Source organism: Strigops habroptila, chromosome 8 (genome assembly GCF_004027225.2).
Source record: "Strigops habroptila isolate Jane chromosome 8, bStrHab1.2.pri, whole genome shotgun sequence".
Taxonomy (NCBI): Eukaryota; Metazoa; Chordata; class Aves; order Psittaciformes; family Psittacidae; genus Strigops; species Strigops habroptila.
The window spans coordinates 22,197,720-22,269,808 of NC_044284.2; the positions used below are offsets into that span (position 1 = coordinate 22,197,720).

Here is a 72,089-nt window from a genome sequence, read left to right on the forward strand (position 1 = left end):
ATGAAATAAAATAAACATCAAGAAAAATCACTAAAATATATTTTTAAACCAGAAGGAATTCAAAGACACTGCTGCCAAGGTCGTATACCACACAATACAAAAACACAACTGATCACATCCCACTGTAGTATAAAATCATTTTCAAAAATCACATTTTTCTGTCATCTTGTCTGACAAGCTTTATATATTTTATTTGTATGCAAGTGGATGGCAGTTTATTGTGTCCCAGGGGATGAAGTATTAATGATCATTTGCTCCCTGCTGTGTGGGCTGTCATAATTTTGCAGAAAGACTGACAGAAGTAACAACCAATCAGTCTGTTAATACTCACATGACAGTGGCCACTCAGTCCATTTTAACCAAGGTCTTTTGCCAAATCCTTAGGTAATTTTCATTTAAAAAAAAAAAAATGCAATTTTTGATAGCATCTGCAGATTGATAGATAGGAACAGACTAAACAAACCTTATATTTCTTTTGTGTAGCTGTCAGACTTCTATCTCAGCAGGTGTTTTCTGGAAAAAAAGACTCCCAGTCTGAAAGCCCATTTTGGTCAGCAAGAATCAATCTCTAAAACATTCGGCAATTTGTTATATCAATATCTTAACATGGTGAATTCCTTGCAGCATAGAAGAATTAAATCCAGTTCTGACAAGTAAATAGAAAGGCAGAATTTTTTAAAATGATAGTTGAAAGTCAAATGTCAAAAAATCCCACAGATTTGTACAATGTGCTGTCATTCATTTCTCTTTGCAATGCTGCCTGCTTCATTTTACCTCAAGGCTTGTGGAAAAACTCAGATAAAGACAGTTGTTACCAACTCTGACACACAAATAACCTCACATTTTATTAGTCATTTTATATCATACAACTGCACAGTAGATGCAGTCTGAGCTATTAAAAAAAAGTTTCGAGAAAATGATTTCTGAGTGTTTGCTGAGCACAAGCTACAGATGATTACGGAGAAGATTAGCAGATGTTGGTATCGATAGTCAGTTGCCATGCGACCCCCCTAGAAGGGCTGTTTTTTTCCAAGCAACTGCATTTTATTCTTATTCACATGGAAACGATATAAAGTCCCAGTATCCCTGGAATTAGTATGAAAGCAAAAGCCTGACATGAATGATCCTGGTGAAAAAAATTATATTGGTGGGGGGGGGGGACAGGGGCAAGGAAGGGAAATTAAAAAAAATAATAATAATATCTACGTATCTGTGACAGGTGCACATCAGCTTGAGGCAAACCCTGCCTCTTGGGTGACAGATAGATTGTGACAAGGTGCGACACGCCTGGTGGACCCTAGCTAAAGGAAGCAGCATTACCAGTTACCTTCACATGGTGTGCTTCTGAGACCTAATGACAGTTAATATCAATCAGGTGTTCTAGCTATAACATTTTGATGTAAATTAAATAAATGCATTGCATCAAAGGCATTTGTATAAATGGAATAAGAAAGGGAAAAATACTTGTTTGCTGCCTGCTGTTCTTTATATGCAAATCTTAGTATATTACATGGCAACATAAATGTTCCCTTCCATAGCCACATAAATGTTTTACTGTTTTATGAGAAGTTTGCAATAAATGTGATTGATGATGATTTTTTTTTTATAATTGCCTATTAGAAATACACTATTTCGGTGACAAATCCATAAGGGATATCTCAGTTTCAAAACTGAAGAGAATGAGAAGTATCTGTACCAGGAATTGGGTGGTGCTGTTAACAAATGCCAAAACACGTATTCAGTCTGTGAGTTAATTTTACTCATACATTTCTTTAATCTTGTTAGCATCCTTTCCAGGTTTACTGAGTTTTGCATTTCAATCAGATACAAAGATATATAAAAATACTGCTACTGTACCTTAGGGCAGGCAAATACCTTTAAGCTACACACACAAATAGTCACAAGGGTGAACAGCTATAATTATATTGGAGTGCATCCAAGAAATCAGCTATTCTGTTTATACTTCTTGCCTCTTTGAATTTATGTGCACGTCAAGCAAACATACTGTAAACTGATTTTAATACTAAAACTGTTGACCTTAGTGTTGCAGCTTATTGACTATTTTTCATACAATTGCTCTTGTGCTGGAAAGGATATAAATGTCTGGATAAAAATTTATAGCAGAAAAATCCTGGACCATTTGTAAATTACCTTAGATATCACTAATAGTCACTTTAAAATGCAAGAACATTAAAGATCTTTGGCCTGCAGTTTTAAAGCCAAATTCTGCCCTGAGCAATTCTGAAAATGGTAGAGATGTATAAACAGAAAGAAATCAACTCTATTATTTTGATATACATAGTCATTTTGAAATTATTCTTCTCAGCACAAACCACATCAGAGGGTGGAGACAGCTGCGTGAATTCTCTAAAGGTCATACATGGATTTGCACTCATTAGTGGCCCTTGTAATTTATTTGTCAGAGGTTTGGCTCCATTGTTTACATCAGACCTCTCCACATATATTAAGGAAGTGGCAGGAAAGCAGGACTATAGCTGTTGGCATGAAGAATATGAATTACGTTCCAGGGAGATATGCAATTATATCCATCTTATCTACACCCTGTTTGCATAAAATCGAAGTAGCATATACAGGCAAACTCATGTTTTTGTTTTGCTACTGGACTATGTTCAGGACCTGCTCCCAGTCCCAGTTTTTCTTTGGCTTTTGTTGGGACTTAGTGCTTTGGTTTTCCAAACATTAAGACATAAACATTGAGAATTTTTTTGTACCACTTTGAGTTCTAGCAAAATTGTTAGGAATGTATTATTGATGCTGAAAATTCATCATCCACTCGTAGTAGCATCCACAAAATATCAGTAACATATCAATAAAGTCAATTGGCAAATATTATGTTCAAGAAGTATGCATATAATCACATAGGACAGAAAAATCTTCTGCAACGTTAAATGACAAGAAATACAGTACCACTTACCAAACTTTTCAAATATATATGTGTTTCAATTAACTCTTTCTAGTTAAATTATAGCAAACAGAGATAGCAATTGTAAGATAGTAAATGAATGGAACCAAAACCAGGACTTTCACATCTGTGAATTATTAGTCACAGATTTCCATAACAATACATTTTTTTCTTCTAGGTTAATTCAATTAAGAGGACATTTGTCCAATTTTTTGCCAAATAAATTAGGTTTAACATATTAACTTGGGAAGACATCAGAGGAAATTTACTGGGTTCATTAGGCTTAGGAAATTAAGTTACAGAAAATTGTTCTTCCTTGTAATAGATTTAAGCAGTAATATTTAGCAGTCTGCCAAAGATACACATTTCTCATATAAATAGATATCTTATGACCTGAAAGAGCCACTACTTCTTCACAGCACCTGCAGTCATGATTTTGTAAAGGAAAGACTGCTCTTACTTGTGAGAGCTTCTAAAACATCTAGAGAACTCAACAGAATGGCAGATAATGTTAATTACATCCACAGAAATTAACCATTTACCTATTATCTGGGATAATGGTGAGGGAGGATACTCAGAATAACTCCAAAACTTGGGTAACATGCTGAAGAGCATAGCAGCAAGACATTAAAGGCCAGGCAAGTGGGTGCATTAGTCCTTGCTCAGTTGTGCTGGTCCCCAGTGCCAACTCCTGAATACCCATAGCACCCGGAGCAGCCCTCCATGCTCTCCAGTGGCCAGGCCAGAGGGGGACAGCCATCTTGACACGCTCAGCACCCAGCCCAGCCTCAGGGTGGCTTCTCTCAATTCACAGCAAGATTAATCCACAAAACTCCCATGACAGTTAACACTATGCATCGAGGTAGAGAGGTGCAAATCCACAGTCTGGGAAGCTTGGGATGTATTCTGGTACGATGTAGGTGTGGTCAGGAAGTGCAGGATAACTTACACACACAATACTTTACCTAAGTGATCCTACAATGCTACCTTTAAGCATCTTCTAGTAAGAAATTAAGCAAGGTGTGACAGCCCAGAGCTATTCCTAATCTGAATTAAGACAAGGAGTTCAGTATCCTAGAAGAGAGAAAGTGGTTACAGCCATTTTGACAGCTCAGAGAGTACAACAGAAGAGACATTAAGAACTCTCAATCTAATCCCCAATCTGAATAGGAAGAGAAGAATTTGAGCTGCTGAGTCCTTCTTTGCAGGATGACAAAACCACCTGGGCAGTGACCTTTTGTGAGACCATTGTCAAGACTTATTATATTCAATTCTAGAGTTACAAAGGTTTTCCAAAAAGCACTGGTGTAACTGAACCATATTCCTACAAATACTTGATGTTTGAAAACTTGTCCCAGTATTAAATTTTAAAAATTGATTAAAAATTCTGAAATAGAACTATCTTTCACATGAAGCAGAAACTGGAATGGTTTGTCATTATCATCCTTAATCCTAGCAGGGAAGATATTTCTCAATGAGCTCTTTCCTACCAAACTGACTTATTTTGTCCCTATAAAGATTGATCTGAGTAGAACAAAGGTTGCAGCCTCTTCCTGATGTCACATGCATAGTTAATGTTCAAATGAAACAGTCTGGTGTCTGTAGACAAATTTAGCCAAAATATCATAAAATAATAATTTCTACTGGCACAAATGACCAAGGGTACTGAACTAGTTTCCAACCTAAACACGTAGATAAATTGGGATAACACAGTCACTAAAAGTCTACCCAGAAACAGCAGTGTATGCTCCACAGAACATCCTGTCTTTCCTGCCTAATTTCACACCTCTGACTTCAGTACCTCGTGCTGGCACCAGAATCTAGAAAGAGACATACCTGAGTTCAGTGGAAAACAGCCAACTTGCAGTAATTAAGGGGCTCTATAGCAGGCTTTAGAATCATAGAATGGTTTGGGTTGGAAAGGATCTTAAGATCATTTAGTTCCAAACCCCCTGCCATGGACTGGGACACCTTCCACTAGACCAGGTTGCTCAAAGCCCCTGTGTGATCCTGCAAATATCAAACAAATAGCACTTCATCAGATATGCATAAGGTGGCATTTTCAGAAGTGGTGCAAACCATGGGTTTAAAATTCTTTATTTGGTAATAACAAATAACAATAATTTGATGACTGAAACATTCTGGTATGCCATACTGGCATAACTGCTAAACAGGCAGAATAGTACAAATGTGATATGCAAGGACCACGCCCACTGGGCAGTATTTCTAAATATTATGTTTGTATTTTCAGTCCTGTTTTCAAAGACCATTGCTTTCAAACATGGTCTGCCAGATGTAACCACTGAAATACTTGGTGATATCTGGAAGTGCCCACTTAAGGAGATGGACAGAAATGGATGGAGATTTCTATATTCTCAGATGGTGGAGGTTTCTGTATTTCTTTCAAATTTTAGAATTGAGAACTAATGTTTGAGAAAAATACAATTGAAGGCTATGAAGGCTGTGTGAAAGCAGATTATCCTTGGCAATTTTAGGCTCAACTCAGTCATAGTCCAAATATGTGCTTCTATTTTTATTACAGATTGACTGTATGGCTAAGATGCATAGGGCTGGAAATGCTTTATAGTTAAAAATAGATCACCCATCTAGTAAAAATAAAGTATTTTAGATTGATAAGGTTGCAAAAATAAGAGCAAAATGAGAATGGGATCTTCTAGGAATATAGCCAGCTAAGAGAGGAGAAGTGAAGACCAAACTCTGCTGTTAAGTTCTGCAATATTTTCCTTCTGCTATATTTATCTAAAAAGGTTCAAAAGAGTCAAGATAACACAAGCTGCTTAGCAACAGCTGATGCTGATTTCCTACACTTCTTGTGCTATGTCTAATGATCCACTTCACCACTTGAAAAGGACACGGGTCTAAAACAAGTACTTGAACCATATACAGTCACTTTAAAGATTTGTGTAATTCCTTAGCGTCTTCTGCTTGGATAACAAATAACTGACAAAGAGCAGCACAAAAAAGAAGAGAAATTAAATAATCATGGAGTAGCATTTTTACAGCTGGGACATATTTTGGAGCTGGGCACACAGAAATTGTTAAACTGGAAGAATGGTCAACTAAATGATGCTGGGCATTTAGTTGCCTATTTGACCTGCAGCTCCCTTCTGACAAAGGGAACAAGCCACTTTCTGCTTTTCTGATCCAGCAGAGAAATAACTTTTCTGTACCTTGCTTAAGACACCTGGCAAAGAGGTCTTATTTTTCAGCTAGAAACCCACAAGAAATGGTATGCTAACAAGTGCTGGTTGTATCCCTGAATTTTGTGAAAGGCTTACTTGAAACTACAGCTTCAGCCATATAAAATATCAGCTCTTCAGCACTTACTCCTAAGCTTGTACAGCTGGGCTTTGATCCTAGTGAAGCAGATGGTGTAGATGGTTTAGTATGTATATTCAGGAACCATGAAAGTAAAAAGCACACTATCATATTAACTTCTTTATTATTACTCCTTCCAGCATCAGTGGTTGGTTAGGGAAAAAAAACAAGACCTAAAAATTCAAGTCTTCTAGATATTTTAAAGGTTTTCTAGAATATATATTGGAGTCTATAAAGCCATTCTTCATGTTTGATGATTATACTTACAAGTGACCATCTGGAAATTATCAAAATTCACAGGAACTAGAAAATATATACACAGTGTGGTTTCATTATTCCCCACACTCCCATATCACCTCCCATGTTTAGAAAGACAAAACCGCTCATTTATTTATTTTGAAAATACTTGAGCAGAAGATTACGCTTTTAAAGAGGATGACTAGAATAAGAATATAACGAACCAAACCAGACAATAGTGCTTTTCTATTCTTGGCCATCCCTACTCCCTTCCTGGTACCATGTCCCTATTATACACCATCCCCACACACTAAGGCACAGGCTGTCTCACAAGATACTGTCATCCCTGGCGAGCTCAATTTGACACTTTGCCCATGCAACTCAAATAATCTGTGGCCTAATGAAGGCTTTGCTTTTTCTCTCTCTAATTATCACGTCTTTATTGACATGCATTAGGAGGCCTGATTCAACCTCCCCACTGCAGTGCTGTACTAAATATTTTCTTTCTTCTAAGGTTTACAAAATACCTGGTATTATTGCAAAACATCAGCTAAAACAGTGAAAAATATAATTTCAGTTTGGGGCTGTCTTTTACTGGAATAAAAAAAATAAAAGCCCTACAGTTTTCATACAATTACTTCAGGCCTGTGGGGATTGAGTCATTAAAAAAATAACTTTGTGGCTTCCATGGTTTGATGCCAGTAGAATCATTAAAATAATGTCTTATATTTCTTAATATGAGAATTCTCATTAACATGATACATCCACTGTTACCATATTCATCTCAAATTTGGTGCCAACAATTTCCAGAGTGACTTCCAATATAAAAAGGGTGATTGGAGAACTAATAATTGAAACAGACATTAACAAAGACAGTTTGATTATTAATAACCATCCCAGTTGCCTTCCTGTGGTATCTTAAGCAGGAATTAGATTTTTCTACCTGTAACATTTGTTGTTCTATGAAACTTTGAAAATAAATCATGAAAAGCCAAAACAGTTACTGCAGGTCAAAACATATGGAAAAAGTTTTGCTTAACTGCTTTTATTTTACTCTTTGAAGGAAGATGGCATTTTTCAGATAGTGTACACAAAGTAGCTTTGCTTAAGACACTGTCTCAAGGTTCTGTAAATTTTTAACAGTGCCCTTTATAAATGTTTCAGGGGCTATAGAAATGAGACAGGCCTATAAGAAGTTTAATGGGTCCCTGTTTAGCCATTTGTAATGGGGATTTAACTGCTTTGTTTGTGAGCCTCAGCCAAGAAAACAGATTACCTTCATCAAGTACTAATACTCCAGAGTCAATCTAAACTCTGCTCAGCTATGGAAAGGTATCATGGGATGTCAATAAGTATTACAAACACTAAACCAGCTAACCTGTCAGCTGCTTTATAAAAAAATTAGATCTAAATCTAAGCTCTAATTTCAACACTGCTCTTCCATGTCCAAAGCTTTTTAAAAAATTGTGATGGATCATGAGGGGCACATTTCAAAATTCAAAATAATCTAGTCATAATTGAAACCCTTGCGGTGAAAGTAGTGCTCTCCAAACACCAGTGAGCTAAAGGCATGCATTAAAGATTAACAGAATAACAATTTCGAGGTCTCAGAAATGACATCATATCCGCCATTTCTATCACAATAATTTCCTCCTCATATTCGTTGTGTCCAGCTCACAGGAATGAAGCTGTTACCAGCAGAGTGTAGAACCACTGCTCAGCACATCCAGGACATCCAACTCTACAGGGCAAGTCAAAACGAAAGATTTATTGCCATGAGTCCCTGTGAATGACACTGCTGCAGTCAAATCTTAAACACAATACATAGGAATCTAGAGCAAAAGTATGCCCCAATCTCCTCTCCAGATTTACCTGCACAAAGAGGACACGGAGGCTTGGCTTGGCTCTTCTACTCCCTTATAGAGCAAAACTAGCTGCAAAGGAGGGGTGCATGCTGCACTGACTGCCTTTGCTCCACGAAGGGGACAGAAAGAGCACAAGCAGCAGAAGCCAAGTCAATACTCTTCACGGGGCTACTCTTCAAGTAGAAATCATGTCACCCCTTTTGTCTTCTGGACTATGAATTCCCATTTCTCCTTCAAAAGTTATTTTTCCTTCAACCAAGCAGATGAATTATTTGTAGCCAGAAATCTTTTTCCTAGTGCAGCTAATCCGTCTGGGTATGAGAGAGGAGCTCTAGGCCAGCCAAACTCTCCTGGGCAGCAAGCTCCTGCAAACCATGTGCCAGCCAGGACTACTCCCAGCAGAAGGCAATTTGGGTAGGCTTTTAGCTGAAGCACTGCTGGAGCACAGGCTCAGCCTGTCAGGGACCTGAGCAGCATGACCCAGCAAAACACTTAAGAGTCTACTTAACTACCCTTGTTTTCATGTTGACTTTAGATAGATGATGAACATGCCTTAGTAGTCTATTAGACCAGGGACAACACCACAGTGCTCTGGAAGATGGAGCCCAGCCCAAGAAATTCTGCAGTACTGCTGCCTGGTGCATAGGCAGAAATTTCCTTTCTCCAGGGCTTTCAATCTGATACCTTTATATGACTACAAACAAAAGAAAAATGAAAGAAGGAATGTCTTGTATGCTTTAGCCTTCATTTCCATATCCTTGCCTAGAGCAATTATTTGTTAAATATTTGTAATGTCATTAAAATTTTTACAAAACTGGAATTCTGTTCTTAAAAAGTTTGGGAAGCTGTAAGAAGGCTGCTGTCTTGTAGCACTCATACTTACTACATATTGTGTTCTTGATAGTAAATATTCCTAAGAAGAGGGTTTTGTGAAGGAAAAATCATAAGAGTTATATATGATTGCCATATGGAAAAATATAAACAGAACACTATTTGCATAGAAGTACATTAGAAGGATTTCTTTTATGTTTATTCAACAAATGTTTCCTAAAAGGTTTTCCTCCAAACCAAGCAATTTAATTTTCTTTTTAATGTTATTCTCAGTGGTTATAAACTTAATTAGCTTCTTAAGCTTCACATTTATTTGCATTTGAGATAAATGTAATCTCTAGTTGGTATAACTTTTTGAAATCAAAATATGGACTAAAAAGGTGCAAGTTTGATTAGTGGAACTGATACTGTAGCAAGTAATCATAGTAATGAGATGTTAATTGGTGTCTGGGTGGTTCTATTCATAGCAACAATAGGCCATAAGAACACCCGGTGTCCTCTACTGTTCAACAGTATTTTGCCTTCTCATTTATCATACTGACAATTATATTGTTCTCAAATTTCCTGCCTGTCTTAACAACAGAAAGGTATATAAAATGAGTCAGGCACTTGTGATTTTTTGAGGCAGACAAAATCAGAAGGAATGTGCTGTAGTTTATCATAACTCCCATTTTTTTGTCTAAGTTAGGAGGCTGGAACCAGACCAATTCCCCCCCCGCCCCCTCCCCCGCCTCCCCTGCCCCCCAAAATGATAATAATAAATAAGTAAATAAATAAATACATACATACTAGGCCGGGGGGGGGGGGGGGAAGTGTTTTGGTTTGTTTTTCTCTCCTGAAAATTTAGCTCCATGTACTTTCCTAATAGCATGAGGGATTGCAGTGGTGCTTTAACCAACAAGAAAGCAATCAGGGTATGTCCCAAGTGCAATCCTACTCCCCTTCAAATTGCGCAGAGTAGAGAACATTTAGGGCTTGACACAACAATCTTCACCCACTATCTTATTTGCTGCTGCTTTGCTCCACTCTAGCTATTTTTTTTTTTCCATTCTTACCAGATTTTCTTTTAGCAGAAAGATTTTCAGTGTTGAGGTTCTCTGCTTAGAGACTCAACAACTAGAACTCTTAAATTTAGGTGGTTTTCAGTTAGATGCCAAATAATCATCCATGCCTTAGAGCATAAGCATGTAGGCAGCACAACCACATATGATCTTTTTTTGCCCAGTTTGGTAGGTCCAACAGCAACATCATTCACTGCCAGTGGTCCCAGAAGCACAAGAGGAAACATTTGTGCGCAATACATGTGAGCAGGCACAGATCGAGTCACAGACAGGGCTCTGTGGGGGGAAAGCAAGGGCAGAATGAGAAAATGCAAGAATCCAGAAAAAATGCACCCCGGTTGCAGTCACTTGTTCATTGCATGACATTGTCTACTTTTAGCTTTCACTCATTAAAGGGAATGTTACTCCTTTCTCTCCTTTCCTCCACATACATGTGCTGAGTTTCCAATTATATGGTCAAATTTATGCTCAATTGCCATTAATTCGTAGCCCCCACATATGATATTTGTACTACTCTAGCTCACAAGTGCAGATTTCTTAATTTAGGTAATTTCATTTCATTTTCTGTTTTTCTCTTCCGAGCAGAAATCTGGGATTCACATTAAATAGCTTTCTTGCCATTTTCTGCTAATAGCATTCCTCTCAGTGAGCCACCCATACTTCTGGGTCAGAAGCCTTTTCCATTTCCCCTCAGAATTTTGGTATTTAATTCATCTGAACATCTGCCAATTTTGAATGTTATTGCATAGATAGCAAGAGTCATGGGGGGAAAATGAACAGCAAGTTCCTGAAATCCAGAAAAATACACATTCAGGAGATGAAAAGGACAGCCTTGCAGTTTATTTGAAGTTTACGAAACAAGCCACAGCTTCATAGAATCATAGAATAGTTAGGGTTGGAAAGGACCTTAAGATCATCTAGTTCCAACCAGCATGGCCAGGGACACCACACACTAAATTATGTCACTCAAGACTCCATCCAACCTGGCCTTGAACACTGCCAAGGATGGAGCATTCACAATTTCCTTGGGCAACCTGTTCCAGTGCCTCACTACCTTCACAGTAAAGAGCTTCTTCCTCATATCTAACCTAAACTTCCCCTGTTTAAGTTTGAACCCATTACCCCCTATCCTATCCTCTTCACAGTCCCTGATGAAGAGTCCCTCTCTGACATCCTTGTAGGCCCCCTCCAGATACTCAAAGACAGCAGAGGTCTCCATGCAGCCTTTTCCTCTCCAGGATGAACAGCCCCAACTCTCTCAGCCTGTCTTCATCTGGGAGGTGCTCCAGCGCCCTTATCATCCTCATGGCCCTCCTCTGGACTTGCTCCAACAGCTCCATGTCCTTTTTATGTTGAGGGCACCAGAACTGTACACAATACTCCAAGTGGGGTCTCATGAGAGCAGAGTAGAGAGGCAGGATCACCTCCTTCGACCTGCGGGTCACATTTCTTTTGATGCAGCCCAGTATACAGTTGGCCTTCTGGGCTGCGAGCGCACACTGAAGCCAGCTCACATGCAGTTTCTCATCAACCCATGTCCTTCTCCACAGGGCTGCTCTGACTCTCTTCTTCGCCCAACCTGTAGCTGTGACTGTAATTGCCCCAACCCGGGTGTAGGACCTTGCACTTGGCTTGGTTGAACTTCATGAGGTTGGCATTGGCCCGCCACTTAAGCATGTCAAGGTCCCTCTGGATAGCATCCCTTCCCTCCAGCGTATCAACCAAAGCACATAACTTGGTGTTGTCAGCAAACTTGCTGAGAGCGCACTCAATCCCACTGTCCATGTTGCTGACAAAGATGTTGAACAAGATCAGTCCCAACACCGACCCCTGAGGGACACCACTCATTACTGATGTCCAATTGGACATTGAGCCATTGACCACAACTCTACATGAGGCCATCCAGCCAATTCTTCATCCACTGAGTGGTCCATCCACCAAATTGCTGTCTCTCCAGTTTAGAGACAAGGATGTCATGCGGTACAGTGTCAAACGCTTTGCACAAGTCCAGGTAGATGACGTCAACTGCTTTGCCCCTATGCATCAGTTCTGCAGCCCTATCACAGAAGACCACCAAATTGGTCAGACAGGATTTCCCCTTAGTGAAGCCATGTTGGCTGCCATCAACCACCTTGTTGTTTTTCATGTGCCTTAGCATGCTTTCCAGAATCTGCTCCAAGATTTTGCCAGGCACAGAGGTGAGACTGACTGGCCTGTAGTTCCCTGGGTCTTCCCTTTTCCCCTTCTTGAAAATGGGGGTTATATTTCCCTTTTTCCAGTCATCAGGATCTTCACCTGACTGCCATGATTTTTCAAATATGATGGACAGTGGCTTAGCAACTTCGTTTGCCAGCTCCTTCAGGACCCGTGGATGGATTTCATCAGGTCCCATGGACTTGTGCACATTCAAGTTCTTAAGATGGTCTCGAACCTGATCCTCTCCTACAGTGGGCCTAAGGTCTTCATTCTCACAGTCTCTGCGTCTGACTTCCAAGACTGGGGTGGTATGGTCAGAGCATTTGCTGGTGAAGACTGAGGCAAAGAAGTCATGAAGAACCTCAGCCTTCTCCAAATCCAGGGTACCCAGTTCTCCTGATAGTTTCCGGAGAGGGCCCGCCTTGTCCCTAATCTGTCTTTTATTTGCTATGCACCTATAGAAGCCCTTTCTGTTATCTTTCACATCCCTTGTCAGATTTAATTCTAACTGGGCCTTAGCTTTCCTGACCTGGTCCCTAGCTTCCCGGACAGTATCCCTGCATTCATCCCAGGCCGCCTGTCCTTGCTTCCACCTTTTATAAGCTTCTTTTTTCCCCTCTAAGTTTCCTCAGCAGCTCTTTATCCATACATGGAGGTCTCCTGGCCCTCCTGCTGCATTTCCTTCTAGTCAGGATGCAACACTGCTGAGCTTGGAGCAGGTGATCCTTGAACATCAACCACCAGTCTTGGGCCCCCCTCCCCTCCAGGGCTTTATTACATGGAATCTTACTAAGCAGGTTCCTGAAGAGGCCAAAATCTGCTATTTTGAAGCCCAGGGCAGTGAGCTTGCTGTGTGCCCTTCTCACTGTCCTGAGGATCTCAAACTCGACCATCTCATGATCGCTACAGCCAAAGCTGCCCTGGATCATCACATTCCCAGCCAGCCCCTCCCTGTTGCTGAGCATGAGGTCAAGCATGGCACCTCTCCTTGTCAGCTCCTCTATTACTTGCAAGAGGAAGTTGTCTTCCACACAATCGAGGAACCTCCTGGATTGCTTGTGCTGGGCTGTACCATCCCTCCAACAGATATCAGGAGAGTTGAAGTCCCTCATGAGGACAAGGGCCTGTGAGTGTGGGGCTGCTCCTATCTGTCTATAGAGCGCTTCCACAGAGCTCTATAGAGCTCCTCCTGATCAGGCGGTCTGTACAGATCCCCACAGTAATGCCTCCCATTGCTGTTTTCCCTTTGACCCTGACCCACAAGCTCTCTGTTGACTGATCGCCTGTCCCCAGAGGTCCATGCTCTCCAACCTATCACTGACATAAATACCTACTCCCCCTCCTGTCTGCCTGCCCTAGCTTTCCTAAAAAGCCTATAACCTTCCATTCCAAAACTCCGATCATAGGAGCCATCCCACCAAGTTTCTGTGACGCCAATTATATCATATCCCTGTAGCCGTGTACACACCTCTAATTCCTCTTGTTTATTCCCCATACTACGGGCATTTGTACAGAGGCATTTGAGCCAAGCTCCAGCTAAGCCGACTCAATGGCTGGAGCAGCTGAAACATCTCTGCATCGCTCCAAGCATTTATTACAGGTGCTGGCAACTGACTGGGAGTGTTGGGATAGATCGATGCCCCCCTCTCCCAACACATCTAGTTTAAAGCTGCCTTGACCAGCCTGGCAAGTCTCCTACCAAAGCAGCTCTTCCCCTTCTTTGTCAGAGCAGCTCCACCAGCCTCCAGTAGATCTGGCCTCCCAGATCGAGTCCCATGTTCTGAATAACCAAACCTCTGACTATGGCACCACCCTCCATTTATTAACCTGCCAAATCAACCTGGCCTTTTCAAGATCCTCCCTTTTGACCCGGAGGATCAATCAGGGTGGGGGGGCCGGGGTGGGAACCAAAACCATCTGAGCTCCAGAGCCCCTAACCCCCTAACTTCCAATCATTAAGAAGGCTCTGTAGTCCTTCTTAATGATTCCCAGGCTACTGCTGTCGATATCACCAGCACCCACATGGACCACAAGAAGTGGGTAATAGTCAGTGGGACCTACTACACTAGACAGCCTTTCAGCAACATCCCTGATTCGAGCCCCTGGTAGGCAACACACGTCCCTCAAGACTGGGTCAGGTTGACAGATGGATGCCTCTGTGCCCTTCAAAGTACAGTCACACACAAAAAAAAAAAAAAAACAAAAAAACACCCACAAAAACAAAAGCCAAAAAAACCCCACACAGACCAGGTTTTAGAAAAGCTGAATCCATAACATGAGTCCCATCCACATGCTCCATATCTTTAATTTCTCAGTATCAGCGGAAACTTTAATCCATCTGAAATGTTAAACCATTTCAGCAATTGTTATCAGAAAGATTTTTGTCCAAGTTGTGTATGAGGGAGCCATACTCTCCTGATAGATCTGTTCATACATATTCCAAACACAGTGTCACCTCGTACATACAAACCACTTAATCACCTAAAATAAAGAAACAATTGACCTAAGGTAGTTTTAACTACTTCTGTGAACTGCCTGGAAGCAAACAACTCCTGCATGTAAAATAGGTTCCTGATCCTCTGAAATTGATTGACTAAAACAATTACAATCAATTAACACTCTTCAAAGGATTGCTGCAATCCAAAGAAAGAGCTAAATCAGCCAGGTGACCTTTAGCATTAATAGACACCAGAACATTTACATATTAAGTCCTTAAAAAAAAAAAAAAAAAAAAAATATATTACTCCAGGCCCTGATCCTAAGCTGACGTGAGTAAACAACAAATCTGAATATATCAGAACAACAGGGAGCTCAGCATCTTCGACCAGCTGAGAATGTAGCACTCCAACATGCTCCAAGAGAAAAGCGCATCAAAGGAATAACTAAGTATTTCGTATTAAAAAAAGTGAAAACTGAGATGTTTGAACTACAATTGCACTATGCAAAAATATGGGTAAAAAAAAAGGAAGTAAAGGTTTAAGGTCACGAAAGGACACACAACAGATTCATCTTCTATACATCCGACATTCCTCATCAGAAAACCTTGCAAGCATGGAGATTTCCTTCATTTTAAGAAATATGAATTAAATCTTAACTTCTTTCATATAAGTAATTTTTATATAATTTTACACACACCTATTCAGAGAAGAGTGTACAGACTGATTACTGCTGCTCCCAAGAACTGTCTTACTGTTCTCCCCCAATTACTTATATTGATGAATGTGCTGACTTAATTCAATTAGGCTGGTTTTTTTTATTTACTAAAATAAAGTTATCTAATATATAACAGATTTTTTTTCTGACTACCAAAAGGTTCATTTTTAAAACTTATTTCAAAAATACCTGCTTTCAGAATACTATAGCAATCTTTAGAAATTAAAAATAGGTTGTGCTCTCTAAAATAATATCCAACAAATATTATTTGCACTTGCTTTCCTATTTTATGTACATTGCACAAGAGATTAGAAATGAACCAGTGACTTACTTCACAGTTGCCAAGGGTCTCATGTCTTTCCCATCCATGAAGAATATAAATTCCCACAGAATTTTTATTTATGTGATTGATTAGAAAAGGCATCAGGATCTAAAACTTATTCAGTTATTAACAACTTATAGCCTGAATTAACTCACTGGTGAAAGGCCAGAGACACCTGCCAGTATAGAAAACATTTTACATGCAAATTGTTGTGACTTATTCAGCACAAGATAAAAAAAACAAACAAAACAAAACAAACAAACAAAAAAACACCCAAAAAAAAAAAAAAAGCCAACCCGCAACATTAAATATGGAGTTGTTGTCCAGGTACTGAAAAGTATTTCTTGACTATGTCTAAATCTTGCAGAACCACATACCAAGCAGTTTTAAATGAGATGTTGCATTGCTTGTCATTGAAAGCATTTCATTAGAAAGAGTGTTAAAAAGAATTGTGAAAATAATTAATTCTCATTAGTTGGATCACAATGACCAGTTCTATTCTTATGTTGCATGTCTGTTTACATCCAGCATACAAGTGTCATTAACTATTAATGAATAATCAATGTTTCTTCAGTATAATAACAATACAGAACACAACATTTCATTACTTCCTTAGAGAGAATGGCATTGCTGGTTTTAGGACTAATCAGTTTGGAAAGCTGAACAGCATGAAAGGCTTACCTGGTTCAATCTCTTTAAAAGGGTGTTGGAACTGGTAAGTATGGTATAACACTGAGAAGAGTGATTCTGATTACACAGTGTCTCCAAAAATTAAGCATTTAATTCTAGCTTAGATACAAAATCACTTACAGGACTTATGAAAGTGCCTCCGATTTTGAAGAGACAGGGCTGAATCAACACTGTCTCACTGGATGCTTCTATATCTGTAGATTAGACAACTCTTATTCACAGTATAGTGGTAAAAATACTATTGTTGCTCAGAGGATTAATATGTCTGTGCATGCTGCAAATATGCTCATTTCTGTTCCCTTCCTACATTTAAAGCCAAGAGTCTCAAAAATATCTGCTGCTCTCCAGCTAGTCTGTCACCCCTCAGGCATATGTTCAGGTTATGTCATATAACATAACTACGTAAGCTTACAATTACAATAACTACATATTACTTACCTACAGACTAGCAATATGTTAAGACCAGTAGCATTTATCTGCAAGCTTTTAGCAGCAGCAGCAGCAATCAGTGCATTGTACCAAATGCTTCAACTGTTCTAGAGAGATGATTAATGGCGCCTTTGTCTACTCAGCAGCTGACAGCACAAGCCTGGTGCATGAGCACCACACCAGCCAAGCAATAAGGACATCCCACAACTCTACTTATAGCCTTTCTGCCACAACCAAGAAGCGAGATCACCTTCTTAATATAAAGGGAAGAATCAGTCCCTGCCTTCAGGGTGAATGAGGAGGTAGAAGACAGCATGCTTCTGCATGGCAGACTGGCTCTAGGCATGCAGCATGGGTCCCAGCTACAGGAAGACACTCAAAGTTCATGGGTCAACTAAGGGTCAATGATATAGTCTAAAATAAATTACATTTTGTATGATCCAATTTATGTGTTGGGTCTTAAAAGGAGAACAAAGCTACAGTAACCAAGATCAATTTATTCTGAATGGGATATCCACAAAGGGAGAAGGGATTGTAGTAAGGTACATTAATAAGCTACAAGTACCTTTTTAAACTAAGCCTCTCGCAGTTGTCCCTTTGTAGTGAAGCCATCCAGCTTCTGCACTTAATGCCAAGTTTCCTTAATATGACCTTTTGTTAGTCCAGAGTCTCTTTTAAAGTAACTGTGCTATGAGAGAAAGACATAGGCTGCCAAGCTGAGCTGAACAAGGAGGTAGATCTGCCACTGCCCCAAAGAATGTGGCATAGTTCATAAATACGATGTTTACAGTTGCAAGCTGTAACATGTTAGGTCTCTTTTCCTGCTTGAGAGATAGGAACATAATCTGCTAAAAGACAAACTGATCTAGTATTTAGATGGGATCGATGTAGCTACACTGCAAGGGCAGACAGGGCTACATGTGCATGAGGTACATACAGGGAAAAGATTATGAACTGATCTTTTATTGTTACAAAAGGCTTTGGCCATGTGGAGAAAACTGAGTATCTCCAGTATAGTATTTCTATATATCTCAGCAGATAATTTGACTATATTGGCAGCATAAGAGAGATCTATACGTGTAGAAGGATTCACAGATGGCCTGTATCAGCTATACAAAATAGAGCGGTAACTGAGCACTGACTCAGATCTCTCAGAATACAGCCAGTGCTGTAATCCTGGCAGGGGATCTTACCTCTCCAAGACCACAGCGAGGCTGCACTCTGCGATAATGAGGGAACAGAATACTAGTACATGCAGCTAGGACATCCTTGTACAGGATGCTATCTTACAAGTCTTTTTCACACCTCCCCACTAGACCCACCAGGATTTTATCTGACACATAACAGAACTCTGTTGAGCTTGTTAGCAAAGAAATAACTGTTCACATTTCCTCCCTGTTCTTCATCTCCCTCTTAGTGCCAAGACTCAGCTTTCTGCTCCTCTTGAACTTTTGAGTGTAACCAAACTAAAGGCATTTAAGAATGTGACCTAAATACTATAAAAGTATGAGTTAATTGAAGCATTTTTCAGTTGTTAGGCTTTCCCTAGGAAGGTGAAGGCACTACTGTATAATTTCCCATCAAAATCAGGGATCTGGAATATTATTCACTTCCTCATCAGGGCACTCCCCTGTAGCAGCAACAGAAAGAGGCTAATCCCTCCTGCAACTGAGTGTTTGACCCAACAGGTCAATGATAAGCCTTAGTTGTGAAACATCTTCAGGATCTGCCAAAAATCAGGGCCCTATTTGAAAACGTCAGATTCTTGCAGTCCTGGTAGTGATGCATTTCTATCAAAAAGTTAAATGATCTTAAAAAACAACAGAAGCAAAAATATTTCTTTTGGGGAGCTTCCACAGTGGGTAAATCAGTAATGTGCAAGATAAAATACTTTGAGTTTTTCTTCCTTGTTTCTTTCACTTTTATTGCATAGTAACTTTTTCTTCTTTCTTCTTCTAATCAGACTAAAAAGCTGAATCTGAAGGGAATTCTGAAAGAGACAGATGTAATGATCTCTGACTGCTCAGCATAGTTGGCTGCCTGTATGTTCATCACTAGAATAACTTAAAAAAAAAAAAAAAAAAAAAAATCCAGGTCCTGAGGACAGTAATGAGTTCTGGTTAACTGAGAAACTAGACAGCTTGGTGACAAGTTCCCACCTTCCTCTATTTTATAAGCATAAAGAAACAAAGGGAATATGAAACCAGAGAGTGTAGTAGTTTCTCTCACCACTGCTCCCTACCAAAATGAATATGCATATAATTGATGATTAGGAAAAGGAAACAAGGATAATAGAGACCTAGAGATACAGGGAAGCCAGTGGAGAAAAGGCTGTATCTAAAATAACAACTCTATGATTTTTGCCAAGCAAAAGAAGTGAGTAAAAGCTTCACCCGGAACTCTTCACACTTGCAAAATAAGTTCTTTAAAATATTTACCATAAGATTTAAAACATGTATAAATACTACATAACCTACAGAAAAATGGGCTGATGTCACTGCCTACATATTTGTTCTGGTTCCAAATACTGTTACATAATTTTTCTGATTTTAGTGACATATGACTAAAGAGTGACCCTTACTCTTTAAGGAGATAAAAACCAAACTAATAGTCATCTAGAAAATTGTCTTCAAAGATCTATGTATCTTAGAGAATGAAGCTTTTAAAATTAGTGATCAGAATTCCACTGTGTTATATTTTTCCAGTAGAATGTAGAGAAATTATATCCTTTTATATTACAGATACAGATAACAGAATATAGATAATAATTTATATTATACGTCTATTAAAGAAAATGTTTCCAGTATCGGCTTAAATTTTTAATCAAACATAAAAATATTCTTGTGCTCTCCAGAGTTAAAATTACTTGTGCTAAAGTTCAAAACTCACTGAATTAGAAGAAATAGTTCAATTAGCGGATAAAGAAATGTCAGTGAGATTAATCGCAAGCAAGTACTTACAGCTTATCATTGCTCACACTGACCATGTGCTTCCACATCCTGTGTTACTGACTGTCCCACTTGCATGTTGAACTGTCCCTGCCTTTATCAGCGAGTGAAAAAGAACACCCCTTTCCCAAACGGAAAATTCTAAATATATATGGAGCAATGTCTTTTGTACACTAAGTCAAGAGTTAGAATAAAATTTCCTTTCACAAGGGTTGTTTCATGCAATGCAAGTGTATGTAGAACACATTTCTTTCATCCTAAACACGTACATGTTTAAGTTGCACTGAGCATAGAGGAAAGGTGTGGTGAACTTTACAGCTTTACTGTGGTAATGGATAGATTAATTCTGCCACTTTGGCACTGAGCTGGAAGTTACCCACACGACTGCCGCACCAACGTCATGTCTTGGAAGCTGCATTATATTCCCATATGCCTTCCGACACATGTCCTTACTGCCACTTTATTTCAAAATAAACAATACCATCCAGAAAGGCAGTAGACCCAAACTGGCTTTTCAGGCTGGTAATTCTTAGCACTAGTTCCTGGGGAAAGGAAACCTTTCAGTGGAGAAAATTGAAAGCCCTTTGTCATCTTTAGGATGAGGAATGTGCAGAGAAGCTGCAGACCAGTACTCTTTCCCTCTTTCTGAGTAGATCATGTTCCAGGCAGACTCTTCCACTTCCTCTGAAGTGACCAGAACAGCTCCTAACAGCTGGTGGACTAAAATATTTATGTATAGTTTTTAGCTAATTTATAGCCTGCTGTTGCATATGCCATACTGTATTTTATGCAATAAAGCACTTTGGACTAAAAATTAACATTTGACAGGGCCAGAGCTGCTGAAGTGACATGAGGAGCAGCAGAGTTTCCAGAAAAAATCTGATTCAAATCTCCAGAAATTTTAAGACAAGGATTTCTCAAACTGCTAGTATATTCCAATGCATAAAACTGCAGAGTGCTTCAAGAAAAATTAATCAATGTAAGAGACATTTACATGGTTAAAAAAAAGATTAATTTTCCTGATAACCACCTTTTAATCAGCTGCTCCACCTCCAAGCACTCAGCTAACGAAGATATCTTGCAGCATTTGAAGTTCTTACAACAACAAACTCTGCCAACACAGAATGTTCCAATTTTCACCAGCTGGATAGAAAATCAAGTCATTGAATCAACTTCTGAAGAGGATCTCAGCTGAAAGAAAGCTGATCCTCATACCTTATGGAGAGGAAAAGGCAAGGATCTGGAATCAAGGGACTACAGCAAAGCTTCAGCCCAAAGAAGGCAGCAGCACAGCCCAGGTACTCCTGCACCCACCACCCGCTCAGACCCTCCACCCTGGGTGACAGAGTCTGCAGAAAAGGCCCCCGTTTGCCTCCTCTGAAATTGTTCCACTAGAAAAGCTGCTGTGCATGAGTTTTATATTTATAATGGATGAGAATACAGCAGAGTACAGCATAGGTTATCAGATGTCTATGTTGGCTTGTATAATTCAGCTGTTTAGCATGCTGTTGAATTTGCTCAAAGCAGTCATACTTATGGAAACTGGATGAAATTTGTAGCATGTTACATCTCCCGATTCATGCATCTGACATCGGTCCTACTGAATGAACCAGAAAAAGATCTGAATGATTACTTCGTATCTATTAAAAAAAAAAAAAAAAAAAAAATCCATATTTTTATTTCTTAACAGATAAACTAAGTACTTCTAGGAAAAAAAAAAAGATAAAAATGCAATCTATTGCTGGTTAAATTCAATATATAAAATAGTGGGAAAAAAGGCTGTCAGTTTTTTAATAAACCAAGTGAAGTTGTAATAAGCACAGGCATTTCCGATAGTTTAAAAGAATAAGACACAATACAACTTTTAAAGAACATGTTTTCCTATAGAAGGCTCTAAGCAATTTGCTATCAACTATACAGTTAATTCGGATAACTCAAAATAGTTCTCATTATATGAATACATTGATAATTTTTTCAGCACCTCTATAATAATTTCGTGTAAATTACAGGCAGAAATAGAAAACACTACAAGGAACAGTCACAGTATCATAGTGTAATTCCAATAGACCCTAAATTGGGGAACAAAGGATAATCTACCTTTTCTGGATTCCAGTATACTAAGATCATAATGTTATAAAGGTTTTGCAACTACTGCCTGAGATACAATTTCAAATTCTAAACTGCTTGCATTTTTAGTTCAGAATTCACCTCATTCATTGAAATGTTACCTCAGCATCTATTAAGGTTTTGCCTTGAGCAAGGAATTATTGGGCTTTTTGTTTTATTTTGTTTTTCATTTTTACATTTAAAAGCTGTCTGCTTCTAAAATGAAGCTATTTAATCCCTTGTCATCACATGGTCATAAAAATTGCAGGCAGACAGAAGTTAGCAATGGCTGCTTCACAGGCCCCACAGCAATGCATGGTAACAGATTTTCAAAGCAGTTCAAAGAGTCCAGTTTCCATCTGTGTTTGGTGAAGGGTGCAAAAACCTTGGGGCCATCTGAAAATTCTGCTTCATCTCTAACACTTGGAATAACAAAGGTGTTATTTTTCAAAGCCACATTCTCCCCTCCTGGGGTGGCTCTGCAGATATAGTTCAGGGAAGGTGGGAAACTTCAGAGTAGATATTCTCCTTCTAGACTTTGCCTCCTTCAGGGAGTTCTTTTGAATATGTCACAATGGTGGCCTATATAACATGGGTTACTGCCAGCAGAGGCCAACAGTTAATGAACCCTATAGATAAATTCTTTCTTCTGATTTCAGTATAAAAATCTGCAGGAAAACAGCATCCACATTCCCCTTACACACCCTTCTCTTCAAGCCCAGAAGTGTGATTTGATCAAAAGAAAGTAGAGGGTGCTCTACACCCATTGTACAATCCAAAATCGCAAAATACAACACACGTATCCATTACATGCAGCTAAGGCAGCTTCACTAAACAAAACAATATGAAAGCAGTAACAAAGAGAATGATCAGTTTGCTTTCTTCTTTATAAATAGCCAGTTTCTAATCTGCGCCTCATTGTCATACGCAGGGAAAGTGCTTCTCTGATGTTTATTTCCTCTTTGCAGCAGTATACAGTAAGAACAAAAAAACAGGCTTGCTAGGTATTTGTTGGTCATTTCTTATAATACTCCTCTACTAACCATTTGCTGTGATGATGTCACACAAGCACATGCCAGAACAGAGATACAGAGAACTAGTTGACCAGAAATCACAGATATAAATATGCAAAAGGCAAGAGCTATAACTATGATAACCTCCTTGAAGTCTCCTTTTAAAGAAGTTCTGGGCAATAAAGGCTTTTGAAGTAAAAAATTGTAACTCTTAAGCATCACCAAACAGGAAAGATATTATCCCCAAAACGTTTTTGTTTTGCCCAAATGCTGCAATATATGTAGAATAGGTATATTTAAATTCAAGTCTATATGTCCACTTACAGTCATATCAAAGCTTCAGTATACTCACATCAACTTTAATGGACATTGATTCAGTTGTCTTCTAGCCTAGCCAATATAGTTGTAGTGAGGATAATTTTATGAGGCTGAAAGGAGTGTACATCTATTTAATAAAATACTCTGTTAAAGACTAAGAAATACTTTTATATGGAGGGATTGGGTGAATGGTTTTGACTTCTTCGGTTTTCTAGTATGCATGTCTTAAGACGTAGCATCCTCAAGAGAAATTACTTGATTTTTAAAAATGTGTTTTCCCCTTGTTAGCTTATTTGGTGATATCTACTACAGCAAGGCTTTATGACAGCTTTGAACTTAACCTCGACTAGCCCAGCTTCTAGAATTGGATGCATCTTCAATATGTCCTCCCATACTTCTCTCAAGACTCCTTCTTCCCTCTTCTAAAGAAAACATGATTATTTTCTAGCTCTTTTCCATTAGTGATATGCAGATCATTTCAGCGGAAATAAACCAACACAAAATCAGCATGAAGGAGCTCGGCTCCAAGGTCCTTGCCTCTTTTGCAGTGCTGGGATTGGTGGGTGGCAGTGTAGACGATTGTTCATTTTGGGGAGGAGGTGTAATGCGCCATCTGTTCCCGCTGCTCGTAGAAATCAAAGTAGAAGAGAGGACAACAACTATACACCTTTCCAAGAGCTCAGTGCTTATTTTATACATTTGAATGAGATTCCATGCCTACCACTGCCTACAGGGATCCACATTCTTCCACAGGCATTTCTTTCTTTGTTGTAAGGCTCCAGGCCCCCTCTTTTTGTTCAAAGCTTCTCTCTCAAGGCAATCTCTACCCTGACTGGCATCATGTCTTTGATGTCATTGTAGGTGAAAGTCAGGTCAGAGTCAGTCTTAAATCTGATGCTAAAATATATCCTTTTGAGATTAAGTATTATTTCTCCATAGTTTTATCATTACCTCTATGCCTTAGCTAATGTTTAAATCAGATTTGGAAGGATAAAGTTCCAAAACAAAACCTAGATTGCTTTCTTTTCATATGTGCTTTGTTGTCTTTATATTAATTATTCTATTATTCCAAGCAATTTAAAATTTAAATGCAGTGAGCATTTGGTTACAGTAATTCTGATTTCTGAATAAAAATAGTTGGTTTTGGCAGCAGGCTTTCCAAGGCACTAGAAGGTTTAGAAGGCACATGGAGGACAGCAAGACCTGGCTTAGCAGAAGATAAGGTTATTCTTTCTGCTTGTGCAAAAGCTTTTTTAGGACTCTTCATGTGTCTTGGCACATACTATTTGATGCATAGGAACTGATGGGGAAAGGGGTACAGTGACATTTTTGGTGGGAAGGGGAGCGCTTTGAAGTCATTCATTGTTCTGTCTCTTTTAGTGCTTGCACACTTCCCATCACCATGGTAACTGCCTGCTTCAGTGAAAGACGAAACCTGCTTGGAATTTGTTTTTGAGTCATGCATGTACTGTTACAACAGTGGTTTCTGACTAAATTATTAATTTCATGTCATCATCAAGCTTAGGTAAGCTGTGCAAACTTGCAGCAGCCAAGGAGCAAACACCTGACAAGAATTTTTGCAGTATGTGCAGGTTGAAAGTGAACCACTGTTCTAAACTGAAGGGATTAACTATCATAATAAAATAATATGCTATTAATCCAAAGTAACCTTCCATGGATTTTTGTATCTTGTGCCATTATCTACCAATAACAGCTAGACCACTTCTGAAAGCGGGCATTTAAAGTTTAAATCTGCAGTTTGTTGAAAAATACTTTTGTGGCATAGCAAACATTGCTTTCCTTACTTCAAATATATTCTTAGACTCCAGATATGCTTCGTAGTTGGAAATAAATAGTTAAATCTAATATAAATGACAAGTAAAGTAAAACATACAGCACTTCCTAATGAGGACAGAAAGTCTAAAGTGACCAAGAACTGTTCTTTTCAAAAGGGAAAAATGATAGAAAGCAAATTATCAGGGCTACATTGGCATCAGAACTCTTAACACTCCTCATCAAAATACTAATCCCTGCCCACTGGCACTTCAGGGACTTGGGTTGATGCTTTAAACTCATCTTTCACTAGGTACTACACCTAAAATCCAACTCAGTCTAGAACTGATTCTGTCCCTGTCACTATCACAGTGCTCCAGGTAATATGGAAAATTATGTCCAGCATTCATCAAATCCAGACTAGGATAAATATGAAATCTAACTCATACTGCAAATTTTAGATGTCTTTCTGCAGGGAGATGCCCCTTATGTATTTTGGTGATTCAGTTACTCTAACAGTGAGTTAGTAGGGGAACAAATGTAACAGTTTATGCTTTCTTTCACACTGTGTATAAGGTATCATCATAAAAGTATGAAAATTATTTTTTAATGTAAGGTGTGCCATGTACTAGGCAAAGGATTTTCTTCACATTGCAATAGCTGTACATATGACAGTAAGTTGTCTCCACATGTTAAGCCTCTAGACATCTCTGTAAAAACAAACAAAACAAAACCACTACATTCCGCATACCACTCAATGCCTCTTACGCAAGTAAAAGATATGAAGCAATCTTTTATGCATAGGCCATCCCTATGCATATGCAACATAATATATAGCCAAGAAAAAAGTAGCATCTCTGTGTTGTACTGAGTCATTATCATATTGGCACACAAATACCACAGACATTAAAAAGCAGACTATAAATGCATAAATTGAATAGGAAATCAGGCCTGTGCCTCTTACACAAAAACCACTTGGTCTTTCTTAAGCAGAGTTATATACAATTTAGTTTAATTCAGATGTCTGCCCAGCCACTGGCTTGGGGGCTGGAGCATACACACGCAAAATTTTATCCATATTTTCATAAAAATCAGCCAGTGTTTGCCAGGTCCACTGATACTATCATGGCTGCAACTCACATAGACAGTGTTGTTAGTAGTTATACAGTTCTGACACTACCTAGATGGTAAGTGCCAACATGAAACTAGGTCTGTGACACCAAATACTGAAATTGTTGATCCACATGAAGCTTGATACCAAAGATACTCAGCTGGTAGTATTAAGGACTTGATCTAATAGTATTTCAGTCCTATATACACAATTACTTCAGTATAGAATCATGTCATCATAGAATGATTAGGGTTGGAAAGGACCTTAAGATCATCTAGTTACAACCCACCTGCCATGGGCAGGGACATCTCCCACTAGACCAGGTTGTTCAAGGCACTGTCCAGCCTGGCCTTGAACATTGCCAGGGGTGGAGCATTCACAACTTCCTTGGGCAACCTGTTCCAGTGCCTCACCACCCTCACAGTAAAGAACTTCTTCCTTATATCTAACCTGAACTTCCCCTGTTTAAGTTTGAACCCATTACCCCTTGTGCTGTCACTACAGTCCCTGATGAAGAGTCCCTTTCTGACATCCTTGTAGGCCCCCTTCAGATATTGGAAGGCTGCTATGAGGCATCCATGCACCCCCCTTCTCCAGGTTGAACAGCCTCAATTTTCTCAGCCTGTCAAGACATGATTTTAACTAAATAAACATGATTTCAACTACATTACCAGTGTTAGATAAAGGCAAGAAAGCCAAGATGGCTCCATTGAGACTTTTTTTTTCTTTACCTATACCGAAAACTTTTCCAGCTTGTGTCTGCAAACCCGTCTCCCTATTTAAGGAGCAAGCTAAATGTTTTTAATTAGTAAGAAAGATAGTTACACATTAAGTACTTAAATACTCTCTTGAAGGAGATAAAAAGTGCTACCACAAAGCAGAAAAACAATAAAAATAATGTTATACTAGTATTCACATTTCCTCCTTAGTCCATTTGATCCCAACTTGCAATATACACCAGGAACACCAAGGAGAGTAATCTGACCTCAATAACTAAGCTTAGGGAAAAAAATCAAAACATTTTAAAGACAGGCACACTACTGCTTGCAATAGGAAAGCAGGTCCTTTTATTAATTATAAAATTCAGCAAGATAAGTGGACCATTTACAATCAAGTGAATTATAACAAAACATCTTTTCTCAGCTTTTGACTTGAATAGTATACTTGCGTAGCTGTGCATGGCATAATTTATGCAGAATGGATTAATATGCATAGTGCATACACTTATTACTAAGTTTCTTTTCTACGTGGATCAAGACTACATCATTCAATAAAGTGCAACCCATCAAATACACTACTTCTGTGTCGCAAGCGCATTTCCATTACATACAGAAATTAGGATCTAGGTAAAGCTTAGTTTGTGTGACGAGGCACAAGCATTCAGCTCTAGAGATTAAGATGGACAGATTAACTTTTAGTCACAAAACATCCTTTAACAAGTGTTTTGGGGCATTTTTTCCATGCTTTTTTGCATCCACAGTATAGGGCAGGCACATAGAGGAGGCAGAGATGACTTCCTCCAGCATAGGCAAGCAGCAGTTTCCCTGCACAGTACCTCTAGCAGTAACCAAACCTCAGGAGTTTCCTGAAGCCAAGCTGTGCCTTCTGGAGTATCTCAGCCATGCCCCACCTCATCTAGACCCACACAGCCAAATCCAGCTGTACAGGCAAATATACAGAGTGCATGGCACGGGCATGGGCAGTGCAGTGGCTGCAGATGACTACAGAGAACAAACAGGCCTTCAGCATTCTTCAACAAGAACTGCCTGCAGATTTAAACCTTTTCACAGCAGCAGCTGGCTCATTGGATTTCCCCTTAACATGTAGCTCATTTTACTCCATCCCTTTGTACTTGAAATTTGTTGCTATTGAGATTTTGGGGGCTGCTGTACACAGGTATTTCTTTTGTTCCCCTGAATTCTTCCTCAGCCATAGCTATGCACCTCCCTGTTGCTTTTGGATGCAATTGTGACTCTTATACCATTCTGGCAGGAGCTTTCTCTTGCTTTCATTAGGCCACTGGTTGATTTGTACAGAACAAAGGGAGCTAGCTTGCCTGTCACATGTGATTTTGGTACCCTTTCCAAGGATGATTGTTGCAGTCTTACAGCAAAGATTGGTCAATTTTCTTGGAAGCCATCATAATTAGAGATTAACATACAAAGGTGACAGCTGTTTACACCTGACCACAACAACTTTTGAACTGGTTATCGTTAATGTAGGAAGATATGAATGAAAACAATCCTCACAAAAAGACACAGACACTTATATTAAGTGCACATATTTGCCTTAATTAGGGAAATTAATTTATGTATGCTTTCTGTTTTGGCAGTGCAATCTAAAGGGAAGTCTATGTATTGGGCTGCTAGATATTCCCAACTTGCTCAAATGAACTCAAATATCTGGTTTCCATCCATGCTATGAAAAGATCAGCTAAAGCAGATTTAACTGATTAACAAGCACTCCATCTGGTAGAAGGACTCTGTGTACATCCTTCATGCTCCAACATCTCAGCCAGGTGCCTTATGGTCCAAATTCAGCAGTGCTGCTGGTGGGTTGGAGAAGAGCTCACTCCCCAACCAATGGCAGCAGCTACAACTAAGCTTGCCTCAATTTGAGCTTTTTTGTGCTTGCATTAGCCAACAGTAAGCAGATTACTGAAGCAATCCCTCTATCTGTCCCAGGAAGAGAGAAACAACATAGATTTGACCATTTTGCCTTTATCAAGAGGGGTGCAAGGGAATGCTGTATATCATCTTTTAACATGTCAGCACATGCCTCTTTCGGTCACAGGATAGTCAAATGGAGGGACCTATGGTCTATTCCAGTACAACTAGTTCCACTAATAATAATAATCCCCTGTAATAAGCTCATGTCTTGAGCTAGAGCCATTAATCTGACTCCCCTCACCCTACCCTAATTCTGATGTGCAGTCAGGGAATCTCCATCCTTCCCGTCACTGAGCTACAGACAGTGTCAACAGGAATTAAGCAGTCACCTGTGATACCACCTGCTGCAATCGATTTAATTCTTTGTCAGATGACCATTTTGGTCTTTTTATAGTTCATTCAGTGCAAAAGGAGGGTGAGGGGAGAAACACTGCTGATGACTTTCCACCTTCATGAGTTATGAAGATGCCTTTACATGACACAGGATTACCAACAGATGTTTCTATTTGGTCTGTGTACTTCCCTACTCACTTTTGTGTTAAGATTACAGTAAACTATAAATGCTGTATCAGTTCCCGATAGAGTCAAGAACCAAAGCAATATGCTTCAGTCCCCTGAGTACATGCATCAACGGTTTTGTTTAGAAACTGTAGGAAGCAAAGAAATTGGGAGTCACACATGAAGATTAAAATTCCTTCTTCATGGCACAGAACGAGAGATCTCTACCTGGTTAGATGTTGTAGGAGGGAGCCTTCTTCTATAAAAGAGCAGTTCATCAATTAAAATCCTTATTCCAGACCCTTCCGCTGCCCCCTATCCCTCCCAAAAAAAGCCTTAAAACATTTTTATGCTTTTCTAGTGTTATTCCTCAAGAGCTAGAGACAAGATAGAAATTTCTGTAGAAAGCCACACTTCTTGCATGCTTCATCCTTCAAGTTGCCCCAAAGCAATATAAAACCAAAAGCTTTATTAAGTGAAGTTGTATGGAACACTGCAACTCACACCAAACATATCCTGTGAATTGCAGGGGCATGCAATGTGAGCTGTTTTACCTATAGGCAGCAATGTTGAAACATTCATGATCTAAGCTGTCACTACTTACTTCCCAAAAGAGGAATAAGAGGGCATGATAGGTCAACATCCCCTTGTAGAACATGCAAAAAAGAAAAAAAAAATATATATTTCCATGCATCCACTGATAACTTGAGGTTACAGAGACCAAGCGTCAGATATATAAATTGTTTCTCTCCAGTGGTACATCACAAGACACAACAAAAATCTTAGCAAGTATTGACTCTGTCAGATCCTATTGATTGAAATGAGGATTCACATCACGTCACAGAAGCAAGGTGTGAGGTTTTGAAACATTTTAGGGCAAAATAAAAGGGTACCCACTGTAAGGAAACATAATTCTGTAAGACTATAGAAAACCTATGCTTCACGAGAAGTTAATTCTATAGTAATATTTGAAATAACTCATATGCTAGAATATAATGTTTCTCTCAGCAAACCTGAGCCATATAAAACAATATTGGAAGTCTTAATAAAGAGTTAAATGAATGGCAGTGCTTTAAAACAAACTGTGAAATAGCAGCAATATAATGCAGCCTTCATTGAAGTGTAACTTAATTCCACCCTTCTCTCGTAATAGTATACTGTAACACCAAACTGATGTGCAGTTAGGATTACCCGGTTACAAAGATACATTTACCACACTGGCATTTGCCATAAATGTAGTAGATTGTCATTTCTTATAATGTAATATGTGAAATTAATAACAGACCTAGTTATAGTGGATGGATTTTGTGCAGGTTTTTTTAAAGGCACATCATACAACTGTGAAAATAGAAGAGCATCAGAATACTCACGGGTAGATTGGGAGCCAAAAACCAGGAGAACAACCTGTATTAAAAGCAGTATCTGTATTAGCCAGCATAAATTATAGGCAAAGGAATGCTATGTTTCTGCTAAGGAGATCGCATAGGCTAAGAAGTGACCAGATTTGAAATATCACATTCTTTTAAGGTAGGACATTTTCACAGCCATATGAAAAACAATGGGGGGTGAGGGGAAGAGAAAACAAAGGTTGGCAACACCATTCCTTGAAGCTGATATGAGTAGTTCATAAGCAGTCACTCCCAGCAGATACTCAGCTTCAAGATCTCATGGAGTTCTGTGTTCATTCTAGGAACGTGGAAGAGACAGCTCAGAATGGATTTAACTTAGGCCAAGTCTGTGCATGCTTTAGTTTATTCCACTTTGATCTCTAAATTTTATGTTAAGGTGAGTCCTTTAAAATTTCTCATTTTTATTAAATAACTTTTTAAATGTACCTTTCATCTTCAAAATAAAAGTTACATTGCTAAAAAAATTTGCTCTCTCAAAAAAAATTTTGAAAACCCTGGATCAACACAAGATGTCAGTGGGCAAAAGGTGCTTTACTGATATAGTGCTTCACATGCTTTCCACAGTTTGTGTCCCAAATCAGACCATTTTCATTAGGCATTTTAGGCCTGGTTTATTCACACACTCACTAATATGTTTTACATAAGTGTAAGCTACCAAAATCAGTGTGAGAAATAGTAGGTAAAATTAAAAAAAAAAAAAAAAAAAAAAAAGTGAGTTTTTGCAGAGTCAAGATTCTGTTTAATTTTACCAATATATTCCAATTCTGAGTAATGTTGTACCAAAAAAACCCCAACTATTGCACAATTACCTGTCAAAGAGTAAAGTTATTCAAACTTATCATAAAGAGATAGAATATTGTATTTTCCTGTGTCCACTTCTCACGCTATGCCTATTTTCACAAAGCTTGCACCCTTTCACACCAGCCACCTACTTATCTCTTAGAGCTCCTATTAGTTTCACTTTTGCTATGTCTTCTGAGAATAACTAAATGAAAGTGAGCTAAAGCTCTACTTTAGGGTTGCCTCCATAGCTGATGCCCTTACATTAATTCTATGAACTCAGATTTTGCCATTATAACAGAATTATCATAGAATCATAGAATCAACTAGATTGGAAAAGACCTTTAAGAACATCAAGTCCAACCTCTAAACATGCTTGGATGGTCCCTGCTTGGATTCCTTCCAAGGAGGCAGAGCCTTGGGTGTCCTCGCCATGGGACTTCAAACTCAATTTGCAACCATTTACTCTGTGCAAGTTTTCTGTCATCTCGACCTTCATCTCTTCAGTGCAGCTTTGCATTGTTTTCCATGTCTTTTGTTACAGAATATGTAGAAGTACACTGGAAAGCACACAACAACTCTGCATAGATGATTCTACGTGCACTAGTGTACTGCTGAGTTGCATGTCAATTTTGATTCAGCTTAGCACCTTTCAGACTAACAGAAATGTTCTGATCAAGACGTATTACTCAAAAATACCTCCCCATTAAACATTGCTGTTATAAGTATGCTTTGTTACCTGTCTTAGGATTACAGGGCCTGTTTACATGATCAGTCTGAGATGCATAAGCTCTAAATTCCAAGTAGAAATGTTTCTTTTTACTGTTTGAGCACCTGAAAACGTTGTTTAAAGGCAGCTGGTTTTCCACCCTGGTTTGTCCCATCTTTTTCTCCAGCAAGTTCTGTTGCTATGGAAAACACTAAGGCAGTGAAACACCATTTTTGCTGTGTACAATGTGCTTTTTAATGGTTTTATTCCATTTTGCTTATCAAACTCAGAAGCCAACTATTGATCCTACCAAGACCTCATGAGTGAAGATTAAAGCATTCCAACATGCTTGTCTACAGGTGCGCTATGGTGAATTATGATCTTCACATAATTCATAGAATGAAAAAGTTGCACCAAGAAACCAACTGTTAATCAGTGTATAGGCACAGGAGATCAATCTTTGATTCGTGTATTCACAAATCCTGTTTACTTGGCCACATTAGAGAACAGACGGGTGTTCTGGAATGGATTCTTAGAAATGATGGATGTAATTGTCAAAACTGCCAAGGTCAATGTATAATGTTCAAAAAAGAACCAACTCATTTCAAGCACCTTCCATTTATCATTCATGCAATTTGACCCCCAGTTCTCTTTGTAATAACATACTATGAGGGAACAACTGCTGTGTTCATTCCTATATACTCCTGTGGACTTTTAAATATCATGCAGGTCACGGCCTTTCCAAAAGACTGAGGACATTTGTATATAATTTTTTTTCACCCTGAAGTATGTGGAAGCTATTAGATGAAGCCTGACATTAATAAGAGTGAGTTTGTTTCCTATAGAATTGTTATACTGCAGTACTACATACATTTGAAAGAAACTTGTTCCAGAATTTCATGTTTTTTCCATTTAAGAAATGTACATTGATTTATAAGTTTGAAAAACAAATAATTTGATTTTCAGAACTGAGATGTTCCCACCATTGATGATGTATCTTAGTTGCTTAACATCATGCTGTGGAATATAAGCCAACTCTAAATAATGAGGGTTAGAGAAAAACTGTCCCTGCGGACAGTTCACTCCATAACTTAGCCATTACTTTTAAATACCGGCCTTGATCAGAGTCAGGATACTGAGTCAAGGGCAATGGCCTGGTAGTTTGCATTTGTATGTAGGTCTAAGTATCTGGAAGTAATTAAAAGTGTTTTACATTTCTATTTAAATCTGAAAATAAAATTTTAGCTTTTTTATTTTTTAAATGTGGCATTTGAGAATTACAGAATCCCAAAAAACTATGTTTTCTGGTATTATCTTTCATAAAGGTGAGCAAGTGGAAAACTTATGCTTCCATCAATTTTTGGTTACCACTGTGTGCACTTTTTTTACTTTTGGAATTTGCAAATTTTATCACTCTATTTTCATGAAGAGTGGTACAGACTAGCAGAGTGAGCCTGAAAATAGATACCCAGCAGGTCATTTTCTCTCAGGTTACAGAGAATAGAACTTTGTTTAACCATTGCAGATGGCTCACAATTATTTTTTTTTTAATGTATAAAAGAGAAGAATGCAATCAGAACACACATGAGTAACACAACCTTCCCTCTTCTCCCCCCCACCCCGAGTGTGATGACAACCAGACAGTTTTCTTTTCAAGAAAACACCACGATTTGGTTCATTGTTTTTTGAACAATTAAGAAATGAAGACAGATCTGAGGATCTGGTTCAACAGTAGTACAACCCACTAGGTGTAACTGAATAACAAATGAAGAGTTGCCACCAAACAACTTTATGAAGAGGGTGGAGAGGCCTGGGACCATAAGGCATATGAACAGCTTCAATTTAATATTACCAGTCTCCACAGATTCAATTAGAAAGATGTGACGAAAAGCCATTTCTGCACTAAGGCAGCACCTCTAAAACAGAAGTTTAAAGAACAAATATTTACCAAATTTTTCTCTTTTCATTTTATGCCATTATCATTTCATGAAAAAGTAACAGCCCACCACACAGTTCTGTTGGGATGTCATATTCCTTCCAAATAAAGAAGTTCACTTTCTCCTCAAGCTCATGACATCCTAACAGAGTTGGGAGGTAGTTTGCATAATTTCTTCATTTTGTAGAATTATAGAATGGTTTGGGTTGGAACCATTAAAGACCATCTAGTTCCAATCCCCTGCCATGGGCAAGGACACCTCACATTAGACTAGGTTGCTCAAGGCCCCATCCAACCTGGTATTGAACACTTCCAGGGATGGCATAGCCACAGCTTCTCTGGGCAGGCTGTTCCAGTGCGTCACCACCCTCACAGTAAAGAGCTTCTTCCTAGTATAATCTAAATCTCCCTCTCTGTGAGTTTAAAGCCATTACCCCTTGTCTTAACCCTACACGCCCTTGCAAAAATTCTCCCTCTCCAACTGTCTTGTGGACTCCCTTAACATTGAAATAAGGTAGTTACTTGTAGGTGGAGAAACTGTGACATCAGCCTGAAGGACAACAGAAAGGCGCATGGAGAAGCAATCATGTCTGAAGCAGCAGATTCTTCTTCCTGCGCCCCCCCCCCCCCCCCCCCCCGCCCAGCTTCTGCACCTTACAGCTTAGCTGTAATCTTAGCAACAGAGCTTTCTGCTTAAGAGGGACTTTCTCCATAAATGCTCTTTAAAATGGGGGGCGGGGGAGGAGGGGGAGAAAGAGAGAGAGAATCTTTGAGATCTAGAACAGAGACTCTCCAGAAAAATTAAGTGGTTACTTCAGATTACATGATCAAAAGTGAAGGATTCTGTTTGCAAGAAGCTTCAGAAACACGACAGGGTAGAGTGAATGATACAGCAGAGTTCCACATTCCCTCTCAGAATCAACGTATCTGCTGAAGGCTATAAATCTCAGGCTGTTTGAAAGGCAGGCTGCCATGGGATGTCAAAGTGGTCTCCCTGACTCACATTAGGCATTTATCAGACTTAAATGAACATGAACTATTTCAGCACTTGGCTGAAGAACCGCCATGGAAACATCTATGGCTCAGGAGGGCAATATATGAGCCAGTGCTCGTCTGGAAGCAATGGTGATGCACTGGCACACTGAGGCATCTGTCAGGCAGTTATAGCTCATGGTTTGGAGCTGGCTTACACCCACCCATTGCAGACACGCATGGTGCTAGGGTGCAGCCGAGCTCACAGGTCCACACTGTTTTGTTTTGGGGTTTTTTTGTTTTGTTTCTAAGTGAACTAACATGCACTAGGACAAAACCTTTTGATCACTTCAGAATAAAAACTTACCACTATGCGAATATATTTCATTTGTGATCAGTATAAAGAGAGATGAATTAATCTGATTAGTTTTATAATCCTTTACACCCCATTGCTTTTTCAGCAAACTTAATAATCAGGTGTAAATCTACTGTAGAGACAAAAGAATGCTTTGTAAACAGCGGCAGCTTTGAAGTATAACCTATGCTGCAGATGGAATTTGGGCAATGCTGCTTTTGTACATAAATCTCAGTCAACAAGTCAGACATATAACTTTAAAAAGTAGCTATGGAAAACAAAAATTAGTGCTCCTGATGAAGCTACTCATTACACACTTTCAATGCATCACAACATCAGACTACTGCAGACCTTAGCCTCCACATGTGGAATTTATCAGGAAGAGCCAGTGGCAGCAACTAATCAGTAACCACAAATATTAGGGACACCCGGAGGCAAGATTGCACCCCTGCAGATATGCTACACAACACTGGATAACAGGCACACTAATGATGAGGGCTCATGCGTAGGTACTAGGTATGACCCACTTACTTGCCTTCAAATTAGATCACGTAAGCTTGGAGTGCAAACCCATGGAGCTATTTCATTAGAAGGGTTATAGATGTTTCAGGTGCCAGCCTTACGGCATGAGGACAGTAACTGTGTATTACTCTGGCCATCAGTACCTTTCACGCACAGGTAGTGGTGTCAAAAGTTAGCACTTGCAGATGAGAACTGTGAAAGATGTGAATACAAGTGTCAAGTTATCTCTCTCTAGAGCACAGTGCTTATCCACTGAACATGAATATATTTCTTTACGTCAGAGACTCAGTATATGTGAACAGAAGCTGCTTTGCCATCTCACCTTCTTTGTGTCTGCTGAGCTTTCCACTAAACAATTACTATTCAGCTTTTATAGTAGAAAGAAGTTTTATTGCTTGTTGGACCCTACCTCAACCAACATAACACCCAGTTCTTAGAAAAACACAGATGAATTTGCAGTTGGGATGCTAAGCTGGGACATGAAAGCCCTGCCTTGAAATACCTGTTGTACTATACTATACAGCTGTGAAATGGTGGGCAAGACTCTTCCTCAAGTCCCTCTATCTGACAGGGCTGTTGTGCAACCAGCCTTAACAACTCCGAGGAGCTTAGACACTTGCTCCAACATGAGTAGTTTAGCTTCCTAACACGACATACAGCACAAAACTTATTACAAGACAGTCCTGGATGCTTTGAATGGATGAATTTTTATAAGACAATGATTATAGGCCAAAATGAAGGGTTTATTTTAATTTACACATTGCCAAAAAAAAAAAAAAAAAAGGTATTGGAGAAGAGTCACCGCAAGAAATGAGGTGACTTTTTACCAAACTGAAACTATGTGCAGAGTGGACACCCTCACAACTGTGTAACTACCAAACAGGCTGTCTACAGCTGTATACCTATTTAATTGGAGTAGTGCAGAAAGGAAAGAACATTTTGTTTATCTGAAGGCTAGCTTCTGTCAGATGTCAAATTTGTCCTTTTCTCAATTTAAGTCATCCAACCCTTAAGATATAAACATGACGCTCTAATAATCTTCGGATGTGCCATTCCTTTTGAGTCTCCTACCATTCCCAGCACTCCTCCTGATTTGCAATAGGATCAGTTTTTAAAAGGTAGAAATTACTATTTCATAGCCATCTGGCTATATCATAATAGTACATGCTTTTACATTTTTCTTAAATACAGTTGATAATGCTCCTCTCTTCTACAATATGCAAGGCATCTTCACTGTTTTTCAATTGAGATATGAAAGGAGAAGAGGGTAATTATATTTCTGCTTCCATTTTTTGCCAATATTGTCAGATAATGAAGTATGTATTACTGTAGGCTTCTGCAAAACAAACCAAAGGGACAGTAGTGTCAGAACGGAAAACTGAAGAAGAAAGTCAGCTTTGAAGTCTACCTGTACATCTTCACCGCACTGCCAGCTCTGAGCTCATTTTGAAATCAAAGAACGATCACACAAAATTCGAAGCAATCAGACACATATTGCTACATGGAGACTTCACATCAAGTTCATTCTTTTTAGCATGGAAAAGTAAAAACCCTGATGTTTTGAGATGAAAACTACAGGCAAATTAGTCATATCTAGCATATTCAGCATTCCAGTGAAGAAAAATACTTTGAAAACTTATAAAAATGTGTGTTATTTTCTTGAATATATAGTACAAAAACCTGTCATTTTTATGCAGCAATGGCAATCAATTTTGAAATCTTCACAGATGTGCTCTTAAAGTTATTAATTTCACAAGGATAATCATGAATGCTTTACTCAGCTGTTCTACAAACATTAGAATAATACAAATCAAATCAAGTCCTAAATTATGATACCTCTTGTCCTTAAAGATGTGACTTTTGGCTTGCCTGGCATGCTTTGAATGAGACTAGCTAAAAGAGTTAAAAGCTTTGTAAATGCTTGAGCAAATGAACAGAACAGTGGACACTCCAGTTATATTTAGTAAGCCATGTTATCTCAGGGAGAGGAGAGCTCTAGCTGCTAGTTACTTTCCTGTGGAAAGGCCTGGACATTAACACCTGGGAGAGCAGACTTCAGTGGAAAGGAAAATGACTTGAATGGCTTACACCTGACAACATGTAATGCAAACAGAGACAGTGAAATAGAAGACTGTACAAGTGTCAGACATGTTTGGTTCAATACGTTTTTACCGGACACTGTGGATGTTAAAATTTGGCAATTTGGCTTATTTAAGACAAAAATTTGCTAATGTTATATAACTAATAAAAATGGGATACTTGGTCAACAGCATCCCATTCGGCACAAAACAAACAAAGCTGCTGTCAATATTCCTTTTAATTAACCCAATAGTATTAGCTGCTTATGACTTCATTCCCCTCAGTCCCAGTGGGCAACCTGAAAGGCAATTCTCACTATTACTTAGCTCCCGTAGCGTAATCCACAAGAGGCTGTCAGTTTGCCACGGTTTGTGACCTCTGACCCAATCACTTTCTTCCTTTTGACATTACTACCTTTGCACATTTAATGAACTTTGTACATGGTTAAAAAGATGTCAGCACAGCGAAATGATAGTCCCTGCTGTGAAGGCTCCATTGTTTCTATAAGTCTAATTGACCTTTCACATTACAGAAAACGAGAAAAAAACTAAAAAATCAATATAGTTACTTAGTCACCAGTCCAAAGCTATCTTTTATAATTAATATGCTAACCACATTGCTTTTGGAACGCTGACACCCAAACACCCCTCCATGTAGAAAAATGAATTCTCATTAATAACCATTATATTAATCACTGTTGCCCAGAACTGGAACCTGACTGCGAAATCCCCTGGTGGAAATTGCTATAATCGTTCAAACTACAAGAACGAATATTTTTTCGGTGTAATTACTGCTGTCTTCTTATTGAAAAATATCCATTAGATGGTAGCTTTTAGTTACGTAAATCAAGTTGATTAATTTTTAATTTTTACCATTTATATGACTTTGCACAAGTAAAGATCTTTGATAATTTAAATGATTAGCTGAACAATTATTAAAGCAAGTTGCAGCAGTTCAAATATTCATTTAGTTACTAGAAGAGCCATACATCATTAACTTCCAATTAAAAGTTTTGAAAATTGTAAATGCTGATACAATAAAAAATATGCTTGTGTTCTTGTCAATAGAGCAGCATACCACTGTAAATATATTGCTCTAACTTCAGCTAAAAGTAGGCAGTGTATCCAGTACTAGTATTCTGGCAGCTATTCCATGTGTGAGGAAGAAGAAATCCTTTACATATCTCTGAAAGTAGTTAGGAAGAGGCATCCAATGGTAGCAGACCACTTCTGTGCCATTCACCCCAGTCCTCCTCCTCTGAGATGGAAACAGAAACCAGCTCCCAGGTCCCCACACTGGTTCAAGCTCAAGAGACCAGTTCAGTCAACAGCCTGCTCTACATAGGTGTTGAACACACTAGCCCCTTAACACAACACCTGCTGTAGTTTTTTTTAGACACCCACACAACTTTTCTGCCTTGTCTAGCCCATACTTTGTTAAAGCATCCTGAGCATGCCCTTACACACCTCCACTCACATTTGGAGCCAAAGCAAAGGGTGCTCCTGCCTCTCATCCCATGTAGCACAGGCTGCCGAGCCCAGCACGTACAACAGCAATTCCTTCCAATAGAAGTGTCCTGCAAATAGCCACCCACTTTTTTTATGCATTAGCTCAGTAGTTAGACTGCTTCCTAAATACAAATGGATTTTATTTCATATCTTAATCTGCCTCCCTTGAATGGCTACAGCTGAGCTGAATACCTGTCGAGTTTTGCTTAAAAACCTTCATCTGGATAACATCATGTTTAGTCAGCAGCTGCTTCACTGAAATCAAAGCTACCAAACGATGGAAGGAAAAGAATTGTGATGCTACTGGTAAGCAATGAGGCTCATCTACAGCTTTAAGTCCATACTTGCATTGTATATGGACTTAAAAAATGTTGTATTGAAATTCAGTTATACTATTCTGACCAATCTTCTGCCAGCTTGGCAATCAAAATCTTCAAGCATGTATACAGTGTTGGCATTCTTGCATATGTAATTTTATACCTTTCTGGACCTAACTGTTTCAAATACTGTAATAAGGCACCATTAAAACGTGTTGGGGGTTTTGGTTTGGGTTTTTTTAGTTGGTTTTCGGTTTTTCTTTGTTGGGTTGTTTTTTTTTCCTGCAGAAATAAGAGGACAGTTGTATATGGTGAATGTTGGATGATCTGTTTCAGGATCTGCAGGCACTATCACTGGGCAGGAGATGCTCTCATCAGATTATCCTGTATATCTGCTTAAAGCTGGTTCATCTATGTCATTGTCATACCACAGTCATGCACTGTACCACATAGGCCTCCTCCGAGAGGCTACATTACAGAAATAAGAGGCTGTTGGAGTTTTTATCTTTTAATTGAAAAGTATTTGGTTTCTTTTGGATAAAAGGAGGTTCTTAAAATGAAACAGTCCGTTACCTCACTTGTCGTCATTTGCCAAAGCACAAAATTAAAAGTCATAAAAATTGAGTCTTTTGGTATTTTAGTGTTTTGTGGCTGGTTTGTTTTGTCTGGGTTTTGGGGGTTGTTTTGTTTTGTTTTCTTTTTTTGTTTTCATTCTGTTTATCCTCAGTTTGTTTGGTTTGGGGGTTTTTTGGTTTTGTTGGGGTTTTTTTTAAACTATTCCTTTGACCCTGTCACAGGGAAGACCATCATCAGTACAACTTCTAACAGTTCTGTGCAGAAGAACCACATGCTGCGCATAAAATAGTTATATCTGCATGCTTGTGAACTTTCTGATTCTTTTTTTTTGCTTTCTACCTCTGATTGTTAAAAGCCAACTTAACTCCTGCACTAACCAGGTAAATTAACTTACCACTAAGGTATCAGCAATTCAGTACCATACTTTCTTCTCCTGTCCCTGTGTGCCTTTCCTCCCATCCCTAACAGAAATTGGGAGATATAAGCTTCTATCTAGACTGGAACTTCAACCTGGATTGCCCTGAAATATGTGTTTTTTAGGAAAATGTAAAAAACACACAGAGGGGGAGATGGAAATATTCAAAGTAGTGTTTATGGACATAAGTCATCTGCAGTGGACTCAAGTCCAAGTGATGATTGAGTCCAGGAAAAATGTCTCTAGATCAGTACTAGGCCTCGCAATTTCCTTTAAGAAGTTCCTCATGTATCATGGAACTGTCTCATTTAAGGGATCTTCTAAAATAAGGCCACAAGACTTCCAGTGTGCAGCAAGAGAGTTCTGATCCAATCAGTTTTCTTATATATACTCTACCCAAATTTATTAACCATTCTGCTGCAAAAAGCAGTTTTCACCTAAATGAATTATAATCAGAAGTTGTTATTGATATTAAGATAATGTGACTATTTGCAATGGAAAACTTCAAATTTTCTCTAATTTTGCTATTTCTGTATTTGGACTGGTCAGAAGACCTCACTGTATCAATGTTTCTATCCACTGAAGAGAAAATGGAAATGCTGAAATTTAGAACTGGTGATTTCTTCCTACATAAATAGCAGGCTGCATCTATATTCAACTACATTTTCCTTCCATCCATCCTTAAAACACACTCTGGAGCAATTTATAAATTGCAGCATACACTCAGATTTGCACTCTTACATGGCATCCTCAACACTGTCTGCAAACATAAGCTGAAGTTGACGGTGAAAAAATCAGGCAGAGCAGAATTACAAAATAGTCTTTCAGAAAATAGTAACAGGAAAACCAGAAAAGGCAGAACAAAACATAGTTCTTCCATGTCCTAGTTTTCCATTTTAAACCACCTATCTATCCTTCCTCTAGACTACTGGTGCCCCTACAGCAACAATAATTTTTAAGGCTATTTTTAACAGTAAACTGTCTCTCCTCGCTATCAAAAACTTATTCTAAACATTCTGCTCAGCTGCTTTAATATTCAGGATTATTGCCTTTTGGCGAAAAGAACATTTTTTTGAAGAAGAAACTTTATTTTTTTGAATACGAGTCAGTTCGATATAGTACTGTATTATCAACATGCAAAGGATAACATCTCCACAAAGGGAACAGACAGTATGAGCTGCTACTGTGTCAATTAAATCTTGGCATTCATTATGCCTATGTCCTTTTCCTGCCCCTTTCTTCTTTGGTGGTCTTCTGGTATTTTCCTTAGTACCAGCAGCCAAGAAGAAAAAAGAAAATATACTAGAGGCAATTTCTTTAGTACAGTGACAGACTTTTTTGTAGTTTAATATTTGAAACTGCAGCCCTTGTAACTTAGAGGGGCCACCTCTCCACTATTTACACAGATGTTAGAGAAGGCAGCCTGTAACCATCTACCTCCGCCCCTGCGGTCGCCTTTGCCTCTGAGCAGTCTTTGGGAGGTACATTAATAACATTTGTATTAGATACCCATTTCTCAGTTACAATGTTTTTATTTCACATTGCCTGCGTGGAATGTAACTTAATATATAACCTTGATGCAGGGAGATGTTTACATAGTATTTTATGATTAGTTCAATTGGACACCACTGGGTTTCACAGGCTAGTATCAATAGTGCACATAGGCAGAGAGCAGGCAAGGTGTAATTATGGTGTTCCAAAAAAAAAAACTGCACACACAAAGCTAGGAATAATTTTAAAAGAGATAATAAACAGCCAGCCACAAAGAAGAAATAAAATTGATCCAATCTCCTAATCTTTCTGATAGAAATTAAAGTACAATATCTTCAGGAAACACTGGGGGAGGGGGGGGGGGGGGAGACCAAGGAAGCCAAAGCATGTATAAGTTTAATTTTAAGATATAACTCATAGTTGCTTGGTAATGCAATTGAACAAGAAATTTTGTCTTACCCTGACCATCTTGCTTTGGCTATTCTTTGAAGTTCTCCGAAGCAATAATAAGGTTAATAAAAAGTATTAGAGGGACTTACATAACATTTCTTTTGACTCTACCTTTTAATTCTCTCCTCTCCTACTACAGAATACAGAATGAAATTGGTAGAGGGCTTATTCCATAGGACCTTCCTGCCTCTTTAATCTTCATCTTTGCTTTCTGAGCGCCTGCAAGTGCCTGTGCCCCGCTGGCAGGGCGAGTGCAGGTCTCCCACTGGGAATTTTACTCAGCCAGGTGTCGTGCTGCCCCGCTGAGCTGCAAACACTGAGCAGAACCTGCCAGGGGAATATTTGCATTGTGGCTTTTCCTTTCGAATCAAAAGGTGTTAAAGATGTCATTGAAGAGTTTAGAATAGTGACTAAGCATGTTCTATACTTCAGTCTCTCATGGCCTAACTTAGTCATATGGCCTCCTGCAGGTATGCCTAATAACTGCAGCTCTAGTGCCTATATCTTTTCACACCTTTTTACCAAGAAGGAAGCATTGTCTTTGATTGTCCATCAGCCTTAATCCTTTCTCAGCATGAAGCTTGTTAGCATAATTGGAGAGAAGAAACCAAAAAGGTATATTATGTGCATCTATGTGTTTCTTTTTCAGTAAGGGAAGCTGTTTGGATGAAAGACCACTGTATTTATTGCCGTAATCCAGCACCTACAGGTTTCGTAGATAGAAGAAAGTCTCTACCTTTTCAGGTTTTGATTTAATGCAAGTGTCAAAAATCACATCCATAGCTTTCTGAAAGACAGTCACCATGTTTGTGAAAGACTTGAAGTGCCTGCCTTGAATATTAGTCTATCCAAAAATAACTCTGGAAAGTGACTGGCATCTCTGAACTCAACTTCAGCTTCCTGGTCAGCTAAACTGTGAAACTGATTGCAAAGAAAGTAGTGAGGATTATGTTTTTAGCATCTTTTCCAAAAAAACAAAGATTTTTAACATCTTGGCCAGGACACTGGAGGCTAGGAGAATAAATAGGAAGCTAATGAGCCATAAAAACTTCCAAGGCAATTTCCTTCGACCATCTTAGTGTTTAAGGACAAGTAGTTTAAAGGACTATGAGCAACAATAAGAGAAAGCCAACCATCCATCACAGGCACTCTGAATTAGGATTTACTTCATATTTTAGTCTTTATCTCTCATTAATAACAAGACAAATGCCAAAATAAGTACAATTTATCATCGATCACACACTTTGTCAAGCTAGTAGAAGAATCTTTGGTATTTCTATCCACACAACACAGGTTTTCTGCACAGCCAGATTAGGAAGACGAAGCAACAGCGAGGTATTTGTCTCCTCTGGTACATCATATATGACATGATTTACACTAGTTCAGTCATCATCTGATTCATTCCCAGTACAGACAGTGGAAACAGGGAAACATAGGTCTGCAGCACAAGTGAGTTATAGCTTCTCTGGAGTATGTGCAATTTACAGACTATCCTGCCCAGGCCCAGCTTTACTTTGAGCTGCACCTAAAACCAAAAATAGTCAAGTGTTCTTGTTATTTAGAAGGCTGCTGCATTTAAAGAGCATATTGCATTATTTTGTGTTGTTTGTGGTATTTGGCTCAGAGTTGTTTAATTGGAAACTTCTGGATCAGGAGTAACAAGAAAAATCTATTTTTCTTCCTTATGCATAAACAGGGATTACATTAATTATAGAGGTTACTTGTACAGAAATGAGCAGTGCCTACCTTCATGTATGGTGTAAGATTGATCCACAAGAGCTTTTCATCTTAATTTTCTTTCTACTTACCAGGATAAACTCAGATTGGTTTTCTTACTTGCAGCCTTCTTACTATTTTGGAGTGCTTGCAATCCAGATAATATTGCCTAAGTTGTCTTAGCTTTACACCAAAAAAAAAAAAAAAAAAAGCCAAAAAAAAAAACCACCAAAAAAAACAACACCCAAAAAAACAACAACAAAAAACCCGCAACTCTTTTTGTCTAGTTTGGCAGTATGGCTTAATCAGTTGCACACAAGATTTTCAATAACTGTTTTAAAATTAATATATTCCATGGTTTGTTATACACTTTTAAGAATAATGTGCTGCTGAGCACAGTTGGTGAATACCTCAAATTCCATCTTTCTATATGTTCAAGCACTTAGAGCACCAGTTGTGTCTAAACAACATAAAAGTCAACTAGCGAAACTAAAGCACTTCTGCAAATTAGAATTAATTAAATTACATGTACTTTGGTCTCTCCAGGGTCTTTCTTTAGCTTAATGCACTTTGATCTTGGTCTCCTTTGGTCATTGACTGCGTGCTGATGTCCTTCATAAAGGACTATGACATGCTCTATTCCTGGCAGTGTTCAAGACCAGGTTGGACAGTGGAGTTGGAACCAGATGATATTAAGGTCCTTTCTAACCCTAACCATTGTATGATTCCATGAGGGAGTGCATTCACACTGCAGTATGACTGTGGTCTACCAAGGAGTAGTGTTTATCATTGCTGCTGAGTTCAGAAAAATGCTTTGTCATCATTCACATGACCTTGGAATTTCAGTAACACAGCTGATCTTGTCACAGATAGCAATTTTATTTCACTTAACTGGGGTTTTCCTCATTTCTGACCTCCTAAAACCAGATTTTTTTTCCATTCCAGCACAACAATACCTACAGCATACTGACAATGAGGCCACTTTCTTACTAAAGATGCAAGATATGCCGCAACTTGTCCAGATCTTTATTTTTTTCTTATATTGGAAGACATTGGTAGCCCTAGCATTTAAAAGCCAGGGGAGGGGAAAGTGAAGCAAGTAGAACTCCAGGAATAAAACTATGCAAACTAAACATTTTATCAATTCCGAATTCAAAAACTGAGAAAACCACACAATGAAAAATCAAAGTCCTCCCAGAGGTTTAGCAATCTTTTTGGTATTTTTGGTACAAAAATTCTGTAGCCAAATTATTTTTAAGTACACAAAATATACACATCACTCAGTTTTCAGTCACAACATGAGTCAGCTAGTTTTCCATAGCTGTAGATACATATACAGAAAATTGAATCCTTGGTCTTACCCTATCAAATTAGCCTATCATAATAAACCAAGCAACCAAGGGAAACTTGACCATCTAAAATGGTAGCCATGTTCCTTTCCTACATCATTCATAAATCATTGCAGAAGTCTATTTGGGACTTAAACATTTACTGAAATAATTGATGTGAATGTAAGCCACTACGACCAGTGTCCTCATGTGAACACACTTTTCCACAAAGGATTACCTTAGACTCCAGCAGAATAGCATACTACATACTTTTGCAGAGCCAGAAGATGCATTTCCTTAATGGTTTTCCAGGGCACTATCAGTATTAAATATATATCAGTCATTATATGTAAATACATATAACAGTTTTAACATAACAGTTTCTTTCCTCTGCAGGAAAGAAAAGGAAAATCCATCAAAGAATGGTGTATAGGGAAATCAAATATCAAATGCTTCCTGCTTCCAAGAAGAGATGTAATATTCTGTGAATGACTGACCTGGCTCTGACCTTGATCATGGTAAGAGATTTGTTTTGGTAGTCTGCTGTAGCCAGCAACCTGCAGAGCATTTGGGAATCCTACCAGAGGGACTTCTCAATGCTGTAGTTAAAAAGCACATTTATTTATGTGGAGATACTATTGCAGATATGGTATTGCAATAATATATTTAAGATTGCTTGACAAATACATTAAACGAAAGCTAGATAATTAAATACATAAGCGAGAAAGGCTTCTTGAGGATAACATAAGGTGAGATGTAGCGCTTACCACTGTGATTTCTGTAACAAAGGCAGCATTAGAACAATAGTGGTTTTAATTATAGCTAGACAACAAATCCGAATAAAATTTTCTCACTCTATCTATACACTGTTGAACCCAGGTATTGCAAAGGTCAGAGAAAAGTTCAGCTTTCTGTATAAAGCACTAACTGTACATATTACCTTCATCTAAAACATGAGAAAATACAGAGAAACTGAACAAAGCTTCAACATTTTCATGTTTAACACAGATACAAGCCAATTCTAATTTAATTTTCTTTTCATATTTAACTTGGGTTTGCTTTCCATAAAAAAAAAAAAGTTAAAGAATGTTCAAATTATAGACTTTAGCAATTTTTATTTGAATACATTTGATACTTACTAGTTATATCTTAAATAAATTGCAGCTAAGCAGCTTTTAGGCTACTTATATGTGATTGCTTCCTGCCTGAAATTCTGAGCCACTTTCCCCCACCCCACCTCCAAAACCAGGGGTTTGTTATGTGGCGTGACAAAAATACAGGTTGAAGATACAAGTATAGTCCTGCAATAATTGTCCATCCCCAAAAAATTATTGCTTATTATTATATATTATTTTTATATACATATATGTATTATACATATTATATTATGTATGTATTTATGTATATATATTATAAGGAGGCATCATCAGAACTCGAGATAGCTGGGTAGCGCCTGATAATGAACAGACTAGAAAACCAAGAACAAATAAGGAATTATGCTTCTCAGAAAACTACAGAGGAGAGAGGTAACCAACAGCAAACATCTGTGGAAACACATGACACTGAATAGTTAAGAGGCCAGCCAGCCCACAAACTTCCAGGCAAGATTAGTAATTAAACAGAAAGCCCAACCTACAAGACATAGTGCCACAGATAACAGGAATGTTCGGGGCTCTGGCAGAATCCCTCTGCCATGCAAACATAGGCACGCTGCCGGTCCACCACCACTGTCCCACTGCACAGGAATGCTGTTATAATCCCCATCCCAACAATACCAAAGAGTTGTCTGTAGAAATACTCTGCCAAGTCAATAGTAGTGTCTTTGTTCATTCTTAAATCACAAAATTGTCTGGGGAGCAAATGAAGACAGGGACTGCCAGGCAGGATGAGCACAGGGTGCAGACTGCCAGCTCAGGCAAAGGACAGTGCCTGGGCTCATTGCAGGAGATGTTCTCTGTGTAACATAAGGATTGCCCTGTGGCGGTTCTGGTGGGGGAATATGAAGGGCACATACAGTGATTTCAGCAATCAAAGGCAGCACATCCCTAAATGGCTAACACTACTTTCACATGTGGCAGAAAACAGCTAACCAGAAGGTTGAGCTTTATATGTAAAAAATTTGGCTGTGTAGAGAAGAAAGGACCCAAGAGGAAAAGAACTGTAAAAGGTTGCATTTGTTCTACAGGTACAAAAAGGCACTGATAACCAGAAAAGCCTTGGTGTCATCACAGAAAAAAGGTGGGAACCTTACCTCAGCATGAGCGTAATTATGGATAAGGCATAATGTGTTCTCAAATCCAGTGTGATGGTGTTTATATCTCAGGTGTAGTGTGATTTTAACTTTAGTGGGTTGGTGATTAAATTTAAGGTATATATGAATAGTACATGGGGAATGAAATGAGACATTATTATAGACAAAAGAAGTGAAATAACCAGTTGGAGATGTTGTTACCGAAATCTGAAAGAGCAAGCTACCAGATGCTTATGTTCCCCAGCTTAAAAGATTAATGAGAACACTAAAGATTTATGCCCAGCCCCTGGAGCAGAATATGAGTGGGGTTTTCTAGGTATGAATCTTGCCACTTCCTGAAAGAGGCCATCTTCCAGGTTCAGTGTGGTTGAAGCTAATTGGCCTGGAATTACCTGGACTCAAAACCATTTAAATTCAGTTCTGACAGAACCTCAAGGGAAGCTTGCTGTGCTGGCACATGAGACATTTTAACCTTTAGAGCAATTTCATGGCATAAATAACAATTCTCAGTATATTGAATTCTTGGATTAGCAATGATTACGTAGACTGCAATGCCTTTCAAGCTCTGAAGCTGCTTCCAGAGCAGAGAGAAAAAAGCACAGAAGACAATATTTGGACACTTGACCTACTACTGCTTGTACTTCACCAACTTTGTTTTCTTGCTGTTACTTTGACATTCTTCACAACTCAGACTAAAAGAAAAAAAAAAAACCAAACAACAAACCAACCCAGCTCCACCATCCAACACCAGAAAACTAGCTCCCCATCATGGCAATTCTACTGGATTTGAAATTCAATGTAACATTTATCCAAAGTTGGGTCAAAAACCAGGAACTGATGTACTCGCCATTCCTATCCCAGCCAAAACGTAAGCTCTTACCAAAAATTAACCCTATATTTCCACATCACCACTACATTTACAACATCCACATAAAACATTTTACAGCAATTAATTTTTCTTGACTGGTTGAGTGCTTGTCTTTCAATAATATAACAGTATTTGGTTCTGGAAATCTGTTTTTTGGGGAATCAGCCAGCAACCTTTTGAAGATCCACACTTGCTGCTTCCTGTTCATGATGACTATGAATGAATACCATTCTTCCGCTCTGCCAAACAACTCCTCTCACTAAAGCGACATATAACTCCTGAGAATCCCTGATGTGAAAGAAGTTGGAAGCCACAGGAATAACCACTTCAACAGACTAACCTGATACTGGGAATTCTCTCCTTCACAAATCTTTCTTGCTTACTGCCACCCCTCTTCAAAACAGCACCATTTTCCATTATCTAGCATGGCTCCATAACTGTAACATCCATGTAAGTCACTTACCACTTCCAGCCAACCTCTCCAGTTTCGAAGCCAAAGTAGCACAAGGAAAGCCTCCCAATCAGCTGCTTCCTGGCCAACCTGCACTGCTGCCTCACTCCTCTCCAGCAACCAGGCAGGCAAGCCCAGGCTGCAGCCTTTGATAGCTTCATGCAGAGGTGGAGCTGGGCCCCACAGGTGCACAGCTCCCAGGTTGAGTGCTGCTGTTAACCCTGCATGGATGGCACAGGGAAGGTGGCAGCTCAGAACCTTTTCCACCCTGGTTCAGAAGTGAATATGCTTCATTCTGAGCATGAAATGTGGTTATCCCAGAATTTTTCAGCACTATCATGGGTGGCTATCATTAGTCTATTAACTTAAAGCTTTATATATGCTTGGAAAGAAGCCTATTGCAAATTCAATTCTCTGCATTTATTTTTGCCAACATAAGGCTGCCTTGCTAAGAGATAGCCGTGAGTTTTGATAGCTCCGTGACTTGTTACCATATCAGTGCATTAATGGTCAAAACCTTGCATGCATTACTTCTGTATGTGGCCTGATGTGCAGATGCTGAGCAGAAGTAGAAGCTCAGAAAACTCTTATGACATTGCCCATATTATTAAAGCTTACATAAGTGCAGGTGAACTTATAGATCAAATCAGAGCTGAGCATGCAAGACATTTTTTAAAAATGTCTTTGCCCCAGATACGTTTAAAACACTCCTGTGCTCCAAGGAGAACAAGGCTTGGATTGTGTTTTGTGGAAGAATCACTGAATTGGTATTTTCAAGTGGAACATGATGCTTTCAGAAGCTACTCCAAGTACTCTACATTTATTCAGCTTAGAGGCATTGCTACAGCAGTTTGTGTAGATTAGAGTAGTTCAGCAGCAACTCCCGGTGTGTTGCATGTAATGTGTGTGTGTGTACCACCGAACCTCATAGCAGCCTTCCAATATCTGAAGGGGGCCTACAAGGATGTCAGAGAGGGACTCTTCATCAGGGACTGTAGTGACAGCACAAGGGGTAATGGGTTCAAACTTAAACAGGGGAAGTTCAGGTTAGATATAAGGAAGAAGTTCTTTACTGTGAGGGTGGTGAGGTTCTGGAACAGGTTGCCCAAGGAAGTTGTGAATGCTCCATCCCTGGCAGTGTTCAAGGCCAGGTTGGACAGAGCCTTTGGCAAAATGGTCTAGTGTGAGGCATCCCTGGCCATGGCAGGTGGATTGGAACTAGATGATCTTAAGGTCCTTTTCAACCCAAACCATTCTATGATTCTATGAAACACAACCAACTTCATTCTCTGAGAATGAGGGACTTGGTTATAGTTGGTGCAAAAGCCCAGAGAAGAAAAGTGTTATAAGATTCAAACCCACCACAGTATACATGTATCTCACCATCTCTGTGAAAAATCAGGCTTGATACAGTTAGACTAACCAATTAACTCCAAAAGAGTATGAGTTTTGCTGTATCGAAGCTGTCTCCTGCAGAGCTATTCGGTATACCTGCATTATGCTCCAGGCACCTGGTTTCCCAGAGTTCATTATATGAAGGTCAGTGTTAGACATTAATGGTTCCACGCATGAATACAGTCTTATGCTTATCCTAAAAAGCCCTTTTGAAAACTGGCTGCTGCCAAAAGAGGATTTCCACATGTTCAGTTCAATGAGCACAACCCATGTTGATTTAGCAGACCCCAGCTGGGTCTGACTGGTTTTGAGATAACTTATCTTTCCTCTACCTCCTTCTCTGGAAACACAGCCAGACAACACTGGAGCTGAGCATATACACAGCCATCATAGATCTAGCAGGCATATAGGCCCTATGTGCAGGAGACCAGCTGCACTTGCCTGCTTCTGAGAGCAGTGTCTGTGTTGCTGTGCTTGAGCTAATACACAGGAGAGGCCCTAAGATGCCCCTTCACCCATGGACAAATAAGTCACAATTCAGCTGACTGAGAGCTGATCACATCAGCCTCCAAAGCCCCATTTTCACTCAGGTGAACAGAAAAGAGGCAGCAGTGAAAAGATATAGGAATCATTTCCCCCCACGTCTCCTTGCTAGAGGTATTAACAGGCATCTATTGGTTAACAATGCAAATAAATAGAATAACAATATAGCTTATTTTTCTGTTAATACTGTTTAACTTAATAACTTCTGCTGAAAGCGCTTGCTGCCGAGCACCGGGATATCAGATCAAGCCCATCATATAAAATGAGTTTGACATAACTGCTTTTTAAAAAAGCAGGTTTTCTAAAGATATACTCCTGCTCAACATGAGGTTATGGATGTAAGAATCAATTGATGAACTTATAGATGTACATATTGTGCACAAAGACAAACTAGATTATCATCAAAGCGGTTAATCTGGTTTTACAAAGTACATGAATTCACTAGTTCATTTTTGTTTGGTTTTCTTCTTCTCATGTGAAAAGGTCATATTTATAGACCTATCTCACAAACCACATCCCTAGTTTAGAGACTTCTTTTACAAACATGTTTACAAATCCTGAATTCACTATTCACCTGACAGAAGATATGGACACAGCGACACTGAAGTGTCACAAAGCCCATGCTGACACAGGTCTGAGCGCCAGCTGCCACAAAGACTCTGGTTCAGATGCCAGCCATGTTTGCATGCTGCTGTGCTTCAGCTAACACATCCTGTGAGAGGCTGCCAAATGCAGCAGTGAATACTTCTTGGGTAACGAAGTTAAACCCTGCTTAGACAAGCTACAGAGCACTGTTCTGCCTTGCAAGCTAAAATCTTCACCAGCTCACACATCCTATTACTGCATTCACTTTCACAGTGTAGACATTTTCTACGGGTCAGAACCTGGCCTGAAAGTTATCAGTCATTTGCTTCCCTGAATTAAACTCAGGGACAAATCTAGGAAATAGAAACTTGAGAAAGTATTTGACAGGATTTTAGGTATATTAAGTCGTCAGGCCATTACTCTAGCTTAAAAAGTGATATGGCAATTTTAGAAAACCCTCAAGCATTCAGCACAGATTGAGTCTGTCCAAGTTTCTTCATATTTCTCATTCAGAATATACAATAACCCCATGCTTTAAAAAAAACTATTTATATGGTCGTTCTAATATAAACTTTAAAGGCATTTCACTGTAAACTTGATATCTACCTTTCATATGCTACATTTAGGTTCTCACATATTATTAGTAGAAGTATTATCCTGTAGGCTACATTGCATTTGGAAAATAACCCTGGCATTTGAGTTGCTCTTACTTATATATACAGAATCAAAACATGCTTATGATTATCATGGCAATTTTTTTTCTGTGCTGTTAGTTTTTGACAGGATGGTACTGAAATTTGCTAAAATTGGTTAAAAATAATAATCATGTGCAAAAATTTGAATATTTTTGCCTGGCAAAATGAGAAAGTGGTAAGGTTTTTCTTTGCTGTTTATTTATTTACAGTAGTGTTAATGTTTGGGTTTTTCACTTCTGTGTAGTTTGGGTCTATTTGGTAAAGCATATTTGTGATTGTTATGGGACTTTTAGATTATAAGCAGGATATCTATGATTAAAACATATTCTTTAAAAGGTTTTTTTTTTTCTTTCAGTTTTCTTTCACTTTCATCTGATGGAGAGTAAAAGATAAAACAAGCTTTTGTTGTTTACTGTACATCTGGAGCATAAAAAAAGCACAGTATGAGGAAAGGATACTCCATGAAACACTATGTCAGAAACATTTGCAGTCAAAATTCCAGAAATAGCAAGATGTTAGATAGATAATTAAAATGTCTTCCAGGTCTAAACCATAGGGAGCTGGAGTTTTAATCATGTAGAGTATATTCATGAGAAGATTTCTCTTTTATCTACATGATCATATTTTGATGCTTTTAGGTAGAAATAAGATAATTGTCTGGAGCACAAACATTGTTATATTTGGTTGGTATTGGCAGCACTTACAGAATCAAACACTTTCTTAGAAATCCTTTTTTTTGTTTACCTTTGCTTTAAGAGGGATCTGCAAAAAAGTTCAAGTGCAGTCTTTCCTCAAAGTACATCCATCCCTTCAGGTTGAACCCACCTGGAAAGCAGCCTAGCACAGACACCCTTCTGCAAACGGCTCGGGGCCTCTGCTATAACCTCACGGGAGAAAAACAGCAAAGAGCAAGAGCCTTGTTTTGCTGTGAACTGAAGATGTGTCCTAAAAAGGCCTAATAAAATGTCTGCTGTAATAACAAGGTAAATGTGACAGGGACATTTCTGCTGTGATGCCTTCACTGGGCTGCAGAAAAACTAGAATGAGCTTAGTGGGGGTAAAAATAAGATTAGCCATTTTTTCGTAGCTAGAATATGGTTTCATGGCTAAAGCAATTCACTAATCTTATTTTCTAATTCCACTGCGTCTTTTATTAACTTATTTTTCATCTTTTAGCCCACACACAACCATAACATTTAAATAATGTTACATTTGTATCTGTACCATCTTAGTCTACGCCTAGTCAGATCTAGTTATTGAGTGGTATTTTAAAAGCTGCTGTAATTTTAAGGGACAATTTAGATCTAGGCTGCGCTAAGAGAAAGGAAAACACATCAGTGCCAAATTAGGCTCTGATGAGGCTCTTGATCACTTTCCCTTCTCCTGACAAAAACAGAAGGTGCTAGTAATGCTGAGAAGGTCTGTGTCCCTGATGAACAGATGTTAATAACAAAGAGCATCTTCCTCATGTTAAATAGCCAAGAGATATTGCAGCCATTGGTAATGATACCCATATATCATGCATGCTAAATCATGACTAAATAATTAAAATCTGTGCACGATACTTGTTTCAGGCAAGTAAAACAGATCACAGTTTCAGTGGTCAGAGGAAATGAAATGCAGCTTCACCGTAGTGATTGTCACTGAGCACACAGAGCATTATAATATGCACAAAGAAAATTAAACTAGGAAAAAGGCAATTGACTGTGAGCGGCTTATTCAGGAATGAGAGCTGGCGATTCGGCAGCGGTTTGCCTTCCAGTTATTTTGGCGTGTTGTTTGAATATGCATTAACATTTAGGGAGAGTGAAAGGAGGGAGGTGATGAGCAGAAAGTTCTCCTGGGGTGAGGCTTGTGGCTGGGTGCTCCCTCTTGCTGGTGACAGGGCCACATGTGCCACCTCGTGTCACCACAAATGCTCTCCTCTCCTCTTGGCCAAAACAAGTCATGGATGGATAGACTGCTGATATTTCCTGCAGTGGGGGAAATAGCTGAGTGGAGGCAGCTATAGCTCATTACAAATACTACAGGCTGTATTCTCCATGGTCTCCACTTTACCAGCTCTGCTTGTGTTGGCAGGAACACAAGAGCAATGGTATAGCCCAAAATCCGCCCAAGCACACTTCACCCAACTCTAAGATGCCCTCTTTCTGCTAAGCCTGTGATCTGTGGTGCCCCCCACTAGCAGATACACACCTGTGTGCAGAAGTGGGGGAGAAGTCTCCGTTTCCTGAAGCCTGCCCATGTGCTGTGGCCAGCTGAACTCATGGAGACCCATGCAGAGAGCATGTTACCTCACGTCTCATAAAATGTGGGCTACAAAGTCAGGGCAGCTTTGTTAACTGTCACACAGACCTTTTCTTCAAAGCACAGAGGAAAAAAAACCAACCTATTATTCAAAACATGAAACAAGAATTGGTTGAAATTAAATTTTTTCTCCTATGCATTTATAGAAACTGATTAACTAGCTTTTGAGGAACATAAGAAAGTATCTGCTTTGTGAAAGATATATTGACTTGGAGTATTAAGACTGCACAAATTAACTTAAAACTGATTTCACTCGATAAATTTACATGAGCACATACTGGAAAAACATTCAGAACTATAGCAATAACAACATTTTCAAAAATGAGTTAGTCATTTAGCTAACAATAAAGGGATATTCCCTAGAAAGTGCCCATGTACTCACCTACACTGCTTTTCTGAGACTGGTGCTCTTTGACAATATTTAAATTCTGGGGAGGGAAACCAAACACAACTGTATGTCGTGATATCATGGCAATCTACCCCTGTTTTCTACCAGTTTTAAAGATTATGAACATCAACATTGCATGAAACTTCAATTTACAAATTTGAAAGCATAGAGAAATTTTTTACCCATTTCCCAATCTATTGCTAATATAGCAATACCGAGAAGTGAGCTGTGTTTTCCAAGTGCAGTTGTGGTGCCCTGATGTTAACTACAGAATAAATACAATAATACAAATAACTTACTTTCCATGATTCTCATTTTCTCTTTGTACTTTTCTATTACACCCATCTTTTAAGAATTAAAGCACTAAAGTAGCAAATAGCATACACATATCCATTTTAATATTGATGGGTTTACTCATGGTGCCCTTTTCTCTGCACATGAACCCCAAAGACTTTGTTCTGATTAACCTCAATGTAGTTCAGTTATAGAAGGAAGATCTTCATTTTGTAATTGTTTTCATAAGTGTAGAATTTGTCTAAGGCACAGATAAATTAGGCATATGTTGGAGTCTTCTGGGACTTTGATCTATATTCTGTTTCTTGTTTGATCTACAATAATTTTACAGGCTATAGAGTGCTCCAGCTTAATGATGCAGTTTAATCAAAGATCAATCTTTCTATACAGCTATGGTTATAGTCAAAGATTGTGGCCAGGGTTGTTAAAAAGAATTTAAATAACGGCAACAGATCAACAGAACATTTAACGAAGTGTTCCTAAATGTTGTGGTGCTTAAAGGAAATATCCACTGGTTGCATTTTTGCGAGAAGCCAAAAATGTTTTTACAAATGTTTGAATTGAAATACACGTGGGACAACATGTAGCCATACATGCAGCAGATACAAATGTATGAGTGGGACATGGTTTAGGTCTCTTTTATGTCATTGGAAGTGTGTCCATTTGCTTTAGCAGACAACGGAGAGCAATCCTAATGAAGTGATTGTACATGAGGAGTCTTACAGCTAGAATGAAACAATAGAAATAACAGAGTATTCTTTTTCTGTGTTACTTAATTTTTTTCTTTTATTCTAAATTAAGATTTTCCACAATTCTGGTAGGAATTTTTTTTTATCAGCCACTAATTATTGGAATTTTTTTTTGCAGTACCAGATGGAGGCTTTGCTTAATGATCTTGCCCATCTGAAGTTGTTTAGATGTATCTATATTATTTCGCCTCTAAAATAAATACTTGAAAAAAAAATATACGTGTTGATGCTAGACTGCTTCTTAGAACCCTAAAAAATGACTTTTAGGTTGGACAGCCAGTCGAAGCTCAATCTGAAAAACATAGAGAATAAAAGTATACCAAAATCCATACATTTCAGATCATAGCTTTAAGCAGTTGTCTTTCTAAGGAGTTTGTGTGTGAGTAAAAAGGAAAAAAAAAAAAGGGCACAAAAAACGCCTATAACATATTTGAGAGTCATAAAGCAATTCTTTGGTGCACAGTAATTGTAAAGTCTCCAGACATGATAAGGAAAAGGGAGAAGAGTGTTTTAGCAAAAGGATATTCCGCCAACTAGGAAAAAGCTCTTAACTGTAGAGAAAGGAATCTTTTAAACCAACATGACAAGGTACACGCAAAAATTAATATTATACACTAATGTTCTTTTTAGTGAGTAGCTTAGGTTGATTTATTCATTTAGGTAATTATGTACCACAATATTAGTAATTCAGGGTAAAATTGAATTAGGAAACACAGAATAAATTGAAACTGTAGTCATATTTCTTTCTCACTGTGTAACAAACAGAGATGTATTGATGTAAGTTCTAAGTGTGCTACAGAAGTTAAATTCCCTAGGCTGCAATTTGATCAAAAACCATTAGACATTTACTTAGGCTATAATAGGTCCTTGCCATTGGATGGCAGTAAAATTCTACATCAATCACTAGAAGCAAAGTGAACCTAGGAAAACAATAGGATTTTTCCTTTTTTATTTAAGATTAGAAAGCTTATGGGGGGATGGTGATGCCTTAAATGCTGTGATAAGCTCTAATATTAGAATGTGTTTCCCTTCTCTATGTTAAGAGCATTTTAGAAATACTAAACTCAATTTTCTATTATGTGGAAAATCATTTATTTCTTCTTGAAAAGAAAAGCAAATCTGAGCATATTGCAAAGACAATGCAAATATATTCTATTTCAGCTACTTAACTATCAGAGGTTTTTATATATATATGTTTTCTTTAATACTCAATGGAATTTGTTAAATTTTGCACAAGATGCAAATTGTTTTTTCAATAATCAGCTTTCTGCAGTAGCATTGCAGAAGATTGTTTCTTTTCTTTTGCATCTATGTTATTATTGCAAATTCTATGATCAAAAGAATCCCATGTTTAATAAGAAAAAAATCCAACCTCTCTGTATGTGCACATGGACACAGCACATGTAGATGAAAACATCGTCTATATAGACAGAGCCTTTTATACAGCAATTTCGTACCATAGGCTATGTTTTACCACCTTTGTCCAGACCCATTCCAGGATCAACACCCATTCAAGTTTCTGGAAATATAGTCTGTGAAGGAATTACACCTTTCTGTAAGGTGATCAACACCAAAGATTCTCAAGTTATTAAACTAAAATGACCCAGTTATCTCTATGCTTTGACCTTGACTAGTAATGTCAAGATTTAGACCAACAGTAAGTATATCTTTCTTTTCATTGATATTACAACTAACAAAGAATAAAATGCAACTACCATGTTCTTGAAACACTGTTTTAATAAACCACACATTAAATAAAGAAAAAAAAGATTACCTAACAAATCAGCTTGCAAGATTATTTTACTTTTTCCACTTCCTACAAAAAATGTTATTGAGAAGGTTCCTAAAACACACATGCAAATCAATTCCACTTTTAAATGTACAAGTCCCAATCAATAAAATTCAATAGGAATATTATGAATACAATTACTTTCACATTAATTAAACTAGTTTTGGATTAGGCTCTTTTTATATTAAAAATAGATTTTATGTTGTTAGCAAATATATAGAATTACACTTTTACAAGACTAAACTAAACAGAGCAAGAAATGTGTTCAGCATATGCTCTTATATGAAGAAATATAAATACTTATGTCTTCATTTTGAGTTTTTAAAAAATTGCGATAAATTTAGTAGGTTGAATTACCATCTAAATGGCCATAAAATGAGTCAAATGTTTTTCACAATGTATTCCGGGTGGTCTTAAAAAACCCTAAAGGCTATTAATCAGGATTTCGTGGGATCAAACCATAGACTCCCCGGCAATTTATTCACTCACTTTACGTTTAAAGTCTGTTAAAAGTTTATAGCTTTTCAAAGATCATATTAGGCATTAAAATTTGGAAATCATGTAACAAAAGCTGTTACGGAAAAAAGAAAATGGCTTATCACAAACTTATTCTTAGGAAAGATTGTGTAAAATATACACAATGGAACCATATTAATCTGGGGTTTATGACAGCAACTGTAAAGTGAAGCAATGCCATAAACCTGGTGGTTTTAGTCTTAGTTTCATTCATAAGGACTTATAATTACAATGCTTCTGAACTGAAATAAATCCCCACAGAAGTATTTCTCACCCATGTTAAGGCCATGATCCTACAACTGTGCTATCAACTATCTGGGGCTTGAGCAGTCCTAGATAAATCAGTTGAATTACTCACGTATTTAAGATGATCATTTACTAGCAGGATCAAAAGCCTAAGATTTTGTTGTTGAAATCCCCCAAGACTTAGTACATGGACTAAATCTTCCAAGGTCCACGGCATGATAAATTCACTTATATTTAGTGAGACTGAACAGCCAGCAACTGGCTGTTCGTTTTCTTCCTACATTTGTATTTAGTCCAACAACTGTCATTAAGACTCATGAGCAGAATTTTTTGAGGTGTTCAGAATTGTTAAAGTATTAGAAATTGAGATTCGGGGTATTTCACAGATGGAATTTGATGCAATACAGAATTACATTGCAGCTGAAACAAAATTTACTATGCTGTGATATGTAAAATAATCTGTCAAAAGATCATATTCTTATATAGACATGTATTAAGCCTACAATTCCGTATTAGCAAGAAACTAAACAAGCTGCTGCATTATAACTAGTCACTCTCACTGATATAAATGAATTCCATGTAATATCTAATAGCTTTCCTACTACCATGAAGACACTTCTACCCAGAATCTGATCTTACTTAAATCAAACACCAGATTAATTCAACTTTTCTTTGTAGCTCCTAACTTGCTATCATGTAAAAAAAAAATGGGGTAATAGTGTGAAAGTTTTGGTCAGCTTTAACCTAATCTTTGGAAGTGTGCTTTAGGTTTTGCAAGAGGAAAATATTCAATTTGCATTTTCAAAAACTTAAAAAATGCAACAGGATCACCAGATATGCACAAGTGTATTAAAAAAATTAAAAAAAAAAAAAGAAAAAAAAAAGGCTAAAAAAAAGCTCAGACAGGAACAGAGTTACACTGACTGTTGTTAATGACCAGGTGTGACGGCTTGCTGCCTATTTAATATTTTGTTTTACAAGAATAATAACTTGGGTTAACATCCAGATATTCAAACCACTCTAAGTGTGTTCTGTGGGCAGGAGTTGGGAAGGAAGAAAAAAGGTATGGGGAGAGCAGTAGGAAAGCTATAGTAAGACATCATAGAATCATAGAATTATAGAATCGTAAGGGTTGGAAAGGACCTTAAGATCATCTAGTTCCAACCCCCCTGCCATGGGCAGGGACACCTTGCCCTAAACCACGTGGCTCAAGGCTCTATCCAACCTGGCCTTGAACACCGCCAGGGATGGAGCATCCACAACCTCCCTGGGCAACCCATTCCAGTGCTTCACCACCCTCACTGTAAAGAACTTCTTCCTTCTATCTAATCTAAACTTCCTCTGTTTAAGTTTGAACCCATTACCCCTTGTCCTACCACTACAGTCCCTAAGGAAGAGTCCCTCCCCAGCATCCTTGTAGACCCCCTTCAGATACTGGAAGGCTGCTATGAGGTCACCACGCAGCCTTCTCTTCTCCAGGCTGAACAGCCCCAACTCTCTCAGCCTGTCTTCATATGGGAGGTGCTCCAGCCCTCTTATCATCCTCGTGGCCCTCCTCTGGACTCACTCCAAAAGCTCCATGTCCTTTTTATGTTGAGGACACCAGAACTGTACGCAGTACTCCAAGTGGGGTCTCACAAGAGCAGAGTAGAGGGGCAGGATCACCTCCTTCGACCTGCTGGTCACGCTTCTTTTGATGCAGCCCAGGATGCGGTTGGCTTTCTGGGCTGCAAGCGCACACTGCCGGCTCATGTTAAGCTTCTCGTCAACCAACACCCCCAAGTCCTTTTCTGCAGGGCTGCTCTGAATCTCTTCTCTGCCCAGCCTGTAGCAGTGCCTGGGGTTGCCCCGACCCAGGTGTAGGACCTTGCACTTGGCTTGGTTAAACTTCATAAGGTTGGCATCGGCCCACCTCACAAACATGTCAAGGTCCCTCTGGATGGCATCCCTTCCCTCCAGCGTATCAACCGAACCACACAGCTTGGTGTCGTCGGCAAACTTGCTGAGGGTGCACTCAATCCCACTGTCCATGTCACCGACAAAGATGTTGAACAGGACCGGTCCCAACACTGATCCCTGAGGGACACCACTCATTACAGGTTTCCAACTGGACATCGAGCCATTTACCACAACTCTTTGCGTGCAGCCATCGAGCCAGTTTTTTATCCACCGAGTGGTCCATCTATCAAATTGATGTCTCTCCAATTTAGAGACAAGGATGTCATGTGGGACAGTGTCGAACGCTTTGCACAAGTCCAGGTAGATGACATCAACTGCTCTGCCGCTGTCCATCAGTTCCGTGGCTCCATCATAGAAGGCCACCAAATTGGTCAGGCAGGATTTCCCCTTAGTGAAGCCATGTTGGCTGTCACCAACCACCTCGTTGTTTTTCATGTGCCTTAGCATGTTTTCCAGGAGAAACTGTTCCAAGATTTTGCCAGGCACAGAGGTGAGGCTGACTGGTCTGTAGTTCCCCGGGTCTTCCATCTTCCCCTTCTTGAAAATGGGGGTTATATTACCCTTCTTCCAGTCATCGGGAACTTCACCTGACTGCCAGGATTTTTCGAATATGATGGACAGTGGCTTAGCAACTTCATTTGCCAGCTCCTTCAGGACGCGTGGATGGATTTCATCAGGTCCCATGGACTTGTGCACGTTCAGGTTCTTAAGATGGTCTCGAACCTGATCCTCTCCTACAGTGGGCCTAAGGTCTTCATTCTCACAGTCCCTGCATTTGCTTTCCAAGACTTGGGTTGTGTGGTCAGAGCATTTGCTGGTGAAGACTGAGGCAAAGAAGTCATTAAGAACCTCAGCCTTCTCCAAATCCACGGTAGCCAGTTCTCCTGATAGCTTCTGGAGAGGGCCTACATTGTCCCTAGCCTGTCTTTTATTTGCTACGTATCTATAGAATCCTTTCCTGTTACCTTTTACATCCCTTGCCAAACTTAATTCTAGCTGGGCCTTAGCTTTCCTAACCTAACATCCTATAAGGCAAATGAAAATTTCAGAGTCAGATGAGCTGTGGACATCCAACTAATAAAAGATGAGTAGAATGGGACTGGGAAAAGTGTGCAGAGAACCAGAGAATAGAGCAATAAGGCAGGAAGTTGGAGAGTCAATAAGGTGGACGAAGTAGAGTGTTGAAATGTCAATGAGCCATCGCAGTGGGGAGGCAGCTGGATTGCAGGTGCTGAGCTCAGGGAACTATGGCAACACCAGCAGAGAAGTTTTTCTGAATGTCAGAATTTAGTACCAACATCAGAGGCCAGGGCTGGTATCAGGTAGGTGCTGAGTGCTTCTGTTAGCACTCTGGCTTCTCCCAGTGCTGGCAGACCTTCCTTTCAGAGAAAAGGATTTTAGTCTCCTCTTCTAATGAAGAAAATCATGAGAATTTCCGTAAACTCTCAAAAATTGCTTTCCTACCCTGTCCAACAATTTTTTATTTTCTTTAACTATTGAAATAAAAAGAGCCTACTCTTTACTCAAAACTCTTCTTATTCTAAATAATTTCAAATACAATTATGGCCTAATGTGACTGTACTAACAGCAAACTTTAACTCAGGACATTAGATATAAAAAGAAGGACTCCAGTTATGCTTCTTAAGACTTAGGTCTTTAAAAAGGTAGCTAATTTACTATGCAATGCCTAATTTCTTGGGGAAATCTCATCCCAAGACCCACAGCTGGATCTGGTAGACATTTATTCACTTTTCATGGAGACCAAGTTCTAGAGAACTGAAATTTACACTCACCATCAACGATTTACTAAGTTCCTGTATTGATTGATAACATACCACTTTTATTCCCTGAAGAAAAACCTGTAATGTCACCAGCTCAGACTTTGAGCATGCCACCCTGGGTCAATCCAAGTAGAAAGATCTTGTACATGACAAACAGCTGAAGAGGGAATTGAGTAAGCAATGACTAGGTGAAAAAGCCAGATGCTTGCTGCTAATTTTTCCCTGTGTGGGAGTCTGTCATTAATATATTTCTAATGCCCAGAACTGACCTTAATCTTACAGATCTCTTTTGTCCATGTAAGAAGCAAACTGGCAATGCACAGAAATGTACAAAAGAAATGCTGGCCTAACTCTGTAACATTGTAATCAGCTACTCTTCCTACATAATGAGATTGAGATATCAGGTCAGACTAAAAGAAGCAGTTTGCAAATTTTTGCACAAATTGAAATTATTTCCTAAGTCTATTATGTACATGATGATGCCCTAAACACTCCCTCAAGGGAATCATGGGGCTGAAACTTTTATCTTATGTTAGTAAGTTGGGCAGTAAACATGATCTGTCTTGATAAGTGCTAATTAATAGTATCTTTTCATCAGTGCACTGAGAAGGGAGTGTTTAGGGCATCATCATCTGCATTTGTGCACACAGAAGTCTTCCAAAACACAGATCATTTTTGTAGACTTTTGGAGAGGAAGCATGAAGGATCTGTACTTCCAAACGGGTCACACAGTGCTCATGCAGGATGTACATTCCTTCAGTCAAGTAACAGGCACAAAATTATGCCAAGAAGTCATTAGCTGTAAAATAAGTAGCAGGAACTAGGTGCTAAAAATAGATTTTGAAGACAAACAAGTAATTTAGAAACTGTGATACCTTTACTTGAAATACAAATAATTACAAATAGCAAAAAAACTTGTCAATAATCCAGTAGTTCAAGAATTAACAACTTGGCCCAGAAACAGCGAAATGCAAGTTGTCTACAAGAGCACTCAGTAGAAGCAGTTCTCTCAGCTATTAACTAGAATCACCTACAGGCTGTCTCCAAAGAATGTCTCCAGTGGATAATGTCTGGTGGTGAGGATGCACAGCATATCAGATCAGCTTTTCTCTGCCCTACCAGGTTGCCCTCTTGCTCTTGATATGCCCCAAACCACCAGGTATGTGGCTGCACATAACTACAGCTACCGCACAGTCCTCTCTCTGGGGCTGAAGCACATCTGTTAGGCTATTGGTTGCCAATGAATTATTCCATTTCCTGAGCAAAGACTTCCATACATAGGCAAGCCCCAAGTTAATTTCAAGTCATGATTAGTTTTTTGACAACATTTAAGATCTCTGAATTGGTATTTATTTTGAGGCTCTTGATATGCAAACCACTTATGCTAAATTCTGCAGCTTTGACTCAGTTTAGATTATCAGCGTTTACCTGAAAATATTTGAATAAACACAAGTGAAACCATCCTTTTACAACCCTTTTAAGATCAAAGAGTCAGTATTCTGCCTTTGAGGCTTGTCAGTTTAAAACCTGCACTAACAATTAAAGGATTCCTTCTCCTTCTGCTGTCTCCCCGCCACCTTTCTCCAAAACCAAGAATGAAAAGATTCCACCCTGCAAGAAATGTCCATTTTTATAACAGAACTTCTCACTAACGAGTAAACGTGTGCTATTCTGCAATATTGTTTCACTGCTCTTCCGTTTAATGGGCTCCATCCTGCATGGCTAAAACCTCAGGATGAAAAAAGGGCTCTGGAGAGATCTAAGCTTCCATTAAAAGTTAGATTTATTTTGTGCCATTTCACTAGGAATACCCTAAGATTTTCCCCAGGGTAGTTAATGTCAGACTGCCATAATAAAAACACTGTATGTGTGAATAAGTATTAATATGCTTACTGCTGACATCCCTCAGTCAATAAGATGGAGTTTTGTGCTGCTTGGATAGGTAGAACAGGGCATTGTATTTTTTACAGGCACACAAAGCATCTGAAAGTCTGTGGAATAATAACTATATAAAAATATTCCACATGGTAGAACACATTTTTATTACTGGTATTTCTGAGCCAACATCACTGTCCTCACTGGGATCCTCTCTTCACAGTAGAGACTGTAAAGAGGACAAGAGTACCTTTTGTTTATTTTCAGAAGCAAGATTATGCTCAGCATCAGCTTTGGAAAATTTATGTTTTCTATTTTAAAAAATAGTTTTTCAAGCTCAAAATATTCCAATGCAGAATAAGAAGATTGGCTGCTCCATGGTCATCTGGCAGTGTCTTTACTTGTAGGCATCTCTAGCGACATTTAGCAATTGGAACAGATGTGGAACACTTGAGAGCATTCAGTCTGTCTTACAAAAACTATGACACTATTTTTCTCTTCAAAAAATAGCCAACCATACATATCGGGTGGATGCAGCTATAAATGTTCATGGTCTTGAGGCTGTGCTTCAGCAATAGCCTATGGACACCTGCGCCACCCACAGCTGGCCACCCAACCTCCTTTCATTCTGAAAGGATAATGCTGAAAGATCAGAATTCTATAACAATATATTTTTACAACCACAAAGACAGAAAATAGCATTTTCTGTCTTATTTCCATGACCCCAGATGGGTGGGAACAAGCATAAACCAGGACATTCTCTAGCTGACCTAAAGCAAAAAGTATTGGTTTGAATGTGGAGAGGGATATTTAGAAGCATGAAAATGATAAATAAAATCTATGAATGAATACAGGTTGAACTCGTAATGGATTCCAGTTCACTCTAGGTTTGAGTTATGGTTCAGGGCTTTGCACACAGTCTTATAAAAGAACTTCTTATAATTTTTCCAGTACTGTGAGAAAAGATGAAGCAAAAAATCTGTTTAGAAAGCATAAATACACTTTTGTATCTATCTTCTCTGACAATTTTTTTTTTTTTTTTGAGAACTTCAGTATTTTGACTACTGACCATTATTTCCTGACTGTACAGATACAAAATAACATTCATTAGAGCGTATTTTCTGTGGTGGTTAGCCAGAAGTCAGCCAACAGTTAAGGTCTTTGTTGTAACGAACAGCAAAGATAAAAGTGTGACAAGTCATTTCATACATAATTAGTTGCAAACTAAATTAAGATAAAAGAGAAAGATATAGAAAATATATATCGTGGCTGAATAAACTTTTTACTGTTGGTTGTCTGCTTCTCTTCCTCTCTTGCAGTAAGATCTTTACACAGGCTCTTTAGTGTATTCAGTGGTGCTCTCTGTGCTACTCCTATTATTGTATTGTATCTGATTATTTCACGTTTATATTAGAGGAACTAAAAGCTACAAAGCCAGTTTTCCTCCTGCAAAGTAAACAGTTGTTCTTTTGAGAAAGACTCACAACTGCATAAGGAGGGTGTTATGAAAATATTACAAAATATGTGAAATAGATAGTAGACATTATCACAAACCATTAAAACATTCAACCTGAGACTGAGTTCAAAACAACTTGTATCAAAAAGATAACTGTATATATTGTAGGTATGCTGTAGACAAAAAAAAAAAAAAAGAAGATTCCATGAAATTGATCTACACCCTTATTTAAAAAAAAAAAAAAAAAAAAAAGAGAGACATAAGTTTATGTCTTAGAAATAAAGCGGAAAACTATATAATGCTTAGGAAGTCTTTGCAACCCTTGCCCGTAATGGCAGTGATATACCTCTTCAGTGGCAATAATAGAAGAAGTTGCCTCTTGGAGGGGCTTTATGACTCCTGTATTTCCCGGCTGCCTAATGTTCACTAGGACTTAACATGTTCTCTAAAGAAGACAACTAAACAGTTTCTCTTCATTTTAGCTAAGGAAATAAATAGTAGCTCAGGTGAATATAAGAATTACATTTGCATGGGATACATCCATTTTTATTTGAATAGCATTGCCAAACAAATCATGTGTTTCATGCCCTCAAATAGTAAAGAGGAAAAGATACTAGTATCAATAACACAAGCAAAAAGCATGAGCAAATAAAACAATAGGAAGGGTTAGAAAAAGAAGTCACAGTCAAGTCGTGCAGTTACCATGATGCTTATTTATTCATACATGCCTTTACACATATTTCTTTATACATGTATTTATGCATACATGAGATACAGTAAGTTATCTCAAGGAGAAAGATAAGGAAATGTGAAATCAGATCTGAAGCAGATTGGTATGAAAGAAAAGAAAGGTGGTGACAAGACGCCCACACAAGAGAAAAGACAGTGTGGGGAGGGGAAAATGAAAGATCAGAGAGTTGAAGATAGCAGGTCTAGTGACAAGGGGCAGACAAAATTAGGTGTTTGCTGTTGCTGTGAGAGTTTAGTCACAGTCTGGAAAAGTTTTCTGAGCAGGCAGGGTGTAGGCTCAGGAAATCAAAAACTCCTGCATGTCTGGTAAAACACTGATGGATACTGGAGTTTTTGTGGCAACCTGACATTTGGAGAGATCAAGAAACACATCAGGGAGATCTTTCTTGGAAGACCTTCTAGGGAGATGGAGGAGAAAAAGGAAAAATTTTCTCAAATTGAAGTTGTGAAAGTCTCAAGCCTCAGCATGACTGGTAGGAATTATATTGTAATCATTACTTACATCTACCCACATCTGCAGCTCCATACATGGTATCTATAGAGTCCTTGGAGAAGGTCAAGGGTAACACCAGTTTGTAAGCCATGGCCTTGCATGGGTGAGGGAGGGCCTCTCTGAGGAGGCTCTGATGGGTGAGCAGGAGGAGGATGGTGCTGCAACCACCACCTCCTGAGGGAAGTTGCTTATTCCTTACACATTCATCTTTCCCCATCTGCATCCTCTCACCAGCACAGCAGTTAGGTACATTGCTGTCTGTCAGCCAGGTTCATTGTTATTAGACCCCTCTGTGTCTAGACACAGAGGACAGACACGCAGAGGAGCTGCTTTCCAACATGCAGAGCGCACCCAGGGCAGACTGATCCTGGGCACACTGGGAATGGCAAGTATCCCAGCCTGGTAGTAAATGGCCCCTGTGCTTTAGGGGTGCTCAGGCCTGCAAGGCTGAGCTGGGGGCAGCCTCCACACTTGCCAGGACCCGGAGCAGGGGGGTGGATGGATGTTTGTCCAGACCAGCTTGCCTGCTAGCTGTGTGCTGTGCAGACAGCAGAAGCCCAGACTGGCTGCAGCGCAAGCTCCTGGGGCAGGCCCTGGAAGGGCTCCCTCGTGCCCTCTTCCTGGACACACACGCTCTGATTAATTGTTGGACTTGATGATCTTAAAGGTCTTTCCCAACCTAGTTGATTCTATGAGTCTATTTAGACAGAATCACAGAAGTCTTCAGTGTAGAACCACAGAAACTGAGAGAGCTGTTCCAGTTCTGGAGAAGCTTATTGGCTTGCACAAGTAGCCCAGCTAAATGGGGTAGAACTTCGCTGGTTAAACCAGGTGCAGGTAAGTACTCTGGCAAGCCCTTAACTCAGCCAGCTGCATCTAACTGATAAGTCAACTTTCACATCTCCTTTTCTTGCTTTGGTGATAGTCATTCATACCCTGAGAGGATTGTCATTCCTGCAGCTCCCCCTGGGGCATCTGACCTTCCTCAGGGACAGCCAGATGAGCCAGGCAGGGTGGGCTCAGGGCACTCCCTACTTCCAAGGCCACAGACTGCAAGGAACAGCAAAGACATTCCTACCTCCATGTGCCAGGTTTGGCAATACCTGCATGCAACACCACAAACCCACAAGGTTCTGCAAACTGAAAAAAAAAAAAGTGGAAGCGAATCCAGGACAAAACAGGCCGCACTTTCCAAATACTGGCAAAAATCTATTGTAAATCTCTACTCTGATAAAACTATTGCCATCAGCTTTACTGATAAATGTTTACCATGATTAAGGAAAAAGTAATGACCATATTGTTTCAATAAGAATTTCTTTTTGAACAGAAGCTGTTCCACTGCAACAGTACATATATCGTTAATAACGATTACTAATATTAGTATTGCATTACCATCTAAAATGTGCTAGTACTTCCCAGAAATCTCCTTTAGAGCATTCATTGGAGAAAAATCAAGTGGACATGAATGTGGATTAAGGTGTGTTTTTGAAAAGATGAGACTTAAGAAATAGGACTGGGATATAGAAAAATACAGAACCTTTTCTTGTTTCAGTGTTCCTGCTTGGAAAGTTGTTGCAAAAATTTGGCCATTAACCTGAAGGGAATGCAAATGTACCTATTTTAATGTACATAACTATGTCTGGTTTATGAAACAATGATGTCTATATACCACCAGAGTGAGTTCCAAACAGAAAAGACAAACTTCTATGAGAATTTACATTAAAAAATAATGACTAGAAATATTTCCATGAAGCTTGGCAGGAATATGTACACTGTAGATGAACAACTGTTTTAACAAATGTTCAATAGAAGTATCCAGAATCCATGAAGGAAATAGCATAACTGCTGATGTCTGATTCCATTAGGATCAATACCAATGCACTGCTAAATTATTACAGGATATTTTATGAACTGTTATCGATGATTTAGTAGCAGGCTAGGTTATGTAGCTTACAAGCTGTCACCTTTAAGGTGAGGCCAAAAGTGAGCCGAAGGATATATTCTAAAAGAAAATGTAGCAATTATTATAGCATGTGTGTCAGCAAAGTTCATATGATTCATTGTCCTTCTGGTAATAGGAAAGCTGTCAGTGGGTGCTCTTGGGCATGGTTCAGCTAACTATATAAAGAATGTTCTCTTAAACATTCACCTACGGCTTGGGATTCAGAGGTTGCTTGTCTGATTAAATGGAAAGGAGGTAATTTAAAAGCATCTTCCTTTCCAAATATGTTACTGTCAATTGGCTTTGGTTCAGAGGTTTCCAATCTGAAGTACATGAGGCAGCTGCAGAACTCTATTAATATTCCTGCATAAATGCTTTCTTAGCCCAGGTCAGCTCCCCTATGCACTTTTGATGTATTAGAACTTTAATGTTTAACTGAATTGACAAGTGATGGGTTTTACAATCAATGTGCACAAAGGACATGCCATTCACAAGGAAGCTCAAGATTTATTAAATATAATGAATAAAGAGAAGCATATCGGGTGGATGCTACTGTGCAGTATTTTGTTCCTCTACAGTTCATATATTGTGCGAGATACACCTGTGATATCATCTGATGCAAAACTGGGCTGAAGCTCAGCTCTATTTCAGTATTAAGTAAATGAAAGTTATGATCTTGTTAAAACTAAGTGTGTCAATCTATATTTTCAAGAGAGGGAAAAAATAAATCTGTGGCATATTTTCCTTAATGTTTTGCCACAGGGTGTTTTCTGAACTCACAGCACAGATGTTTTAAATATGATACAACCTATCTGTTACGATGTTCAATGATAATTCCTTCAGAAATATGTACTAATTTAGGGAAGGTTATGTTTTCTTTTGATGAAGTAGCTCTGCTCCCACCAGTGTTTCCAGGAACTCTTCCACTGCTTTCTCTTGGTTTGGGTTTTTGTTCTTTTTTTCTTTAATGGGTAATGTTGGAATGAAGTGGCAGAGTCTTTCACAGAAAGGCTAACTTACAGTAGTTTTTGTATAATGCTCTACAGATGTAGATGTTGCCCAGATGTGAACAGACTAGAAACTTAGTTTTGTCTCTGGATATTCATTTGCTGTATAAATCTCCCAACACATTCTTATCTGCTATGTAAATAAGATGTGGAATTCCAATAGTGTCTCAGCCTTCTACAGCAGATGGTATAGTGAGATTTACCACACCATTACATTTAATGGGATTGAATTCATTTGGATTTCTTGATGTTCACTCTGTCCTTCTCTGAGCAGCAGTGTTGCCAATGTTCCTGATTATATATGATTTGAGAGAGTGCTTAAAGAAGAAAAAACCCTTTCTCTTAGAAATATGAGTATTTTCTGTCAAATTTTAAAGTGTGTATCTATTGCATTTCAGAGGATTTATAAGCCCTATGAGAAAAGGATACTTAATGAATATTCAACAAAGAACTTGAAGTCATTACATTTGAAGATTTTTGTAAATATCAGATATCCAGTTAACTGTTTTAGTACTAGCATAATTATATATTCATTTGGAAAGAAATGGGCTTTTTACCTCACCACATCAGTGTAGACAGAGTGTAAATAAGAAGAAAGAATCTATGTGAAGAAAAAAAACTTTTAGAAACATAATCCAAATAGAAATTTTTTATTTTCATTTTAAAGTAAAGCTGGCTCACCATATGCAATAATTATGCTAGATGATTAATAATATTTTCAAAAATTAGGTGTAAACTTACTCTGATAAAACATAATTAAAAATGCCAGTGTAAAACTGCCAAATTCTTCTAGTGAATTGTCTTTTCAAAAAATGCTGCAGCAAATGCTTTGATCTGCTTGTTCCACAAATTTCTGTGTACCCAAAATGGCATCTAAAATGTATATAGATATTGTATGCAGTCATCCATTAGCTGATGCTTTAACCTATTTTGTCTGCTTAGCATTCTACCATTTCTGCATGGCCTAAAAATTTACCCAAACCAGTCTTGTGAATTTGATTATGCTATTGCTATCAGTCCTCATGATAGTAATATAGACCACTAAAATACTCTTACAGGACAGCTGAATGAGAAAAAACATATCTTTTTATAATTAAAGTTAGTAAGAATTTCAGAATTTTTCCACCTCAAAAGTACACAGCTTTTGTAGTTAAATAAAAGTTATTTCTAAAGTCAGGCTTCAAGCTCAAGAGATCTTAACTGTTTTATAAATTATTTTATGAATTGTAAATCAGTCATCTGATCAGCAATAACACACTCTTTACTACAGTGCCAGGCAAGGATAGCAATAATGCTGAATCTACCATGCATGAATGAAAAAGCTTTAATTAGCACAGTGAACGGCAAACATCTCACTTATGTCAATAACATATATAGGCAATAATACCACCTTTGTAGCTGATCCGGTTTACACCCAGAATTCCTATTCCAGTGGGCACTACAAATTTTGCCTTTAATTTGAAGATAGATGAAAAATGCAACATCAAAATTCTGAAACTAACGGAATACTATGGAAAACTGAAATACTGATGATTCGAGCTAAATAATATAGGATCATAGGATAAACAGGTGATTTCACCAAATCATCAAACTGAAAAGTAACAGAGCTATAACTACTCTCAGAACTCTGGGCGTGGCTTCCCAGAAAGACGCTGAAGGGAGCTACAAGTTCTTTGCCCAGCTCCTGCAGGCCTGCACAACCGC

The 72,089-nt window shown here is 38.7% G+C and overlaps 1 long non-coding RNA gene across 1 annotated transcript; it reads right to left on the reverse strand.

Moving 5' to 3' along the window:
* Nucleotides 1–14,421: 14,421 nt before the first annotated feature.
* On the reverse strand, nt 14,422–32,880 carry LOC115611993. Its single transcript, XR_003992831.1, has 3 exons — nt 32,871–32,880; nt 27,830–27,832; nt 14,422–14,526 (listed from the first exon to the last, which is right to left on the reverse strand). It is a non-coding gene; the product is annotated as an uncharacterized LOC115611993 (long non-coding RNA).
* Nucleotides 32,881–72,089: the final 39,209 nt, after the last annotated feature.